Genomic DNA, 72,089 nt, shown 5'->3' with positions numbered 1-72,089 from the left:
AAAGGTTCCACGATATACCCAATATGCAGGATCTTTTTAAATTCCTCGCGCACTCTTGGAGACAGCTTAATCAGTTATAAGAGATTCATGTCTAGTTTAACCTCACAAAGAGAGCTTGCCAAATCGAATTCATGATAATTTGCTAGAGTTCTCTTCTCTCACCAGACCATTCTCTATTTTGGTCATTGAACTAGCTTTGGTACTTCCTTCTTAACTTTTGCCTTTTTCCTTGGCAACTCCTTATCCTTCTTGGTGTAAGCTTTACTCTCTACGAGTTTTAGAGGTCCCCCTTCCATGTCAGGGTTAAGGACTTGCATCCCTTTGTCGTCTTTCTTAGGGTTTCCATTGATAGATTTTACATTACCTTTGGCATCTTCTCTACCATTTTGACCTCTCATACTGACCCTAGATTAGAAGCTTCCGTGCCATTAACCTGTACAGCCTCAATGAGGCTAGCTCCAATGCCACTAGGCAGCTCCTCTACAATAGTGTTACCTCTTTGAAGTATTTGTTTTGGCCCATCATCTCATTGAAGATTATTCCCTTGTGCACAATGATTAACATGACTTCATAGTCTACTACCTTGGTGGAGAGAGCTAATCTTACTCCAATAGGTAGTAGCTAAATGGATAGACTTCCCACAAAAATCACATTTAACATTTGGACAATTTCTAGGGTAGTGTTGGCCGCCATACCATTTACAACTAAATCTTGAGGATGCACCCTCTTCAGGGTGTCGACTCCCTATCAAGTTCTATTTTTAAAAAAAGGAAATTGATATCAACAGTTGTTTGCTAATATTGATTGGAAATCATCTCAATGTAGTGCTTCATCATATCCTTAACTTTGCTAAGGACATTCAATGCACTTGACTCATAGCCATGATTATCGTTCCATTGGCCTAATAATTTGATTGGGTGCATTGGTTGTTGCTGACTTATAGGAACAACATTAGGGTTTGATGCTTGGCCTCCAACATTTGGTGGAGCCATATGACTAGTCATAGGCATAGTCACACACTGGGAGGAGTTGGCAATAGAGGCACATTTCTGACCATGTTTTCTCTCACACTCGGGTTAGTCATAGCTATCCCTTGACTTCCATTTCCATTGATCAATACCAAATTATTTCCCAAAACTAGACCCATATTAAGATTGGTTCGAGAGGCATAGGTTGCTTGTAGTCGGGATTCTACTTCTTAGGCTTGTCTAATTGCAGTGTCCCATATTAAGATTGGTTCAAGAGGCATAGGCACTTGTAGTCGAGATTCTACTTCTTGTGCTCGTCTAATGGTAGTGTTGTCCACATTTGACAAAGTGACACTACTCAACTACACTTGAATATTGAAGTCTAGACCATGCAAAAAATATTGCAGTTGGGCATGCTGGGATTGGGATAGAGGCTTCAAATTTGCAAAAGACCTCTTTTAACTTCTTGGAATATGCTCGGATATCCTCATGTGGCTCTTGACGTGTCACATTTACTACATGTAGTCAATATTGACCACCCCTTTCAAGGGAAAAATCCCTTTGAAAGGCCACAAAGAATAAATTGATTGTGGTTATGGTTCCATCCTCTAGGCCATGATACCATATGGCAGCTCTTTCTTTGAGAGTCATGTTAAAGAACATCATTAAATGCCCTTCATCTTGGATATGACAATTGAACATCAACTTCTGAAATTCATTAATGTGCAGTTTCGCATCTTCTTTCACTAACCCATTAAAGATGGATAAAGGGAATCCCAAAGCTGGCAAATCCATCGTTCTAGCAGGTATAGCGATAGGTTGTGCTGCCATGGTAACAATTGAATCTGATACACGGGTTCGAACAACTAGGACTATGGCTCCACTCGAAGTGGAGGGATTGATTGGAGGGGGGAAAGAACTAGAGCTTCCTCCCCCTAATGGACTATGTGCCAAGCTAGGGTTATTAAAACCCTGCCCTTACAAAGATATTGGGAAACTCCTTTGCAAAGACTATCTTATGTTTATCTCAGCCTGCCATCTAGTTGTTCAACCCTTTCTTGCTTTTGGAGCTCTGGTGGATGGTCTTGTGAGTTTAGCTCACTAATTTTTGGCATACACTAGAGAATAGTCCCAATTGACCAAGACACAAAAACCGCCCCTTATTAGCGGCTCCCAAAATTTGCAGCACCTATAGAGACCTAAAACAGGCCCGACAAGGCACTAGCCGGGCCTCTCTAACTCTCACAAGATAACCCCATATGGCCTCATGGCCAGGAACATCTAAGGGACACATTGCCCTAACTTCTAATGTAGATATTGCATTTGTAGTGGAACATAGTCCAACGATTGCCTTTCCTTACTCCTCACAAGGTGATCCCATACATCTTGGTAGTATAATATACAACATAACACAAACATAAAGGAGGCAACCCCTTTGGCTAAATGTAGTGGCCCCATTGCAGCTCTCCTATACTGAGAGGATTGGTCCCTCGATGTGCTACTCTAACATAAAGAACATACGTACAATCTCCACTCTTATATATATTTTGAACAATCCAGGAGATTTGATATTTTCTTACCAAGCTTGCCCCAAGAAACCGTTCATCTACCTTACACCTCGGGTTTCCTTACACACTCCACATAAGTTAATGTTTGAAAAGCAATTGCCATGCATCTAGGTTTGATATCATGTTATGCTCAATGCAAGTGTGGATGACCATGGTGTTCAAGCATTTTATCATTAGCAACCAACTAGGTGAAGTGCAAAGACAACCCTTCAATGATTTTCAAACTAATCGTACACGTGCGGCATTGAGAGAGAGTAGCATCTAATTTCTTCGTGCTACTAGTCTACTTAATTCAAACAATAATCTATCCTATATGTTATGCATAGAAAAATAGATTAGAATTTGCATCATTTTCAGCAACTAACCACTTTCACAAACCGTCCTCCCTCCTACCGTTTAGGTGTTGCATTCGTTGGGTAGGTGTGGGGTTCATTTTTATGTAATCTTTCATTAAAAAATCAATTAAAACATACTCTAACATAGAAACAAGGCTTGATTGAGGCTTGATCCTCATGCTCCCACTTTTCTATATACTCACGAACATAAAATGTATTTTTTTTCTAAATTTTTAGGTGCAAAAACTAAAATTTTCCTTATTTTCTCTATTTTTTTCCATTTATTTGTTCATAAAAATGTGATATTTTAGAATTATGAATTCTTACTGATCAAGGACATTTACCATCATTTCCATGTCCATTTCTATCCCATATGAATCCAAAACACTCAACAAAACCCCCAAATTTGATTATTTCCATGAAAATCGCAACTTGTGGGTTTTGCATGTTTTGCAAGAAAAATTATTATACTATTGAATTTTTTGTTTTTTCCTTAGCAGTTCTGAGAAAACACAGCATGGGAAACCAATACCAATCATCCTTAAGTAATTTCTTCAACTATTTATCATAAAACAAAAGAAAAGATTACTTACGCATAGAAACTATGATTTCGAGGCTTGTATCTCATAGACGAGATGCTTCTTATTTGCCGTTGATGCACTCTCTCAGCTGGATCTAGGATCTCTACTACTCCAACATCATCATTTGCTTCGGAATATTCATCACACCCCTCCCCCTTCTCTCTTGAATTGATGCATACGAACAACAGCAAAGAGGAGAGAGGACAGAGGACAGAGAAAAACTAAAAAATCAAATTTCTTATTCCTTCATGAGATCCGGCAAGATTACACCCCCTCTCTTTGTGTGGATTAGTAATCTCTCTCTCTCTCTCTCTCTCTCTCTCTCTCTCTCTCTCTCTCTCTCTCTCTCTCTCTCTCTCTTTCTCTCTCTCTCTCTCTCTCTCTGATTGTCAAACAAAGAGGCACCAATCAGATTTGGAGAGGGCACAAAAAAATTTGCACCCCCCTATCATTAGTTTTTTTAAGTTTTTAGCTCCTTTTAATAAAGCCTAAGGTTAAATCTTTAAAATAATCAGTTCAGGTCCTTTGTGTTCACACCTCTCGACAAGTGGATATTTTGATTTTGGAGGGGCAAATGGACTCAAATTCGAGATCCATCTGGACATGTGGCTTCGCAGTATCAAAATCCATCGTCTTGGCTTGTGTCGTGCACTTTCGAGCTCTGAATCTAGTGGCTGCTTTATAGCACTGAATCTTGTAGGGACTCAATGGAGGGTCAAACGACCTCCAATCGACGGCCTTGGATTCCTAATGTCAAAATGCATCTAGGAAAACTTTGGCCATCCACCACCGTTTGATTTTTCATGAAAATTTGGTCTTTGGTGCTTCTTGGACACTTTTTGCTCCAAAAATGACCTCAAATGCTTCAAGCACGACTCAAAATTGGCTCCTAAAATTTAGCTCTCATGCAACAACTTTTGGCTCTTTTTGGCATGCTTTCTTTGAAGCTTGTCTTCTGCAAACTAGTCCATTTACGCTTGGCTCATTTTGATATGCTTCCTTAAGTTTGTCTTCTACAACCAGATCATTTTTCCAATGCTCTCTATACCTTTACTACCAAGACATATTGTTGGTAACCTGAATATTGCCCCACTCTTCATAAGGTCTGAGTGAAATTTCTTGAATCAATGTTTTCATGAGGGATCCCCTTGATAGTCCTAATTATAGCTAGTCATCCAATTAGTACATCAAGGGAACATGTTGTGGTATCGTCTAATGATTTTTGTACTATAAAGTGATATTATGTGATCCTGAATGTTATAATAGTCATGTAACAAGAAAAAGGTGAGTAGTATTGCCTATGTAATCTACAGTACCCTCTAGACAACATTCGGTCATTGTCCCTCATTGTCATGGATGTCCACATTCCACATTAGTTGCTAGGTTGTTCAAAGTGAAATGACAACAATCAACACTAAAAAAACTTGACATGAGTATCAGTATATGGATTTTCATTAGTGTTTGAGGGGACATTGTCTACATATGCACAATCTTTGGAAGGAGTTTGAGATAGGGGAGTTAGCCAGAAAAGTAAGTTTCAAGAACTAGCACGTCTTTTCTTGTTTTTTTATATACAACATATTACACACTAAATTATCCTTCTTTGTGTACAAGCATGTTTCATGCCTTTCTCTGGAAACTTGTTTATGACTAGAAGATCAATTCTTTGTAAGTCTATCATTGTTTTTTCCATTTAATTTGTTTTGTTAAGACACACAGGAGTTGGAATCCTAAAACCCATTTGATGGTTTGGATTGCTAGTTACTTTTTGCAGATTGACTTTTTACTTCATTGCTGGTGGCAAAGAAACATTTATTAGGACTTTGTTTTTAGATCTGCTCTAAGGTTTGGGCAAAAGTAGTGAGTGCTGGCAATTGTCATAGTAGCAAACTTTTTGCTAGTATGTACTATTGCAACATGCTATGAATTTTCTATTTCTCCTAGAAAATGAATTTCTAGAGATGCTTATTGTTGCAAATTTTAGTTGGTTTTGCTACGAAAATGTTGAAATTTTAATGGGAACTACATCTTACATTTGCATTTGACCTTCATGATGTTTATGAGTAAACTTGTGTGCTTAGATGCCCATTTTTTAGTCCAAATTTTTCCTAATGCTTATGGTAATTTAGACCCTCTCCAAAAAATTATATTTCTCATCAACAAGAAAGGACAAGAGGAAAAGATTTTAGAAAAATGTGGTCAACACAAGATAGTAGTTGAAAAGAAATAGAAGGGGTCAAAACAAGCTAGGAAGTATATATTTCTATGTCCACATTTGAGATCATTTTCACAAAAAATAATAGTATTTTTTATCAAAATCATCTCAAATTTCTTGTCAATGGATTTCTAAATTGGTTGACAATGAGGTTGATAGTGGTGAACAAATCCAATTAGAGTTGTTTTTTTGCTTCAAGTTATAAAGCAAGAGCATGTGCCATGCTATAGTGAAGATCATGTTATATCTTGTCATTCACCTTAGGGTATTGGGAATCAATTGAGTTGCATGTTCAAATGCTATGTCATTTGGTCCACAAGTGCTTCATGTTGCTTTGAGAACCACTTGTTATGCCATTCAACCTAGGGGGCGGTTATAGCATGAGTTGTAAATTATGTAAATATAGGTTATAGATAAGCTTGTTGTGGTTAGTGATTTTGGGCACATTTAAATTCTGAAATTTAGTGTTGGTTAGAGAACTTCTAATGGTGCATACCATATCCATAGTGTGCTTTGGCACCTAATGAGTAGCCCTACTAAATTTGGTAGCAAAGTGAGCAAGTATATGAGATATGTATACTTCCAAAGCTTGACAACTATAGTAGAATGCATGCAAGAAAATGGTATTGCAAGTTGTGCAGAGTTTTTTTAAGTTATAAGCTTTAAGAATCTGCCCTCATGTCTTAGGAAAGTTGTAGTTTGAACGATAGCTATATTTTTCCTTCAGAAAGCTTAGTGATCCAAGTTATGGATCAAAAGTTATAAGTAGTTTTATACAAGGGTATTTTAATTGATAGGATTTCAAGAGTAGGTGAATAATTGCTGTGGGAGTTTGACAAATTTTAATGATGAAAAATAGGTAGACATTATATGGAACACCAAAAAATGTAGGATGGAGCGTATGGCGACAAGAGGTGGAGGTGCTCACAACATCAAGGTAGGCCGAGCGGTATAAGTTGATGAAGGAGATTCCATAAGTCATGTATCCCTCTACATCCAACCATGGCAATGATAGCTCATCAATCCTCTATAGCATCCCAATCGTTGTAAATCCTCTTGGATCATATGGTATCACAAACTCATATGTTGACTTATACTCCTTCCTCTTCTTCATATGTGTCAATCTGCTCATCTTCCACTAGGTTCTACATTGCATAGGCCTTTTCTGCATCTCTTCTCTCACATATCCTAATCCTCTTTTCTATCCTTGTACCCTCATGCCAATCTCATACATCTTTGTCAAAGCATATGTCACATCAAATACTTTGCATCCATCAAATTCTGTCCAAAAAACTATCCTATAGGACCACCCTATAGAAAATGGCTTGTATATTTTGAACCATAACTCGAATTATCAAGCTTTAAAAAGAAAAAATGTAGCCCCACTCAAATCTACAACTTTTTTGAAGAAATTAGAGCAAATTTTGAAGGATTTAGTCCCTAAAATTTTATACGAAACCTGCAATTGTTCATTACAACATGCAGTCCTGACCAGACATTGGCCTTCCCGACTTTGTATCTCCTCTCCTACATATGAATTTAGATGTCAACGAGACTTTATAGAACCATTCCCAAGGTATAAAAGCCCATTCTAGATGCATTGTTCACCAATAATCCTCTCCCAATTAAAACCGTTTTAAACATCTTTAGTTCAACTTGCCACTACAGTTTCCTATAGCCATATTGCCCTCATGTAGTCGACCAATAAGGCATACATACATACGAGACATTCCCTTCGACTTTAAAAAACTTGTATATCACATGGAATATGTCAATATCAAAGATCCACATCATTAATCCACTTAATTTTCTTAGGCTATCTTTTTTTACATCCCAAACAACAATATCCTTTCTCACTTGTATCAATGTCTCTCTTGCATCTTCTATGATCTATTTACCCTTGACATTATCTACATTCTCTTTCTCAGTATCCCAACTTGCTATAAATTTCCATGATGGTGTGGCTCATAGATTCAATAGACATATGGGATTAGTTGAATGCTAGAGCTTGCTCTTTTTTCTTTTTTTTTTGAGTTGTGCAGATTTTGTGCTCATGCTTATTAGATATATCTACATCGCCATAGAGGTTTGGAAGTTGTTTCCATCTCTCTTTCACATCTAGACATTTGGGCATCAATTATCTCTCCATTTGAAGCTAGACAACTTTTGGTTGCAAATTCCCCTACAATGCAAGATCACATCCACAGGATGGAGGAGATTTGGGATGAGCTTGCATCCCATAGTATGGATATTTCTTTGAAGGACCTAACTGTGACACCTCTCTCACATCTTCCATCATCCACATAAATCAATATGGAAAACCCTATGGACAGTGGATAGCCTATTGTATACCTAGTTTAGATAGTAGTAAATTGTGACAAGCTCTCACTTTGAAGCCTCTATGCAATCTTTGGGGGTAATGTGATCTATAGGTAATGTTTGTCTGCCTTTTGCATGAAAGATGAGTTATCGCAACACAAAGCTTCTCACTTTATTTTATTTTTTTTCCTTAATCATGAAGTATATATGTTTGTTTAACATATGGTGAGAAAAACATGTCTTCAGCATGTGCATGAGATGATGGAAATGTAGGAGATTGATCATTGCAGGTTCAATTTATGAGAGGGTTCTCCCCAAGACATCCAGGATTGCTTGCTCCTCCCACAATGGTGCTATTTGTGTTTTGTTCTTTTGAATATGCTACTCTCGTTCAAATAAAACTCCTTGTTTTTTGTCCAAAGTTAGGCTATTGAGCCTTAGTTAAGTACCCCTTGTCCATCTAATTCTAGTCTCATGCATGCAAACTCTACTTCTTGACTTACTTGAGACCTTTCCTAATATAGCATGATCAACACTTGTCAGTTCTCATATAGGCAATCCACTACAGTGCCTTCTAGAACCTGTCCTTCCACAATCCTACATGTAGACCACTGACATACTCAATACACAACTGCCAATATGTTTTCATACCACAGACATAAATCCCTTTGACAATATACGCACCGTCCAATGAGTATGAAGGGTCCATTGGATCAAATGTAGGTTTGTATTGTAGTCTACCTCAAAATGCAGTAGGAAAGGTGGTGGAAATAGGTTTCCTTGCACTATATAATAGTCAACGCAAGATCTTTAGCACCTAGAGATGTCACCTAGCTAGTTGTAAGAGGGACATCATGCTTCTCTTCATAGACTTTGGCTCCCACACTATTAAACACTTGTGTGTTTAGCCACAAACTACAAGGGTTCTTGAGAATGAGCAAGACAGAAGATAAGATAGAAGCTAAATCAACTAAAGCCAAAATCCTCTATGTATATTTGGAAACAAAAGCACTATACTAATTCTCGTTATGTATAACAATGAAATCCCAAGTACAATGTCTTGTTCAATAAGGTCTCAACTCAAATACAAGAAGAGTGGCCTTTCTGGGTCAAGAGACTCATAAAATCCATTTTAAAATTCCTTTCTACTATTATTACAGCAAGAATGATCTGCTGAAGATTTTCCCAGTGGCTCAATCTTCACTCCAGTGTCTATTTATAGTTGTATCCATATTAGTATAGGTGTGTACATTAACTCCATGAGAACTTGCTTTCCCCTCTTCCTCTTCTTCATCTCTGTCAATTTGCTCATCTTTCACCAGGCTCTCCACTGCATTTTCCTCTTAGGTATCACTTTTCTTGCATATCTAAATCCTCATCCCTATCCTTGGTACTCTCATGTTAGTCTCAAACATCTCCATCAAAGCATATGTCTCATGCAATAATTTACATTCATTAGATTTAGTTTTATCATGTCTAGAAAACTGTCCTACAACACCACTTTGTAGAAAACGGCTCCCGTCTTTTGAATGGTAACCCAGATTTCCAAGCTTTGAAAAGAAAAATTGTAGCCCCACTTGCGATCTACAATTTTTTTGAAGACCCTAGGACCAAATGTTGAAAATATCAATTCCTAAAATTTTATGCGTAGCTTGCAACTATTCATTACAACATGCAGCCCTAGCTAGGACATTGACCTTCCCAACTCTATCTCGGAGGCATAGGAATGTGGATGTCAACCAACTTTGTAGGACCCTTCCCAAGGTATCAAATTCCACTTTGGATGCATCGGTCATCATCAATCCTCTCCCAATTAAAATAGTTTGACATGTTTAGTTCAGCCATGCCTGTCCATTGCAATCTCCTACAACCATATCTTCCTTATGGGTCAAATAACCATTGCATACTTAGCCAATAGATCATGCACAAAACCCAAAAACTATTTCCCAGATCAAATGGTAGTCTAATAATCATGTCATGCCCTATCAATATCCCTGAATCATACTCTTGTATGCATACTTTTCCTTGGAAGAAAAGTAGTAGTATCATCCCAATGTCTTCTTTATGCTTCTCTTGGTCATCTATATCCACTTGAACATCATATAAGACATGAGTATCTTGTAATCCTTGTGTTAGCATTTTATTTTCATTCTCCAACTCTGTAGCATCCATATCCACAAACTTTTAGTTTGACATTTCTGAGTCTACTTTATACCTACCACTTCCAAGCATTTTATTGTGGCTGTTATGATGTTTATTTGGGCATTTTATGCTAGTTGATGTACTCCATTTATGGCTTATTTTTGTTCTTTATATTCAAGCTCCTCTTGAGTCAATCATTATCACCTACATGTTCTATTGGAGGGAGGGAGCTTGTGCCATTGCTTATGCAACTAAAGACTCATTGTATGCCACTATCTCACGTTTAGTATATGGATTTCATTTTTTGATCATTCTTCTAAGTTCTCTTCTTTGCAGTATTCTTCCGTGTTTTTTTTTCTTTTGTCCTTGTGTTTAGCAGCTTATTAGAACAGTTTTTTATATTTCCATTGCTACATCCACTTTTGACATGGTATTAGATTTTAGGATCCAAGTTCGTGTGGTTGTTTTCTACTGTTTCATGTTTGTGTTTTGTCTTTTTTTCAATTGATTGGACCCATTCTTGATTGCTTTGACAACTGATTTTTCAACATGGTTGACCATCGTTTGCTAATTTTTAACCTATTTTCCACTCTTTTTCTTAGTGATTTTTAGCTCACCGTTTGCATTTTAGGGATATTAGGTTGAGGTGGCCTACTTTTTGTCAAGATTGTGGGAGAGAAGGAAGGAGTCTCACTTGTAGCTTTCTTGCTTGCACAATGGGGGAATACACACAAGGATGGAGGCTGAAAACAGTTTTCCTCTTCTTAGTTTTTAAGCCAAAAGAACTCTCCTACAAAGAAATAGAACAACCCTAAATATGGGTCTCAAACCAAACTCAACTAACTAAGGTGGCATACTAACTGAGCCACGAACGAACTAGAGTAGATAAGGATAGCTATCATGTAGCTATTATTCATGGGCGGTGTACCAACCGCATCTGCAACTAACACGTCAGTGACATAAATGCACAACGGTCACCCTGGCATATCACAAGTGGAGCTCGATATCTCAACACTCCCCCTCGAGCTCAATCCCAATTCCTGCACACCAAGCAGGTCTTTGAACTTGCGCAGCTTCTCTGCGCCCAATGCCTTCGTAAATATGTCAGCTACCTGATCCTTTGTACTGACATAAACTAGATCAATAAGACCTAGTAAAACCCTCTCCCGCACATAGTGATAATGCACCTCAATGTGCTTTGTTCTAGCATGATAGACTGGGTTATTTGCCAATTGTATACTACTCATGTTGTCACAATAAATGACAACTGGCCCATCTGTAGACTGATGCATATCATAAAGTAGCTTATGCAACCAAGCTACCTCACATGCAGCCATTGCTGCACCCTTGTACTCAGCCTCTGTGCTCGACAAGGAAACTGTAGGCTGTTTCTTGCTGCTCCAAGTGACTGCAGCACTCCCAAAAGAGAACACATATCCACTGGTAGATCGTCTATCAGAAATAGTACCAGCCCAATCAGCATCAGTGTATCCATGCAGCTGTATCTGAACCCCAGTCTCATAAAATAGTCCATACTGCAATGTGGACTTCACATACCTGAGTATGCATCTAGCCGCATCCAAATGCGATTTCCTTGGAGCCTGCATAAACTGACTTACCAATCCAACAGCATAGCTCAAATCTGGCCTGGTAATAGTCATATAAATCAAGCTTCCTACTATGCGTCTGTACATAGTAGGGTCTTCCAGAAGCTCACCTGCATCTACGCTCAGCTTCACATTCTACTCCAAAGGAACTGAAATAGGCTTACAGCCTGTCATCCCATATTTGGACAGCATGTCCAATCCATACTGCCTCTGCAAGAGCTGTATCCCACTTGGTGATCTAATCATCTCAATGCCCAAGAAATAACGCAGCTCTCCCAAATCCTTCATCTCAAACTTCTGCTTCAATAGCATTTTCACATGAAGGATATCTTCATCACTGTCACCTGTCATAATCAAATCATCAACATAAATGACAAGTAGCATAATACCTTTCTCTGTTTTTCTCACATAAAGTGAGAAATCTGCCTTGGAAATCTGAAAGCCAATAGTGACAAGATACTGTCCTATCTTGTCAGACCATGCTCTAGGTGCTTGCTTCAAGCCATACAAAGCTTTCTTCAACCTGCAAACAAACTCAGGATGAACAGCATGCACATAACCTGGTGGCTGCTCCATATAGACCTCTTCTTGCAAATCACCATGCAAGAAGGCATTCTTTACATCCATCTGATGTAAAGACCATCCCTTTGATTCAGCCATAGCAATGACTGCTCTTATGGTTGCCATCCTTGCAACCGGACTGAATGTTTCTTCATAATCAATGCCATATGTTTGTGCATGCCCCTTGACTACTAATCTTGCCTTGTATCTGTTCACAGAACCATCTGCATTGTGCTTCACCTTATAAACCCACTTACAGCCAATTGCATTCTTACCTTTAGGCAAAGGTACCAATTCCCATGTAGCATTTGCTTCCAAGGCATCCATTTCTTCATCCATGGCTTTCTCCCATTTTTCTTTTCCCATGGCTTGCTCAAAAGAAGTGGATTCTGGTTCGTGTATCACCTTGACCATATATGCATAGTGAATGGCTGTAAATCCATCATATTTCAGCCTATCCACAGGATACCTAACTCTGGTAGACCTCCGCAAAGTGGGTTCACTCCCAGGTGCTCTCAAAACATCCCTGGTCTTCCTTACTCCAGGTGTAACAATAGAAGGAATACCCAACTCATCATCAATGCTCTGTTCTGAGCCACTGGATTCACCATCCACATAAGAGTGACCTGCATTCACATCAAACATGGGCTGATCAACCTTCCCTTTTCCTTTTCGTGATACCTGCATACCACTATCTGCATTACTTTGAGAAGATTCTCCTGATCTCAATCTGCTTGTCCATGGCGAAGAATGTGAACCACTACTAGAGGACGCTCCAGGTCCACTAATATTTTGTGACTGCTGCTGTGAATTCTGTGCAGCATTACCATTTTGTGCATCTACATCATCAATCACATTTACTGGTTTATACCAGCTACTCATCTCATCAAAAACAACATCTCTGCTCACTGTAAACTTACGAGTAGAAGGGTTATAGCATCTATACCCTTTTTGCTGCAGAGAGTAACCAATAAAGATGCACTTCTCAGCTTTTGGATCCAACTTGGATCTCAACTCATCTGGCACATGTACATAGGCAATGCAACCAAAAATTTTCAAATGAGAAATATCTGGTTTCCTATCAGTATACCTCTCCTCTGGAGTCATCCCATGTATTGTTGCAGTGGGAGTCCTGTTCATTATATAGACTGCTGTAGCAACTGCTTCAGCCCAATAAAAATCTGGCAAGTCTTTTTCATTGAGCATGGCACGAGATACCTCTCCAATATGCCTATTTTTTCTTTCTGCAATTCCATTTTGCTGTGGGGTATGACTGCATGAATATTGCTTCTTTATGCCATGCTCCTGCAAGAACCTTGCAAACTCATTTGAGAGGTACTCTCCCCCTCCATCTGACCTTAGGCATTTTATTTGCAGGCCTGTTTCTTTTTCAACCATAGCTTTAAGAGTTTTGAAATGCCCAAAAACTTCACTTTTCTTTTTCATAAAATACACCCAAACTTTTCTGCTATAGTCATCAATAAAAGTGACAAAATAATGACAGCCTCCAAGAGATGCAGCTTTAGTAGTCCACACATCAGAGTGGATTAATTCCAATGGCTTCTTACTCTCTTGAACATGTCTAGGAAATGGTTTCCTTGCCTGTTTTCCAAACTGACAGGCTTCACATACCTTATGCATTTCTGCAACCTTGAATTTTGGCAATCCTGCAACAATATTTTGGGCCTGCATTGATTTAAGTCGTTGTACATTAACATTACCAATGCGTTTATGCCAGATATCAATATCTGCAACTACACCGGTCCCATGTGCAAACATTGCTGCTCTCAATTCAGACATGTCTACATCCAACGTAAACATTCTGCCCTTCTTCTTTCCTTTTGCTATCAAGCGACCTTTATTTTTCATATCCTCAACAAAGCATCCATGAGGATTAAATCTGACCTGCAAGCCCTGCTCAACCATTTGACCAACAGAAACCAGATTCTTGGTGATATTCGGGACATGAAATACATTGGACAGGTATTTCTTTTTCCCATCCTGCATAGACAAGGGAATTTTTCCAATCTGCACAATAAGATGTGCAATATCATCACCAGTCTCCACAAATCCTGGTTTTTCCATTTTCCTTGCATCCTCCATCCATTCTACATGACCTGTCATGTGGTTTGATGCACCTGAGTCAACATACCATACATCATTGCTTTCTTCTGCACTTGTCACAGAATTGTTCATGTGCTGCACCATGAACAAATGCTCATTTCTGTCATCACCCTGTCTACTAGAAGATACATAATTCCCTTGTTGCAGTTTTCCATTCATGATGTCATTCTGCTTTTTATAGCAGTCTTTAGCCATATGACCCATTTTACCACAGTAGTAGCATTCAACATTACTGTTTGCATTTTGACCTCTTTTCCATCCACCACGACCTCTTTGGCTCCCCCTGCCTCTAGAGTTACCAGGTCCTCCTCCATAGGACTGGTTATCATCATCTTCCACTGGCGACCCAATGGAAGCAAGTGCATCTGCAATCTTCTTCACCTTCATGTGGTAGTCATTGATACTCATATTTTCTCTTTGCACATTATGCAACTCTTGCTTGAGCTGCATTTTCCTGGCTTGAGTATTTGTGCTATACATTTTTGACAAAGTATCCCATGCCTTCTTTGGCGTACTTGCATCCTGAATATGCACAATCATAGAGTCTGAAATACTGATAGACAGCCAGTACATAACTTTCCTAGCTCTCTCATGCCATGCTTTAAATGCCTGCATTTGCTGTTGATTGGGAACATCAGGAAGAACTGGTTCTTCTTCATTTTCTACAACAAATTCCCAATATCCTTTTCCCATAAGGAAATTCGTCATTCTAAACTTCCATGCTTGGAAGTTGTTCTTGTCAAGCTTTTCAGTGACAATCTGTGAGAGAGAATCAGATGCCATTACAGAATATTGCAAAAAATTTTGTCACTGCAAAAAACACAGCTTTACCCTCACAAGGGCAAATCTGCAAAACTGGCGAAAGTGGTATTTGACCACACAGTCACTTCCTAGTGACGATTTTGCATCAACAGGCAACAAGGATGAATCTGTAACTCCCAATGTCTCTGCACACAAGCATATGATGTAATTTCTACAGTAACTTTTCACCGACCTGTAGAACAGTGGTCGCATAGCATAAAACTGGGCCTTTTCCTGAGTGCGTGCAGAAAACTTCCGCCTCCAAAACAGGCCCCGAAATGGCCTCAAATCAAAAAAACAGGGTCGCCAAGGGCTAAAGCCCTTACCCGCAATATATACTGCCCTCTTGCTTCACCGCGAAGGGCGTCTCAACCTGAGACAATGCACTCTTGCAATTTCCGACTGTGCTACCTGTAGAGATCTGCTCCCAAAACAGAAAATGAAAGCAACACTGCTCCTCTTACCAGAACACCGCGAGCTTGGCTTGCTTTCTTGAGCTCCTTACCACGAACAAGGCTCTGATACCATGTCAAGATTGTGGGAGAGAAGGAAGGAGTCTCACTTGTAGATTTCTTGCTTGCACAATGGGGGAATACACACAAGGATGGAGGCTGAAAACAGTTTTCCTCTTCTTAGTTTTTAAGCCAAAAGAACTCTCATACAAAGAAATAGAAGAACCCTAAATATGGGTCTCAAACCAAACTCAACTAACTAAGGTGGCATACTAACTGAGCCACGAACGAACTAGAGTAGATAAGGATAGCTATCATGTAGCTATTATTCATGGGCGGTGTACCAACCGCATCTGCAACTAACACGTCGGTGACATAAATGCACAACGGTCACCCTGGCATATCACAAGTGGAGCTCGATATCTCAACACTTTTATGCAGGTTGATTGCATTTATTGCATTAACTGATTGCATTTTGACTCTAGCCTTGCATTTTCATTGCTCATGCTTGTGCAGGGCTGGACGATAGTGCTTCAAGATTATTCTTGCTATGTTTGGTCCATATTTTCACCTTATCCATTGTTTGTGAACTTTTTGCTGAGCACACTTGGTCATATGAGAGACAAGACTAAGATCAATATCGCAATGTATGAGAGCTCAAAGATAGTATTATGATGGTGAAACAATATATTCTTCTATTTCTATTTTAATTTTCATGTTTAAAGACCCACAAGGCTCACTTCTCACTCACTTTGAAGTAGGCTTGAGCAATTAGCTTACTAGCACATGTACACCATTGTAGAGGCAACCATGAAGACCCATGGACCGCTTATTGGTCAAGTGTTTCAAGCGAGTACTAATGGCTACCTCTCACATAGCTGATGCACTATCCCCCTCTACAAGTGTAGTGAGCTTACCTTAATGCTCGATTGAGCTAATTCCTCTCTCAAGCACTCCAATAGCTCCACGATTCGTGATGTACACTCAAGCATCCTCAAGCCTCTTCCTTCAACCTCCATCCTCCATAACCACACGCGAGACGAGAGAAGAGAAGAGAAGAATAGAAGAAGAAGAGATGGTGGAGGGCTTCACCTCCAAGATCTCTCACCCTCACACACTCTTTCCCTCACTCACTCTCACTCCCTCCCTCAAGCACTCACAAGCAAGCAAGCAAGAGAAGAGAAGAGAAGAAGAGAAGAAATAAAAGAGTCCACTTTGCCACACACCAAAGAATGAGCTCTCATTCACTTTTTGAACTTTATATACAAAACCCTCTTTCCCTTGGGCAATCATCTCCTTTTTACATTAGGCCCTTTTTTCCATTGTTCTCCTATCTTCCTAGCTTCCTTCCTACCACCCATCTACCTTTACAATTTTCACGAGTGAGAGCGCCGATGCTCTTTTACAGAGGTTTTGGCTAAGCCTTTATATTTAAAGGTGTGTCTTCTTGCTTTTGGCTTCTTGTGGCTTCCATGGTTGTGTCTTGTACTCCTGGTGGTTGTTCCCATGCTTTTAGATTTCTTCCAGGCCCACTCTCTTGTAGGGTGCTTTTTCCTTTTTTTCCACCTTGCGCTTTTCCTCTTGATGCCTCATTTTCCACTCCCTTCACTTTGTAGTAAAAATTACCCCCTCCTAGTTGAGTGCCAGTCCCATGGCACGGCTGGGTGGTGAGTCGAACGGTGTTGTCGGGGTAGCCAGAGTGTGTATACAAGCATTATTGGGAAGTGTGTTGGAGGGATTTATGAAACTAGAAGGCCCTTGTAGTTGGAATGAGCCCTGGTGTTAGAGGGATTTATGGACCCGTTGGATGAATTTATGGAACTAAAAGGTCCTTACATTGATAATGAACCCTAGTATTAGAGGGATTTATGGACCTGTTTGAGGGATTTATGGAACTGAGAGGTCCTTGAGTTTGGAATGAGCCCTGGTGCTAGAGGGATTTATGGACCTCCTGGAGGGATTTATGGAATTGAAAGATCCTTGAGTTTGGAATTAGCCTTGGTGCTAGAGAGATTTATGGAACTGAAAGGTCCTTCATTTTGGAATGAGCCCTGGTGTTGAAGGGATTTATAGACCTATTGGAGGGATTTATGGAATTGAAAGGTCCTTTAGTTTGGAATGAGCCCTAGTGCTAGAGGGATTTATGGACCTGTTGGAGGGATTTATGGAACTGAAAGGTCCTTGAGTTTGGAATGAGCCTTGACGCTGAAGGGATTTATGGACCTGTTGGCGGAATTTATGGAACCGAAATTGAATGTCGTGTTGGACAGATCCCTCTACTGGCCCTCCACACTTGTTGTCTCTTGCATTGTTCCAAATTAGCTTCTTCATTCAATTTTTGATTGGGGCTATTGCGTCTGCCCCTTGCTTTATTGTGCTTTCCTAGTGGCACATTGCATAGGATGGGGAGTGCATTGCATGGATGATGGGGTCTCTGGAGTTGGTGGTCAAGCCTTTTTTTGTATCTGGAAAGAAAAGAAAGGTACACTACCTAGGGGGCATTTTTTCCTTACCGTGGAGTGCGTGGTGCTCGTGCTTGTGGATCTGGGAGATGGGTCTAACCTGCAATGGTGTCCCACACTTGAGGACCCTATTTGTGCATAAGGGAGGTGCGGTGTAGGGAGCTTAGGGTGATAGGTCTACCCATAGCGAGTGTTACCTCCATAGGTGTGTCCTACCCTTGATGTGCCCTAAGCGTGAAGTGGGGAATCAAAATGAGGCTAGGGGGTTAGGGACGGAGCCGACCGACTGAGGCCACCGAATGCACCTAACTTGAGGACCCCTAGGTGAAGTGACTATGATCAATGTGCAACTTGTAGTGTCTACATGTGATATCTTTTTCTTTTTCTTTTTCTTGTCGGATGGAGCTGATTGACCGAGGCCGTTAGACACACCTAACTTGAGGACCCTTAGGTGCAGTGACTGTGATCAATGTGTAACTTGCGGTGTCTACGTGTGATATGTTTTTCTTTTTCTTTTTCCTTTTCTTTCTTTCTTATCTTTTAAAAAATAAATAAATAAAGTTACATCGTCGTGACAGAATTTTAATCTTTGTCATCAAAGTGAGGTGTACAAGGGGACTTAATAGATTTGTTAAGAAACTGACAGTTTTGGAGATACCCTTTGAAGTTTAGGTGGACCTGAAGGGTGGTGGTGGAGAGGAATGGATGATTGCAGCAGGGTGAAGTGGGCTAAGCAAATGAAGGTAATAGACTAGCTTACATCATTAGTCGAGCCATTGCGTAACTATCTATAACATTAGGATCAAAATGGAGTACTGGAAGGCCGCGATCCTGCTGGGTGGGGTCTTGCCTAAGGAGTATCCTAAGTAGTCTAAGGTAATTACTAGTAGTAATGAAGGTGGGGTCAGGTCATGAAGAGAATTCATTAGTGAAATAGATTAGAGTATCATACAAGTTCTTTGATGTGAAGACGAGGGCCTCTTCATATGTAGTACAATGAGGATTATAGATTATAGGGATGTCATATTGGCCATGGACACTCGGCCATGGACAATAGAGTCAAAATCCACTCCCACCCTTTGAGGGTAAGGCATAAAGGTTGGGTCATTCCACTCGAAGGGTTGAGCCTTGCAAAAGGCCATCCAAGTGTCTAGGTTGGAGTGGCAGACCCTTCTTCTCCATTTAGGTTGACATTCATAGCTGGCCACTAACCTAGGCACTTCAAAAACCTTATTCCTGCCAAAACTAGACATCTTCAGTGGACCATAAGGTGGGATTCTTCTCTCTCTCCTCCAACCATTTTTGTCTAAGCCTACTTTCAATGTTAATTGCCTCCTCCACCACCTTGATGGGCAAGACCCTATGCAAGGTGGTGGGGAACTAGAAGTTAAAATCAAAGGGGATCTTGGACATTTCTTGCCTTTCCCAAATTACAAGGTTAGCGTGGAAGCTCACTACAACATCATCCTTGCATGGTGGGATAGGTGCCTAGGGTGCCGCCACTCCCTTGGCATTCCATTTTCTCCATGTGTCCTCCACCATTTGTTTTTTTATTTCCATGAGTGCCACCTTTCTTTCTGTGGAGGTGTCTCCATGTTGCTGCTCTTCAGCATGCAGGGAAGGAGGTGGTGGGACAAGCTCTTCTTTGTGTGATCCCACTTTAAAGTTCACATCCACCTCCCTCTTCTGGCTTGGCCCTTGCTACTCCTCTTCAAGGAACTCGAGTGTGTCCACTTCCTGTGAGGTTAGGTCTACCAATAGGAGATAATGGCATTGCTCTTCCAGGCTTGGGCCAACTCCACTAGGTTGTGTAGCATTTGTAGTCTTGCGTTCAGTGCCCTACGAGCCATTCCTAGTTTCTTTTTCATTGCCTCTATGGACTCTCCCTCCTCTGCATGGGTGACATCCAATAGGGTATCCAAGAAGGTGTATTGTTGTGTGTGGAAGCTCACTTGGGAAACTTTTGCTTTTGCTTTCAGCAAGTATATTTTCTTTTTCGACTTGAGCGAGACGGTGTGCAAAGACTTTGACCCTTTTTTCATTATGATTAGCCCATTCTTCCGCCCTCTTGTTCATATCTTTGAGGCTTTCCCCCTGCCTCTGAGCTAGCACTATTAGTTTTCATTCTTGATCTTCCATTTCTACCCTTAGCTTTTGTTGCTCTTCCTATGCTGAGGCAGCCTCTTGGGTTAGTTTCTCCACCTCTCTTTCGTACATGTGAGCTCTTTCCTCCCTTAGGTCTTCTAGCTCTTCCATGGCTTTAGTGATTTTCTCAATTTCAAATTGTAGATATTTGTAGCATGTCACAATCTCTCCATTGTGCCAGTGTAGGCATCGTATGACTTCGGTTTTTTCATTCACTCACGCCTGCCATTCTGCTTCTATCTCTTCCTTAGCTTGTAACTGCTTCTTCAACTCATGAACTTCCCTTTGGGCCATGGTTATTTGGCGTGTTTTCTCCAATTGGGATGCAGCCATGGCCTCTTTTTTTGCTTCAAGTTTTTCTACCACAATTTTCTCCTCCTCCTTAGCTTTCTCTAATTCAGAGAGGAGCTCCTTGACATACTCGTCGTAAGCTTTGGATGGCCAATCTATTGTGGGGATGGAGGTTGTGGAGCGTGCCACCTTTTGTCTCTTAGGGTCTTGCCTCGACTCGGTGTCTGCCGCAACCTACCTTTTGGTTCCTACCAGGGTTCCTTCTCCTGGTCCTTGGCCCACTTCTTTATTCACAAAGTACTAGACCCAAGCCATTAAGTTATTGGCATCCACCTAGGTCATAGAACTGGGAGTGAAGAGGGCAGTGGTGGTGGTGGGCATCGAGAGAGTGGCAATGGGGGTGATTGGGGCCTTGCCCTTGCCTTCTTGCACTATTGGTGGCACAAACTCTGATGCATGGGTGCTTGATCTTGGCCCTTTTTCTTTGATTGGGCTCACGGGTTCTAGCTCATCATGCCTGGGGACTGTTGCTCAATGGACCTACACGTGGCAATGGCCATGTCTTCCTCCTCCTTTTTTCTCAACTCCTCCTCCTTCTCTTCCTGCTTTCTCCTTCTTTCCTCCTTGGCTTTTTTAGACTCCCTGTGGGCCTTCTATAAGTCCACCTTTTCTTGTTTCCTCCTCTCCTGTTCCTACTATTCTTGTGCAATTTTCTTCTTAGACTTCTTAGTGTTTCCCCAGCTAGTTTGTTCTTCATGCCCCCTACTTTCTTCTTCCTCACTCAACATCCTTTCGTTGGACTGTGCCTCCTATTCCTGGTGAGGTGGCGAGCGATTGGCTTGGCGTTTCATCTACTCCTTCTCATACTACTTCCTGCCCTTGTCCCAAGGCTTCATTGATGATCCTAGTGAGGACCCCACTGAATCCAATGGTTGCGGCCTTTGAAGATAAATCCTTCGTTTTAGCCTTGGTAGTAGGAGATTCTCCTCCGACAGGTTTCCTCCCATTGCCAAAGCTTTTTCCGAGGTTTGAATGGTCTTTCTCACAAAATCTTTGAGGTTCACCTCATCCAAGGACCTTGATGCAATGCTATCTAGTAGGGGGACATTGATGTGGCTCATAATGGTGTTGTATCTTTGACTAGAAAACAATATGTGCACCATCTTGGCTTGGAGTTGAATTTCAGGATTAGGGATATCTGCCAAGTTGATGCCGTCATTGGTGTGGACCCTTACCTTCTCCATTCCTAGCAATGCATATATATGTCTCTTTGACTTCCTTTATGTGTAATGTTTCTTTATTATTTTCCTTGTGTGTTTGGCTTGATTTACCTTACCCCTCCTTTTTTGAATTGAGAAGAATCCTTCCTAGGATTGAATGTTTAGCAGATGAAGGGGTTACAACACGTAATCTTAATGTTTACTGTCACATGAGCCAAGCATAGAAGTTAGGGTTGTATTCTAAAGTAGCATAGAAGGGCATATGCCTACATGCATAATGTAAGTGAGAACATCAAGTAAGAAGTCATCGGAGTCGACTCGGCTAGCCACATGCAACTCCTCCTTAGTGAGGATGCGATCTAAATAAGGATGTCACTTAATGTGTTCTTTTAGGGGTCGGTAATTACGAATGGTAGTCAACACCCTATAAGAAGTTGGAGCTACATAGATTGGGTCATATTTTGATGCCTTTATTGCGTGTCATTGTTCAACATGGGTCATTATTTGGCATCCCTCTAGCTCTCATTGCACGCATAGAGCATACCATTTTTGCAAAAAGCAGGAGTTGCTGTCAGCAAATTGTTTCAACTTCTCAATTTGTTGGTTTGTGGCCATGATCGTGTTCTTGCTATATGACATAATGAGACATTGTTTGATTGCTTGTTCCTTGGATATCTTAGTTGCAATTAACTGTGCAGCTGCTTTGGAAGCCTTAACGAATACAAATTCCAACTCCTCCCAAGAGTAAGAGATTGTTTGTACTTCCATTGTTATAGGTTCCTCGAAGAGGCCTAAGTCGTCTAGTCGATCGTAGCTTGTAGCCAATGTCACGAAAGTAGCATTCAAGCATCGGAGACAAGCAACCAAGTCGTCCCCTATAGCCAAGGTTAGGATTGACCATCGCTCATAAGAGGGACTAGGCCCAGCAGGTGGTTGAGGTTTGATAGCACTAGAGAGGTCAGCAGTTATTGTCTGTTTCTTGGTTTGCTCCCGAGATTGTAGCTTGGACTTATGTTCAATGGGCTTGGTTGTAGCTGCGGTTGACATGCCACTAGGCACTTTGGAGATCTGAGGGGCATCACTAGGACTAGATGTGGTCGGCTTATTAGTAGTAGGTTGTGGTTTTGGAAAATAGATTGGTTGATGCCTTTCTGAGCTAGGCTTTAGAGGTTCCATGGACTTAGCGGCCTAATTCTCTTATGGTTTGAGTGTCCTTGATAGGATGTTTTGTGTGGTCAAGCTTGAGGGTCGCATTTGAGTAGGGCCTTTGGTTGTTTGGGCTTTAGGTAGCCAAATCAAGGTGTTATAAGGTCTTGGGGACCCATTGCATCTTGACTGTATATCAATGTTTATGGTGCCATCTTGGCTTTCTAGGTTTTGAGTGTGGGTCATTAGCCTTGCAAGGCCATGGGTTTCTGTTCCTAGGTGGCGGTCCCTGCTGCTTAGGTATCCATTTGAATTGGGGTTCATGGGCTTTTAGCATTGGGTTTAGTAGGTTTCTAGCATTGAGGCTTGGGAGGTTGTGATGAGTCACGACTCCCCTCCTTACTCTTGACAGTGGGTTTCTCTACCAGTGGATTTAGAGACTTGGAAGGAGTCCCGTACCCTTGCTGAAAGCTATAACTATGCGGACATTACCCACGGTTAGTAGGTGGATGAATTGCGACTCATAGTCAACATTACAAGGAGCTTGCTTCTTAAAGGTTCATCCTAATAGTGAGTCTGTGCCTGCATCTTCAGTGTTGGGAAACACATAGAAGATTATCAGCATGTTCTAAGACTAGATAGAAATTGTAGCCTTGCACTTTCTCAACAGTGTGTAGGGTTGGCCCCCATAAGGGGTGAGCTTAGCATTAGTGGGCTGCAACTGTGGCTTATGGATTTGGGTCCAATGGTCATGTGTTAGAACATTAAAATCAGCTCCCTCGTTGATCAATGCTTTGAGGGTGCATGTGTGCTTAGCAGTGATCGTCATGCTTAGGTAAGCTGGTGGTACTGCTTCCTCATCCTCATTGTCCACCTCATGATATCACTTGCTCCCATAGGAATCTAGCAATGGTCCTAGCATCATTCTTTCTCATAGCTTGTGCTTCTGTCCATTTTGTTAGATAATCAGTGACCACAATAATTTATTTGGCTTGTGAATATTGTGCCACATGACTAATGGGTCCGATGAAGTCAATCCCCCATTTCTCAAAGGGTTGTCGTGCGATAATTGGGATTAATTCCATGAGATCCTTACAAATCGAAATTTTAGTCCATTGGCACTCATCACAATGCTTCACAAATTGTGTTGCATCTCAAAAGAGAGTAGGCCACCACAGTTGGGAGACTGCAGTACTTTGCGGGTTGTCGCGTCTCCACTAAAATGTCCTCCTACTATTTCACCGTGTGCCTCTGTCAGTATGTCATGCATCTCATGCTCACACACGCATCTACATAGTAACCCATCTTGCCCCAGCTTGTAAAGTTAGCCTACTATCAATTGATATGGTTCGACCCTCAGGATGAGCTACCTAAGTTGGACTTTTTCTATTCGTTGTTCTGGCAGTCCATGCTTAAGCACTTGAACTATGTCATCTGCCCAATACATCATCATGTTAGCTCTAAACAAATATTTTTTGCTCGATAAGGAAATAGATGCACATCTAGCAGTTCATCTCCAATGCCTTGTCTAGTCGCTTCTCCCGTGGGGATACGAGGCAGATGGTTAGCCATGTAATGTTGCTTCCCTTTACCCACCACTATGGAGAAGTCAAACTCCAAAAGTAGAAGAAGCCATCTAGTGATACATCATGTAGTGCATGGTTTGTTAACAAGATACAACAAGGCTTGTCGACAAAGAAAGTAAAAGATGTAGCCAAAAGATAATATCAAATTTTCTTTACAACAAACAACATGGCCAAGCTCTCTCTCTCCATTTTTGTTGAGTAATTTATTTCAAACTCAATGAGTTGTCTGCTAGCAAAGCTCACTGGGTAGTCTAGGTTGTGTTCACCACGTTGGCACAACAGCTCCTACAGAAAATTTCAAAGTGTCGATGTGCACATGAAAGGTGAGTGTCCAATCTAGGGCTCATAGAATTGGTGCTATGATCAGAGCCTTTCTTCCGTGGTCCATTCGAATATAATCAATAGCTTTTATAGAGGTCTAGCAATTAATACATAATTCAATACGAACCCTCGATAATACCATGTGTGTCCTAAGAAGCACTGAACACCCTTGAAATTAGTTGGGGGTGGAAGATCAACAATGACCTTGACCTTTGAGAAGTCAATGGCAATGCCATTCTTTGACACATGTTTCCTAGGATACATCCATGCTTCACCCAAAATTTGCACTTCAAGGGGTTCAAGGAGAGATGATATAGTCAACATCATTCAAAGAGACCACTCAGAGTCTGTCTAAGTGTTCTTGCCAAGTAGAACAAACAAACAAGTCATCCCCATGAAGACCTCTAACTCCTTCCTCAGCATGTCTTTGAATATTGTACACATCAGTCATTGGAAGGTGGTTGGCATGTTAGTCAATCCGAAAGGCATGACTATGTAGGCAAAGATGCCCCATTCCGTGGTGAATGTGGTTTTATGCCTATCATTAGGATGCACTTCCACCTAATTGTATCTAGAGAAGTTGTCCAAGGAATTTTAGGCCTCTTTCCCAATCACTCTCTCGAGCATGTGCTTGATGTACGAAAGGGGGTAGTTATCTCTCTTTGTAGCAACATTTACCTTCTTGTAATTGACAAACACTCTAATCTTTCCATTCTTCTTTAATACGATGACTATGGGGGAAACCTAGTCTATGTGTTCAATTTCCTAGATGAATCTTGCTCTCATTAGCTTGTCAATTTCTTCCTTGATAGAATGGGTGTGCTTTGGATTCATGGGATATGGTCTTTGTTGACTGGTGTTGCGTCAGGTGTCATGGGTATGTTGTGAGTCACCATACTCGAGTCTACCCCTTTGAGCTCTTCTAACCAAGAAAAGAGGTCTATATACTCCCGCAAGAGAGCAATGAGACATGTTTCCTCTTCCTTAGTCAAGTCATTGGCTATAAAGATGGGTCATGGGATCTCCCCTTCCCTGGCTAAATTGACCTCCTTGACCTTGGCGGGTCCCTCGATTGGTTCGCTTGCTTGCCCCTGTCATTTGGCTCCTAGCAAGATCACCACCCTTTCTCCCTTTTTGAAATTTGTGAATCATGTCGGTAGGTCTTGTAGTTTTCATTGTTCTCCTGTCTATGTTTGTTGTTCCTCCCTTAATTGTCGATGCCTTAGGTGGACAGGTAGGTCCCCCTTGGTGCATCTAGTCTTGGGGGTTCGAGGTATTTTAGGATTGCTATTTGAGCTGACGTCCGATTTAGAATGGAACTCTAATCTGTCTTTGCTAGAAGAGGGGCTCTCTCCTAGTGGTCATAGCTCAGAAGGTGAGTCTTTTCGTAACAGTGGTGCGTCACTTGGTGAGGCTAGGCCTGCCTGCTCATAGTCGATTGCACTGTGCACTCCAACCAAGTTTGATCGTAGTCCTTGTTTTCGGACTCCTTTTGCTACTCTAAGGGCACTCTACTTGTGTGGTCTAGGGTTTATTCATATCTATTCAATCATACGTCCCCTAGTGTCATATTCTGGGGTATTGATTTCTCTTTCACTCTCATCACTGAAGGAACAAAAACCCTTACATTTTTTGTCAAAGTTGTCTTTGTATGGTTGCTCATCATTCTCTAGGTTCTGACATATCTCTTCTTGTTGGTCGAGGATTAAGGCCCAATTGTATCTCAATTTTAAATTGTGCACTTTGGACCATTGCCATTCAAGCTCATCTAAGAGATCTCATAGTGGCTTAAGACTCGTTGCTGGAGTGCCAGTCAACTTGTCGGTCAAGTACCCCAGGACCTCCAAGAGCTGTCATCTATTATTTAGAACTTGGAACACAACAGGGTTGGTTCTTCCTTGTAGGCGTCTTGTCATCATGTAGACTAGCACTAAGGGTGTGTCCTTGGATTTTTTGGTTGCCTTGATGTCTTGTTCGTACTCCTCAATGTCTGAGAATGGTAGGTCAATGGTAGCAAGAACATGCATCTAGTCTCACTCATCCTCAGGGCACGAGATATACTTGGTAAGGGCCCCATAGGATCCCCTAGTCTATTCGTCTCCCTTCAACATGGTGGAGATGGCATCCAAGTCAACAGGCATAGTCTTCCATGTGTCCATCTCCACTCTTACGTCCTTCATTTGATTGCCCACGAAGATAAGATCATTGTCCCAGTCCTCTACGACTCTTGCATTGCGCATACATGCCCTGCCTAGTAGGATGTCGTAATCCACTCCTTTCATGACTATGAAGTCGACAGAGAATTGGATTCTTGTGATCTGCACTAGCCAATTTTTCAACACTCCGAACAGTTTCACCTTCATTCTATTAGCCAATGTGACGTTGAACCTAGCAGTCTCAACTGTTGGGTTATCCCAAGTTTGAAGTACTGCATGGCTTAGCACACTCACTCCTGCCCCCTTGTCTACAATCCCCTTTCTGGTGACGTCCCCCCAGTGCTAAGACTAGCAGGACTACATGCATTTCTGTGCCTTCTCAAAAAGGCATTAACTTGCAAGGATCTAGGCATGGAGTGCAGTGTTAGACTCGGTATTTGAGTTTCTACATTATGCTCAGGCAAGCATGAGGTAATTGGCTCATTTGGTTCTTCAACCCACTATTTCATAGCTCTAGCCATAGCATTGGATTCTGCCTAAGCAGGTTGCCTAAGCATAGAGTTACATGGGTGGTCACCAGTGTATTGAGGAGGTGGCTAGTCCCTTGCCTCTCTCCTAAGTCTGCGGTTCTTGGCCAATGGCCTTGACCGGCGGTTTGGTGGCCTGAAGCATTTAGCCTTTGTCTAGGTGGCCTGGCTTGTGCTGCCATCACCTCCCCTGATCTTGGTCGTGGGAGAGAGACTGGTGTACTTATGCTTGAGAGATCATCGATCTAATCTTCTAGTATGGGCTCAATGTCCTTTAGGTGCTCCTAGGCCTCCTTCACCCATTCTTTCACCTTCTTGATGGCTTCAAGTTGGGGTACCCCTCGACCTTAGCACTTCCCTTTTCAGCTATCCATGGGGCCCACACTTCTTCCTCTGCGTCGATGACTTTCCTTTCAATTAGCAATGTTGTGGCACTATCATTCTTGAGGGTAACCTTAGCGTTTGGTCTTTTCTTCCTTTGTCTTCGGTTCTTCTTTCCAACCGAGGTTGCATCAAAGTTGCTAGACCTTGGCAATGAGATGCCTGCCCGCTTTGTTTGCGCACGGGTCATGACATGCAATGGGATAGACATGGCCTCCCTATCGAGTGTCTCAACACCAAATAACCCCAATGGAACCAATGGCTCATTTCCCGAACTAGAGGATAGCCTCTACCCAGGGCAATCGACAAAGAGATGAGTGATTCAACACTCAATGCATCTTAGATCATCCTTATCTCTATTTACTTGCTCCCTCTCAGGGTAGCACAAAGAGATGTGTCCTAGGTGATTGCAAGTCCAACATATGACTGCCTCTTGGGTCTACGCTCCTGGGCCTCTGCCTCTCCCCCTACCTAATGCCATCACCAGTTCTGGTCGGTATTCCATAAGGATTGTGTTGCCTTCCTCATTATACAACACGTATGGGTTTATATAAGGCTCATTGCTACTAGGCTCGTCGACATAGTGGACTAGAGTATCACTCAGTGGGTGGGTCATGTAGGATCCAAGTGGTCTAGGGATACCTTTAGGATTTATTTCCATCCTAGGGATGGGCATCTTAGCATCATTAGGTGCCAGGAGAGCCAATGGGGCTCCCCTTCCAAGGAATTTCCATGACCTTTTCTCAAGGTAGGATTGACCATAAGGCTGCGAACACAAGGCTACAAGCACGTGAGTCTTTGAGGTAGTCTACAACACATGGCATCATGGCCGATGAACCTACCACAATTAGCACAAGATTGTGACCTAGGGTCCTGGCACTCAGCTGGCAAGTGGTTCCCACCACAATGCACTCATTGGACATGTGGGCACATTGGTCGTCTCATCATCTCTTGTAGTTTGGTTATGTCCATATCCTAATCTCTACTAGTACCCTTCCCTTTGTCCTACATGCTTGGGCATGCTCTCTCACTCGGAATTGAGGCCCTCTCAATGTCAAGATTGTGGGAGAGAAGGAATGAGTCTCACTTGTAGCTTTCTTTCTTGCACAATGGGGGAATACACACATAGGTGGAGGCTGAAAACAGTTTTCCTCTTCTTAGTTGTGTAAGCCAAAAGAACTCAAGTACATAGAAATAGAAGAACCCTATATATGGGTCTCAAACCAAACTCAACTAACTAAGGTGGCATACTAACTGAGCCACGAACTAGAGTAGATAAGGATAGCTGTCATCTAGCTATTATTCATGGGTGGTATACAAACCGCATTTGCAAACAATTGACAAGTCGGTGACATAAATGTACAACAGTCACCCTGGCATATCACGAGTGGAGCTCGATATCTCAACACTCCCCCTCGAGCTCAATCCCAATTCTTGCACACCAAGCAGGTCTCTGAACTTGCACAGCTTCTTTGCACCCAATGCCTTCATAAATATGTCAGCTACATGATCCTCTGTGCTGACATAAACTAGATCAATAAGACCTAGTAAAACCCTCTCCCGCACATAGTGATAATGCATCTCAATGTGCTTTGTTCTAGCATGATAGACTGGGTTATTTGCCAAGTGTATACTACTCATGTTGTCACAATAAATGACAACTGGCCCATCTGTAGGCTGATGCATATCATAAAGTAGCTTATGCAACCAAGCTACCTCACATGCAGCCATTACTGCACCCCTGTACTCAGCCTCTGTGCTCGACAAGGCAACTGTAGGCTGTTTCTTGCTGCTCCAAGTGACTGCAGCACTCCAAAAGAGAACACATATCCACTGGTAGATCGTTTATCAAAAAAACTACCAACCCAATCAGCATCAGTGTATCCATGCAACTGTATCTGAACCCCAGTCTCATAAAATAGTCCATACTCCAATGTGGACCTCACATACTTGAGTATGCGTCTAGCCGCATCCAAATGCGGTTTCCTTGGATCCTGCATAAACTGACTTACCAATCCAACAACATAGCTCAAATCTGTCCTGGAAATAGTCATATAAATCAAACTTCCTACTATTCGTCTGTACATAGTAGGCTCTTCCAGAAGCTTGCCTGCATCTGCGCTCAGCTTCACATTTTGCTCCAACGGAACTGAAATAGGCTTACAGCCTGTCATCCCATATTTGGACAGCATGTCCAATCCATACTGCCTCTGCAAGAGCTGTATCCCACTTGGTGATCTAATCACCTCAATGCCCAAGAAATAACGCAGCTCTCCCAAATCCTTCATCTCAAACTTCTGCTTCAATAGCATTTTCACATGAAGAATATCTTCATCACTGTCACCTGTCATAATCAAATCATCAACATAAATGACAAGTAGCATAATACCTTTCTCTATTTTTCTCACATAAAGTGAAAAATCTGCCTTGGAAATCTGAAAGCCAATAGTGACAAGATATTGTCCTATCTTGTCGAACCATGCTCTAGGTGCTTGCTTCAAGCCATACAATGCTTTCTTCAACCTGCAAACAAACAGCATGCACATAACCTGGTGGCTGCTCCATATAGACCTCTTCTTGCAAATCACCATGCAAGAAGGCATTCTTTACATCCATCTGATGTAAGGACCATTCCTTTGATGCAGCCATAGCAATGACTGCTCTTACGATTGCCATCCTTGCAACCGGACTGAATGTTTCTTCATAATCAATGCCATATGTTTGTGCATACCCCTTGACTACTAATCTTGCCTTGTATCTATTCACAAAACCATCTGCATTGTGCTTCACCTTATAAACCCACAACCAATTGCATTTTTATCTTTAGGAAAAGGTACCAATTCCCATGTAGCATTCGCTTCCAAGGCATCCATTTCTTCATCCATGGCTTTCTCCCATTTTTCTTTTCCCATGGCTTGCTCAAAAGAAGTGGGTTTTGGTTCCTGTATCACTTTGACCATATATGCATAGTGAATGGCTGTAAATCCATCATATTTCAGCCTATCCATAGGATACCTAACTCTGGTAGACCTGCGCAAAATAGGTTCACTCCCAGGTGCTCTCAAAACATCCCTGGTCTTCCTTACTCCAGGTGTAACAATAGAAGGAATACCCAACTCATCATCAATGCTCTGTTCTAAGCCACTGGATTCACCATCCACATAAGAGTGACCTGCATTCACATCAAACATGGGCTGATCTACCTTCTCTTTTCCTTTTTGTGATACCTGCATACCACTATCTGCATTGCTTTGAGAATATTCTCCTGATCTCAATCTGCCTGTCCATGGCGAAGAATGTAAACCACTGCTAGAGGACGCTCTAGGTCCACTAATATCTTGTGACTGCTGCTGTGAATTCTATGCAACATTACCATTTTGTGCATCTACATCATCAATCACATTTACCGGTTTATACCAGCTACTCATCTCATTTAAAAAAACATCTCTGCTCACTGTAAACTTACGAGTAGAAGGGTTATAGCATCTATACCCTTTCTGCTGCTGCAGAGAGTAACCAATAAAGATGCACTTCTCAGCTTTTGGATCCAATTTGGATCTCAACTCATCTGGCACATGAACATAGGCAATGCAACCAAAGATTTTCAAATGAGAAATATCCGGTTTCTTACCAGTATACCTCTCCTCTGGAGTCATTCCATGTATTGTTGCAGTGGGAGTCTTGTTCATTATGTAAACTACTGTAGCAACTACCTCAGCCCAATAAAAATCTGGCAGGTCTTTTTCATTGAGCATGGCACGAGATACCTCTCCAATATGCATGTTTTTCCTTTCTGCAATTCCATTTTGTTGTGGGGTATAACTGCATGAATATTGCTGCTTTATGCCATGCTCCTGCAGGAACCTTGCAAACTCATTTGAGAGGTACTCTCCCCCTCCATCTGACCTTAGGCATTTCATTTGCAAGCCTGTTTCTTTTTCAACCATAGCTTTAAGAGTTTTGAAATGCCCAAAAACTTCACTTTTCTTTTTCATAAAATACACCCAAATTTTTCTGCTATAGTCATCAATAAAAGTGACAAAATAATGACAGCCTCCAAGAGATGCAGCTTTAGTAGTCCACACATCAGAGTGGATTAATTCCAATGGCTTCTTACTCTCTTGAACATGTCTAAGAAATGGTTTCCTTGCCTATTTTCCAAATTAGCAAGCTTCACATACCTTATGCATTTCTGAAACCTTGAATTTAGGCAATCCTGCAACAATATTTTGGGCCTGCATTGATTTAAGTCGATGTACATTAACATGACCAATATGTTTATGCCAGATATCAATATCTGCAACTACACCGGTCCCATGTGCAAACATTGCTGCACTCAATTCAGACATGTCTGCATCCAACATAAACATTCTGCCCTTCTTCTTTCCTTTTGCTATCAAGCGACCTTTATTTTTCATATCCTCAATAAAGCATCCATGAGGATTAAATCTGACCTACAAGCCCTGCTCAACCATTTGACCAACAAAAACCAAATTCTTGGTGATATTCGGGACATGAAATACATCGAACAGATATTTCTTTTTCCCATCCTACATAGACAAATGAATTTTTTCAATCTGCACAATAGGATGTGCAGTATCATCACCAGTCTCCACAAATCCTGGTTTTTCTATTTTCCTTGCATCCTCCATCCATTCTGCATGACCTGTCATGTGGTTTGATGCACCTGAGTCAACATACCATACATCGTTGCTTTCTTTTGCACTTGTCACAGAATTCTTCATGTGCTGTACCATAAACAAATGCTCATTTCTGTCATCACCCTGTCTACTAGAAGATGCATAATTCCCTTGTTGCAATTTTCCATTCATGATGTCATTCTGCTTTTTATAGCAGTCTTTAGCCATATGACCCATTTTACCACAGTAGTAGCATTCAACATTACTATTTGCATTTTGGCCTCTTTGCCATCCACCACGACCTCTTTGGCTCCCCCTGCCTCTAAAGTTACCACGTCCTCCTCCATAGGACTGGTTTTCTTGAGTTTGCTGCATATTCTAATTTCTACCACAGCCTCCAGATCGGCCTCCTCTACCTTTGCCTCTACCTCTTCGAGCATTTGAGTAGAAGACACCTTCTTTTGAAGTTCCTCCTGAAGAAGATGCACCACCATTTCTCTACTCCTCAGAAATTAGAAGAGCAATCAACTCCTCAAAATCAGGAAATCTTTCACGGATGGAAATGGATGTTCGAAACAGTGCATAATCCTTTCCTAGACCATTCAAGGTCACAGAAACTAAATCATCATCTTCCACTAGCGACCCAATGGAAGCAAGTGCATCTGCAATCTTCTTCACCTTCATGTGGTAGTCATTGATGCTCATACTTTCTCTTTGCGCATTGTGCAACTCTTGCTTGAACTGCATTTTCTTGGCTTGCATATTTGTGCTATACATTTTTAACAAAGTATCCCATGTCTCCTTTGGCATACTTGCATCCTGAATATGCACAATCATAGAGTCTGAAATACTGATAGACAGCCAGTACATAACTTTCCTGGCTCTCTCATGCCATGCTTTAAATGCCTACATTTGCTGTTGATTGGGAACATCAGGAAGAACTGGTTCTTCTTCATTTCCTGCAACAAATTCCCAATATTCTTTTCCCATAAGAAAATTCGTCATTGTAAACTTCCATGCTTGGAAGTTGTTCTTGTCAAGCTTTTCAATGACAATCTGTGAAAGTGAATCAGACGCCATTACAGAACACTGCAAAAAATTCTGTCACTGCAAAGAACACAGCTTCAGCCTCACAAGGGCAAATCTGCAAAATTGACGAAAGTGGTATTTGACCACACAGTCACTTCCTAGTGACGATTTTGCATCAACAGGCAACAAGAATGATTCTGTAATTCCCAATGTCTCTGCGCATATGCATATGATGCAATTTCTACAGTAACTTTTCATCGACCTGTAGAACAATGGTCGCACAACATAAAACTGGGCCTTTTCCTAAGTGCGTGCAGAAAACTTCCGCCTCCAAAACAGGCCCCGAAATGGCCTCAAATAAAAAAAACAGGGTCGCCAATGGCTAAAGCCCTCTCCCGCAACATATACTAGCCTCTTGCTTCACCACGAAGGGCGTCTCAACCTAAGACAATACACTCTTGCACTTTCCGGCTGTGCTACCTGCAGAGACTTACTCCCAAAATAGAAGAATGAAAGCAACAGTGGTCCTCTTACCAGAACACCGCGAACTTGGGTTGCTTTCTTGAGCTCCTTACCACCACGAACAAGGCTCTGATACCATGTCAAGATTGTGGGAGAGAAGGAAGGAGTCTCACTTGTAGCTTTCTTGCTTGCACAATGGGGGAATACACACACAGGTGGAGGCTGAAAACAGTTTTCCTCTTCTTAGTTGTGTAAGCCAAAAGAACTCAAGTACATAGAAATAGAAGAATCTTATATATGGGTCTCAAATCAAACTCAACTAACTAAGGTGGCATACTAACTGAGCCACGAACTAGAGTAGATAAGGATAGCTGTCATCTAGCTATTATTCATGGGCGGTGTACCAACCGCATTTGCAACTGACGAGTCGGTGACATAAATGTACAACGGTCACCCTGGCATATCACGAGTGGAGCTCGATATCTCAACACTCAAAAGTCCTAGTACTGAAATCTTCTTGATTCGAGCATGTGGAGCTTCTCTCCTTGAGCTAGTCATCCACTCTAATAGCGTTCTCAAAGACCCTTGCCAGTGCATCTCGCTACAAGCTCGAGTTGCCGGCCAAGGCTTTGCAGAGCTCTTCACTTTGTATTCCACTAATGAATACTGTGGATACCACTCTTTCGGTTGGTCTCTCACCCATTGGGATTCTCTTGAAGAGGCTACTCACTTGGGTCACGTAATCTCGAATATCCTCTTTTTCTCTCTGCTTGACGTTCATGACTCACACTAATAGGTTGTCGGAGTACCCATGTTCGAAAAATCTATTGATGAAGAGATTTTTCAAGCCATTGAAATTGCATGCTTTGTAGCATCCAAACTCGTGTACCAAGTGCGGTCCTTATCACCTAAGCACAGTTCAAAATCTTGGGAGCGTTGAGCAAGATTGGTAAGGCCGTTGGCCTCGCAGACCTGCTCAAACAGCTCCACAAAGATGTACATATCGTCTTTGCTTAGTATTTTTCTAGCTACTTTGCCACCATAGGGATTTTCGATTGGCTCTTAGAGCCTTGGTTAACCCCTAACCTTGCTAGCAGTGACGTTACTAATGTTGCAATGCTTTTCTCTACTGCCATGTTATCTAGTAGTCACTTTGTCAGAAGCTCCCTTAGTGTGAGGTCTCCCTCTAGCGCTCTCTCGCAATCAATTTTTGCCTGCTAGGGCCAGCACTCTCTAAATCTCTCACATTTCCAAACTCTGGTGCAAGCTCCTAGTTTGGTGGTAATGGTTGTACATAGCAAGGCCTTGCAGAGCCCTGTGAGCGAGCTTCCTCTTTTCTCAAGGTCTGTTATGACGTCCTCTATAGGTCTACCGCACTGTTCTAGCCGAATTTGAACATCGTACTTGTGCACTAACTATTGGATGACCTCAGGAAAATCACCTAACTCCATCTCTTTGTTGCTTCTACGGCTTGAGCTTCCCTCTTTCATGTCTTTCTACTTTGCCAAGTTGTCGATCAAGTTGATAAGGCTGGGTAGATCCACTTCCACGATAGTGCTTGTCTTCTCTTACTAGTGGGTTCCTTCAAAGTTTTCGATCTGAGTGAGTTCCTTTTTAATTACAACTAATTCTCAACTTACCCTCACTCTGTGCGTGTGCATGCAGGTGTGTTCTTTTCAGTGCACTATGCACAACTAGGCTTTTTGCTCTTCTCAAGTGTGTTTCAAGTGTTGGAGGTCAGAGTGAGTGAAAAAACAAAGTGTGTGCATCTCTGGTGCCCTTGTTTACAGGTTAGCTTGATAGGGTCTTGTGTTTAGTTTCTAGTTGTTCTTGCCGACTTCTTGGGTTTTTTTGCTGCACTATTCTGTTCAGCTCATTCAAGGTTGAATTGGGGTCTTACAATTAGTCCACAATACCAACCACTATTCTAGATTGTTTAGCCACGATTTCTAGGTCTGTAACTACCTATGAGACGTTTAGTGGGCTCTTCTAGTGTGGACACGCTCCTTGTTAGCCGGGGTTTGTCAAATTTATGGATTTCCTTTTTGAGGCTGTGTCTGATCTACTAGTGTTTGATTTTGAAAATCGGATGTTCGGTATACTAGTGTCTGATTCTAAGAATCGGATAGGGTCGGGTCCATTTGTCACAATCAAACAAGATGTGTCCAATCGGACAGCTCGAGTTGGTCCGATTGGGACACATCTGATTCTTGAAATCCAATGAGGGTGCTTGGTTCAATTGAATGTATGTCCAATCAGACATGATACTAGGTCACTGTAGTGATTAGATGTCCGATTGGATGGGATAGTGTGTGATTCCTTCTCGTCCGACTCTCAGAATTGGACGGAGGTGGTGCATCGAATTAGGGTGTGGTTCAATTTGGAGCTGGTCTGATTTTCATAATCAAACAAGCATGTCCGATTGGACTAAACGGGCTTGTCCGAGTCCAATTTTGGGAATCGGACTGGTCACTAGGTTCGATTATGAGAATTGGATACTCTGAAAAACATCTAATTCCGCTAGCCAAAAATGCACCAATCGTGTTTTGCCCAAAATCTTCACTTAAATGTTGCTAGCACCTACAAGGACTTCCAGGAATCAAGGAGAGTGTAGGCCAAGGGCATTCTATGCTGAATCTCACCAAAAGCTCTGACACTCTCCGATCGATTCAACATAGTCTCATGACCTGCAAGCTCTCTCTCTCTCTCTCTCTCTCTCTCTCTCTCTCTCAAAGCCAGGACTGCAAATGAGGTCTTCCCTGGTCACTCAGGACCTTAAACCTTTGCTAGCTAGCACCTTAGCCTTCCTGATCACACCACTTGCAACTTTGAGACATCTCAACACTCCTTTTTTCCCATTTTTCCCTATTATTGCCATGTTAAGGACTATTTTACAACAGTGAACCTTAAGCTTCCCACTCCAATTTCTCCCTCCTACCCTACTGTAAATACGATTAAAAATCAAAAGTAAAGTGCTGAATTGATTTCTCCTACTCAATCAATCACCAATAACTAGAAACACTTACTTGTAGATTAAAAACCCAAAACCTTCTATCTATCTCAAGCTCCAGTTCAGGGATGAAACCCTTACTTCAATACTCAATTTGAAGTATTCAAGCACTCAAGCTTAAATTCATTGGTTGGTCCTGGCAACGGAACCAAAATGTAGAGGCAAGCTCAAGCTCAACTGCCAAGACCCACAGAGAGCTTATTGGTCAAGAATTTCAAGCGAGCACTAATGGCTACCTCTCATACAACCAACACGCTATCCCTCTCTGCAAGTATAATGAGCTCACCTCCATGCCTGGTTGAGTTGCTTCCTCTCTCAAGCACTCCGATAGCTCCACAATTCGTGATGCACACTCAAGCATCCTCATGCCTCTTCCTTCAAGCTCCATCCTCCATAGCCACACGTGAGACGAGAGAAGAGAAGAGAATAAGAAGAGATGGTGGAGGGCTTCATCTCCAAGATCTCTCACCCTCACACACTTTATCCCTCAATTACTCTCACTCCCTCCCTCAAGCACTTACAAGCAAGCAAGCAAGAGAAGAGAAGAGAAGAAGAGAAGAAGAAGAGTCCACTTTTCCACACACCAAAGAATGAGCTCTCATTCACTTTTTGCACTTTATATACAAAACCCTCTTTTCCTTGGGTGGTCATCCCCTTTTTACATGGTCGGCCATGGCCTCTCGGCCCTTTTTTCCATTCTTCTCCTATCTTCCTAACTTCTTTCTTACCGCCCATCTACCTTTACAATTTGCACGGGTGAGAGCCCAACACTCTTTTACAAAGGTTTTGCTTGTGCCTTTATATTTAAAGGTGCACCTTTTTGCTTTATGGCTTCTTGCGGCTTCCATGGTTGTGTCTTGTACTCTTGATGGTTGTTCCCATGCTTTTAGATTTCTTCCTAACCCACTCTCTTGTAGGGCGCCTTTTCCTTTGTTTTTGCCTTGTGCTTTTCCTCTTGATCCCTTGTTTTCCACTTCCTTCACTTTGCAGCAGTAAACAACCATAGCTTTTGAACTTTAGGCAATACTAAAGCATGTTAAAACTTTCTAGGATCGCTTTCATTTTAATGAAAGCTTGGAAGTTTTGGGATCTTGTATGTTATGGGGTTGTTTTAATGAGTTGATCAAGTTTAGAATGCATTTCTAGCTCAGCAAACATTTGGTCGCACATTGTGTCCGCTTGTCATATCTTCTTTAGACGTGCCCTTCATGGCATTCAATGGTGAGAACCATTAATATGCTTGCACCCTTCCACAAAATAGCTTGAAGTCATGTCTCAACTAGTTTGTGATCAATTCTATGATACAACTAGTGTTTTGTATCTAACATAAGGATTTGTTAAATTTTTTAATGAAAAAAATAAACTTATTGTAAGGGATTTATAAATTATGGTAAAAAGTCACAGAAGGGTCAAGAAAATATCACAAAATAGATTACATAGGGATATATAAAATATGCAATGAATGCATGTGATATATAGGATTTATATGCTAGTGATTGACTTGAGCCAATAGTGATTGCCTTGATCAAGGGCAAACTCTCTTCGGAAGGCTATGAAAAATAGATCGATGGTAGTTATGATTTTTGTTTCTAGGTTGTGATATGATACAACAACTCTTCCTTTCAGAGTCATATTAAAGAACATCATTAGATGTTTCTCATCTTGATTTCAACAGTTGAAAATTAACTTTTGGAACTCATGAATGTGGAGCTCTATATCTTCCTCTACTAACCCATTAAAAATGGCTAGAGGGAATCCTAAGGTGGCGGGCAAAGCAAGCATTCCGGTTGCAAGAATTTCAATAGGTTGCGCCATGACAACAATCGAATTTCTAAGGGGATCTGAATTGGTGGAACTATTACCCCACTCAAAGTGGGCTAACCTACTGGGAGAGGAAAAGTACTAGAGCTTTCTCCTCCTCCTAAAGAATTTCCTGTAGCCTTAAGGTCGCTAAGACCCCTCCTTGATAGGGATATTGGGCTACTCTATCAAGGGAAATTTTTTCCAAGGATTTCAGCCAAACGTCTAGCCCTTTCGGATCTTTCTTACTTTTGGATCTCTATTTGACATTGTCTATCAGGAAATAATGGATTTACTTCAATGCTCTTTGGCATACATTGAACAATTGGTATTTATTCAAAAATCACCACTTATTAGCAACTCCCAAAAAACGCACCACCTATTGGGATCAAAATATGGGCCCAACATTGGCTCTAATGCTCTAGCTTGTCTCTATGCTCGTGACCAAAATACCACTTGGTCTCATGGCTAGGAGTATGTAGAGGCTACACACCCAAGTCTAACTTAGACATGTATTTGTAATGTTCATAATCTAATGAATTCTTTTCTAACTCTACACAAGGAATACGCCAACAAAATGGTGACTAGTACCTCATAGCACAAACACAAGGAGGAGCACTCCCCCTAGCTTAGTGCTGTTACTCCACTGGGACTCTCCTACACCTCAAGGATTGGCTCCAAGACATGCCATCCAAACATATAGCACATACGCAACATAGTCCTCTTGGTTTTCTTATAGGGTATTCTAGGAGATAATATAATCCTTACCACATCAGTCCCCAAAGGAAATGAACGTACTATCTTACAACATGGAACTCTTTATGCTCTCAATGTAGGTCAATGGTTGTAGCAATCATGCAATGCATTTATATTTTTTTAAAATACCATGTGTACGTAATACAATGCACAGATGAATGCCCTTAAGAGCATAAACATGTAAACTTATAGATGGAATACTGTGGATTGTGCACAAGCAATTCTTTTCATGATTTCACCCTAACGCGATGCATAGTTGCTAAGGCACTACTGAGGTAATTTCTGATATTGTCCTTCTTTAAAAACTTAAAATGAATGAATCCTATACGTCAAGATATGCATAAAATCAAATTTCAATGGATTCTTAACTCCCCATAACCCTTTTCCCTTGTTGTTTATGGTTTTGCATTCGTTGGTAGGTATAAAGAGTATTTTTCATGTGTTTTTCATATATAAAAAATAATAAATACATACTTTAACATAAAAATGGGAATAAGCTAAGGCTAAATCTCATGCCCTAGCCCCACCATACACTCATGAACACATTCATAAAATTTTTAAATTTTTTGGTGCATAAAATCTTTTATTTTTTATTTTTCTTAATCTTATATATATATATATATATATATGAGATATTTTTTAATTTTTTGATGTAAAATGATTAGAAATATTGAGATTCGTCATTATTCACCATTTCATGCCATCATAGGAACATTATATGATACAACGAAACCCATAAAACTCATGAGTTATTATAAAGCTACCTTTTTGTGGGTTTTGCATGTTTAGAAAAAAATTAATAAATAATTAGTACTTACTGGTTTTTTTATATTTCTCTTAGAAAAAATCGTTTGCAAGTAGTAGTAACCATTTCTAACCATATAAAACTAAAATGCATCATAAACTATGAAAAATCCCACTTATGCATAAAACCGCATAAAAATCCATATATATCTCATGCTCTCAAGAAGCCACGAATGTCACTCATCCGATATAACTCTTAAACAATTGATCTATACTTCATAATGCCTTAACATCATCTGTCGAGACCTAAAACGGGCCCCACACTGGCCTCTATAACACTCACAAGACAACCCCACACGGCCTCGTGGCCACACGAGCGTCCAAGGGACACACTGCCCTAATTGCTACTATAGATATTGCGTTTGTGGTAGAATGTAGTCCAACGATTGTCCTTCCTTACTCCTCAGAGGGAGATCCCACACATCTTGGTGTAGTATATCAACATGATACAAATATAGGATGCAACCCCTTCGGCTAAATGTCCTGGCCCCACTGCAGCTCTCCTACACTAAGAGGATTGGCCCCTCGATGCGGTGCTCTAACATAAATAACATACAAACAATCTCTACTCTTAAATAATTTGAAAAATTTAGGAGATTTGATATTTCCTTACTAAGCTTGCCCCAATAAAATGTTCATCTACCCTACAACTCTGGTTCCCTTACGCACTCCACGTAGGTCAATATTTGGCAAACAATTGCAATGCATCCACTTTTAATACCATGTTATGCTCAATGCAAGTGTGGATAACCATTGTTCTCAAGCATTTTATCGTTTGAAACCAGTAGGTGAAGTGCAAAAACAACCTTTCAATGATTTTTTAACTAATCGTACATGCGGTGTTGATAGAGACTAGCACTGAATTTCTTCATGCTACTAGTCTCCTTAATTCAAATGATATTCCATCCTATATGTTATGCATACACAAATAAATTAGAATTTGAATCATTTTCAACAACTAACCACTTTTACAAAGCCTCTTTCCTCCTATTGTTTAGATTTTACTTTCGTTGGGTAGGTGTAGAGTTCATTTTTATATAAATTTTCATGTAAAAATCAATAAAAATATACTATAACATAAAAACAAGGCTTGACTGAGGCTTAATCCTCATGCTTCTGCCTTACTATATGCTCACAAACATAAAATGTATTTTTTTCTAATTTTTTAAGTGCAAAAACTAAAATTTCCCTTATTATTCCTATTTTTCCATTGTGTGTCCAAAAAATTATGATATTTCAGAGTTATTGGTTTTTTTCGATCAAGTGTACTCAGCATTATTTCCATATTCATTTTCATCTCATATGAACTCAAAACACTCAACAAAAACCCCAAATTCCATTATTTCCATGAAAACTGCAACTTGCGGGTTTTGCGTGTTTAAGGAAAAATTATTATACTACCGAATTTTTTTATTTTTCCTTAGCATTTCTAAGAAAACATAACATGGGAAACGATACCAATCATCCTCAAGCAATTTCTTCCACCAATTATCATAAAATAAAAGAAAAGATCACTTGCGCATAGAAACTGCAATTTCAAGGCTCGTATCTCATAGACGGGAGGCCATTGACACTTCTTCTTTGCCATTGACACACTCTCTCAGCCCGATCTATGTCCTCCATTGCTCTAGCATCATCATTTGCTTTGGATTCTTCATCACGTCCCTCCCCTTTCTCTCTTGAATTGATCCATACGAACAACACCAAAGAGGAGAGAGGAGAGAGGAGAGAGAAAGGCTGAATTTTCAAAATTAGATTGGTTGAACCATATCACACGCATGAAAAATCAAAATCTTGCTCTTCCCTCATAGATCCCCCTCTCTCTACATTGTGCAGCTATCAAGAGGTGCAAAATTGGGAATTTGAGGGGGTGCAAAAAAATTTGGACCCTCCTTCCTCCTATCGTGCACATTTTTCATTTCTTTCAAAGTTTCATTAACATTTCATTTCATTTGTTAAAAAAACTAGTTCACACTCCTCATGTTCGCACTGTTCGGCAAGTGGATATTTCGATTTTTGGTGGGCAAAAAGACTCGAATTCAAGATCCGTCTGGATAGCTAGCTTCGTAGCATTGAAATCTATAAAGTTGGGCCCATTCGCGCACTTTTTGGCTCCCAGATCTAGTGGCTACTTTATAATGCCAAACCTTGCGGGGATTAAATGGGGGGTCAAACGACCTCCGATCAACGAACCGAGACTTGCATTGGATTCTTGATGTCGAAATGCATCTAGAAAAACTCCAACTCGACCATCCACCATAGTTTGATTTTTCATAAAAATTTAGTCTTTGGCGCTTCTCAAGTACTTTCTGCTCCAAAAATGGCGTCAAATGCTTCAAGCACGGCTCAAAATGGGCTCTTAAAATCTAGCTCTTATCATCCCACATTCAAAATCATCCATCTCAACCCACCCCTCTTTCACAGAGAATCAACCATGGAAACAAGCACTAAGATGAGAGAGAGAAAAGAGAGAAAGATGAAAATCAAAACTTTCTGTTCATTGCACCATTTTTTGCAAGAGTTCAAGCGATAGAAAGCATGAAAATTGTGGAGCTCATGCTCTGATGCCTCCCCTCCTCTCCAACTGGTGTAGATTTCACAAATCAATGATTTGAATTTGTTTTTTTAAAACTTCAAAGCTTAATGACTAATTATCTGATTCATATTCTATGTGTTTGCACTTGGACGAAAGTGTGTTTGGCTCCATTGAGGGGGTAAACGGCCTCTGAATCACGATCCAATAGGAGAGCTAGCTTCATAGCGTCAAAATCTATCAACTTGGTCTTTGTCACGCTCTTTCTGGCTCCCGGATCCGATAGCTGCTATATAATGTGAAACCTTGTGGGGATTAAATGGAGGGTCAAATGGACTCCGATCAATGAATGGACACTTACATTAGATTCCTAGCATTGAAATCCATCTAGGAAAATCCAACTCATCAATCTGTGCTCGACTTACTTTCCATGAGAAATTGCTCTTATATGTCTCCCATGCCACTTTTGCGTTGAAAAAATGGGACTCAAAATCTAACTTTCATGTATGCGCCGACAAGGCGGGATGCATGATTGTACCATCAATTGTGCACAATGCATATAAACCTTTGTACAAGTGGTGATACGGATTATATCAATGAATGTGATGAACTAGATTGTCCTCTTGTATCTATCAATAAAGCGCATGAGATTGGGGGGGGGAGGTAGTGCATGACATGCCCTTCCTTCATTTAATAGAGCAGTGAGGATTGAGAGACGTTATAACATTGAGCAATCAAGTATGTTTCCATTTCCCTTTGCACACATGGGACATGTCCCTTTGCACACAATAGGATATGTCACTTTGTTTTGTGCACTGCATTACAAGGCTCCCTGGCCTTCCTTCTTGCACTTATGCTAGATGGATTGGGATGCACTTATATACCATCAATTGTGCATATTGGCATGCTCCCTTTGAGCCCCTAAATGTTATCAATTTCTTAATGGAGTGTGAGATAAGGGCTCCTTTCATTTCTCTTTGAGTGATGTGAGGTAGGGGGTGAGTGACTACTCTATCATTCCCACACGAGTGGTCATTAAGATGAGTATTGTATTCTTCATCCTTGACAACTTTACGAGTCGTCATCAATAATGCTACCTCTTTGGGTGTTGTTGCATGGCCCTTGCCATGATCAAAGAATGCTCTACTGAGCTTGGTATCTCCTGCACAGCCTACTTGGAACTCAACACAACCCTTGAGAGGACAAAGCAACACTATTCTGTGTTCTTGCCAATCTATAATTCTTTAAGCTTGTTCTTGAGAAATTGAACAATAACCTTGATACATGAAACACTACCACATTAGAGTTACTTTGAAGACGTTTTTGATAGCTTCTTGCATCTTGGAAAAGTAGCCATTGCAATCAATAAGTCAAAGACTATGTGCAAATCTTGTACCATGATAGCTCAAAGAAATGGAATTGAGGTAGGCATGGATTTAGCTTTGGGCTTTGCATCACATTATTTCACGATTAATACAATGGAATGCCTTGTGAATGATGGGAATGTTGTTACCTTCTTGGGGCCATTAATGTGAGCTATAAATTGAGGATGTATGCATGTGGCTAACTAGTTTATTGACAAAGGATGCAAGTACATGGAGCTTTGTCACACTTACAACACCTGTGACAAGCAATAAAATTGAAATCATGACTTTCTTTTACAGCATATACCTTACCGTGTTTTGAATGTTTTAGGCTAGGATATTTTGAAGGAAAAAGAGGATGTTCTGAGGCTTGTCAAGGAGGTGAATTTGGAAACTAGTCTCTCTAAGGTTTTAACATTGATTGTATGCTTAGAACATGAAAAAATTGAGAGAAAAAAGGGATGTGAAAGACCCTAGGAAATATATCAGTGTCTTATACTTCCTACTAGGAGAAAATTTGAGAGCTCACCAATGACTCTAATGCTTGTAGGTATGCTTTCATTTAGCTAATTATGACTCATATCAACACTTAATGGAGAGCTAACTTTGGGAAATGATGAGATGCATTGGGAAAAGGAGTTTCTTGAAAGGTTGAAGGCCTTGAGACTAGAGCAGGTGCCAACTAGTAAGCTTTTGCCTGGGATCAAATCAGCACAAGGCAACCAATAGTAAAGAGAGCAATAATAATCTATTGAGACTAAACAACCATTGAGCGATACTTTGATCTCTTGCAATCATCATTAGTGAAAATGAAAAACATTAACTCTTGTAATTATCACTTCAAGTTCTATTCTGAAATTTGGAGCACCCTTTTACTTGTTCAAATTAAAATGATTATTTCAAGGCTCATCTAAGACTTTCTTTTTCCCATAGATTGTGATCTCTGACTACCAATTCGAGCTTTGTAGGATAAAAACCTTGTTTTTATGGATTTCCTCTTAGGAGCATCTATTCTATCTTTAACAAAGTTCATATAAACACATCGCATAGTTCATATAGCCACCATTTATACACTGACATTATGGTCTAGTCAAATCATATGCCCCTAGACAAAAGCCCCTAGACAAGCATTGTTTGATGATGGCTTTATTTGGAATTGAAAGAATTGTCACATAATAATGAATTGTTGATGAAACAAAAGATTGTCCTAATACAATATTAGTAGATGCCCTACTAATAGGTGCCATTAGTGTGGTTCTTTAACTTCAAAATTGTGCCTATTACTACATGATGGGAGGAGCTTCCATGGTTTGTTAGCAATAGATTACTTGTAATGCATCTTTGTTTCTAGCTTCAATCATTAGACAACATCCAACTACTCAAGTTGAAGTGTTACATAGCCATGTTGATTTCTTACTTGAACTCATTTGCCTTGGTAAGGCTATAGTTTCTAGAGTTAAGGTAGGTAGGGCATTGAGAGCACTCTCATCAATTTCTAAGGAAGTAAGGTGGTCTTATATAATTCCCATGCAATACCCCTCTTGGTAAGTTCCATTGTATCACCTTCAAGGCAATCCACGTAGGTAAAGTTTATTCAAGCATTGTAAGAAAATGCAATGAGTGCCTTAACAAAAAATTTTGATGGTATATCTGATGTAATCAATAGTACCATAAAAGAAATTCAATTCACCAAGCTACTAGATGGTCAAATGACTAATTTTATTGATGTGTTGACATATGCACTTATGAATTTTGATGTTACCATGAGGGCAACATAAGTAGTAGATGCAATTTAAATAGAACGAGTACTTATACATCACGTAATGTCTTGTGGTTCTTAGTTGGTACAATAATGCATTATAAGGGCTCTCACAAATTTGGCATGTTGTTTTGCAAGAAGACCTATCTCATGTACATGATAAGAATGTGTTGGTTGAATTGATTTCCAAGGCTAGTGCAAAAGATCAAGAAGATCTAATGCAATCATTAAAAAATGTGTGCTTTAGTGAGTATAGATAGCCACTATCTTATGAGCAGCAATATGTACATGGGTAGCAACATGAAAATAAAAATGAGTAGTCTACAAATGCATATGGACAACATACTAACGCTTTTGGACATCATGTCCCATGATGAAGATCATTACTCAAATGAACTTGGATAGTAGTATGGATATTATGGGCAACATGATTATGCTTATGAGCATCCATTTACTCAATTAGCAACATAATCATGATTATGCTTATGAGCATTCATTTACTTAGTACTTTAGTTATTATGAAAAAATGATAGTAGATATATATGTGGACACTCTTTTAGCCTTGGCCATCAACAAGTTGATAACTATCATGGTCTCCCACATTCAAATGAGTTTGAACATCATGATTGTGGGAGTGAAACAAATGTATTGGCAAATTCTGTGCTTATTCAAGGTGTTGACGATGAACATGGGAAAGAGCATGAAGATGAACAAGAAGAGGACAATGTGAACGATGAAGAATAAGAAAATGAACAAGAAGAGGAAAATGAGCAAGATGAAGAGTAAGAAGATGAACAAGAAGAGGATAATGAAGAGGAAAATGAACATGCAGATAACATAGTAGGTGAAGAACCACATGGGCCATTTGAGGATGTAGATGGGTATGTTGAATATAAATAGTTTTAAGTGTTTGAGAAATCTCATGATGGACTTATTGAGGATATGTAGCAGCGTACACTCAACCAAGGCCCATAACAAACAAGAGAAGAGTGTTATACTTCTTTCAATGCGTGTGCATATGATCATGAGAACTTTAACAATGAATACTATGATTGAACTATATATGATGTAGATGTATATTTGATCCAACCAGCAAGGAGCATGTGATTGATGATAGTTTTCTTACCTCTTATAATCAATATGTTAGAATACCTTTTGATCTAGGGGGATAAGGGATGGCTTTTGGATCTTGTGTATACGACATCCATCTTGGGGGAAAATCTTTATCTCTAAGAGGCTCAATTGGTTGAAAACTAGTCACCTTTAGTCCTTGTTCTACTACTAGCAATTTGTAAACAACTTACTATTTTAGCACAATTTTAATTCTAATTTGCTATATAGCGTGAAAGTATGTCAAATATTTTTTTAAAAAAAATATGTCATGCTTGATTTGGATAAGGTTTTAATAGTTAATTCAAGTTTACTACAACAAGGTTTGTAGTAGACAACATGTTTGACTATTATTTGCAAGTATCTTTTCATGGGGTTATGGTGGCCAAGTTCTCAACTTTATCATCGTAAACGGATGTATATGTGGTCTACCTGGTTTTTCAGTATGGATTCTATTTGTTACATGATAAATCTTTAAGATTTTTTTATTCTTGTAGCCATTATAATAGAGTGGCACTCCGATCCTCCTTATATTTTAGTTATTACAATAAGTCCCAAGTGTTTTTGTTAAGGAAAGAAGCTTCTTTTCAGTGGGTAGGAAATGTAAAGGATGGAAAATAAGACAGGAAGTAGTGGAAAATAAGGTGATAATACTTGTCACAAAGGAAGGTATAAAAGCTGTCAAGGACTTGTCATTATACACCATTGAATAATATTACAAGTCACTTTCCTTCTTCATCTCTCTCCTCTAGATTTCATGGCTTCTTCCTCCCTCCTTTTCCTATGTTTCTCTCTCTTCTCCTAGCAATTCTCTCACCTCTTCCCTCTTTCTCTCTTCTTTTGGTCTTCTCTCTCTTTTTTCTCTTCCCTCTTTCTAGGTCCTTTCATTACAATGCCATGTAATTTCTCAATAGATACATCAAAGTCTAGCAAGCCTCTCTTTACATCATTATAGTATTTTCTCTTAAATTATAAATTTTTAGATTATAGTAGATATAAATACCATAAAAATGTGATTATATTTAAAGGTGTTAGAAAAATATGTGCATCTCTTGTACCATTACAGCTCACTCTGACCACTTGCACTTAGTTGCAATCACATCGTTCATTGTTATTGGTTAATATTATGTGGTTGTTTTCTTAATAACTACAATCCAGGTGCCCATTAAATGTTCAATGCCTAGCCCCTAGTCCTTTTGATGCATCGTCCTTAGAATGGATGATAAAGCCTAATCCCTCTTCACAATTTCCTATTCAAACTATTGCATTCATCCCTTTGGACTAGGTTTGAAATTTTTATGGTGGTGAGGAGAACAAGACTACTCCAACAAACTTTAGGACCCACTCTAATCACAAGGAACCTAAAGGGAGCTTGAGTGTCCCAATAGAGAGGAATTGATTGGAGAAAATATGATATTCATTATTCCTCATATCAGAAATTCGATCTTCAATGTATGTCTTCATGTTATTTTCTAATCAATCAATTTTTAAAACCTTGTAGCCTTAGGTATTGGTGTGCATTTGGCCACATGATAATCAAAATGCCATATTGTCGAAGCATCCCAAACATCCTAATGTCAAAGATAGGGAACAACATGTGGATTGCAAATGTCACCTTTATGTATATAGATTATCTCTTTGGCCCCATGTTGGTCGGATAAACTATGTAGAGAAATGTCAAGTAGATATAGAGATATGAATGTGTAATATTTTCACGCAATAAAAGTTAGTTAGTTAGTTCGAAAGTTAGTTAGTCAATTAATAAGTTAGTAAGATTACTAACTAAAGACTAACTAAGGTAAAAACTGGCTAGCATTAATAGCTAATAACTTTCAATCAATTCAAAATATATTTAAAAAAATCGAGAGTCATAAATTTTACATTTTTCTTGGATTGATAAGGATCGTAGCCACCCTTCAAGAAAAGTATAATGTGAACGGGGCTTATGAGCCATATTAATCACTAGTATTAATATGTCTAGTTTGAATGGTCCAAAAATATTAGATTCTTGGGGAAAATAAAAAAAACTATTATATTTTAGATATTATCCTAAAAAGATAGAACTAAAAGTCATTTAAAAGAAATGACAAGTGATGTTTTAGTTAGTTTTGGAGAATTTATAAAAAGAAAAATAAAGAAAAGTGATTTGCAAAATCGCGCCCGCCGCGATCGTAGTCTACAGGCAGTAGACAGCACTTCGAACAGAGAAAAGAAGAAGGAGTGAACTAAGAGCTTTCTAATCAAGTGTCTTGGAGTTTTACCCCCCTTTTGGAGCCAATGCAACCATCAGATTTATGATCTAAGCATCAGATCACTGAGTCTTCTAAGAGCCCCTTCACTCTTGTTCTCAGACTTATCCCCTCCTCTCTAATTCATTATAAATATGAGGCATGGGGAGGCACAAGGAAGCATAAGGAGACCCTGAAAGGCTACAAGAGAGAGGGAGAGAGAGAGTATACCCCTCCAAGATATTGTGAGAGAGAGCTTTAGAGAGAGAGAGAGAGAGAGAGAGAGAGAGAGAGAGAGGAGTTACCCTGAGAGGTTGCACAATTTCTCTCTATCTCCATCCTCGATTTAACCATATTCTCTTTCGCTCTCCCATCTCGAATCTATTCCACCTTCTTAATCTCTTGAGTCTACTTGTGGACGATGGCCTCCAAGCAAAGAATGTCTCATGTGGATGACAATTCTACAACCAGCAACAGAGCTTCGGGCGAAGGCATCACTATCAATCCAATTGCGGTACCAGTCGTAAGTAATGCATTTTCAAATTGATAGATGCTTGTTTTAATGCTCGCAAGAGATGATTTAGGCTCCGTACCTTGTGGTGCTAGAATAGATCATTGAAAAGGATAAACCGCATCTCAAATATTCAAAGATGAAGTTTGTGAAATGCTTGTATCAAAGGGAGTTAAATTGCACCTAGTTGCTATGTGATGAATCCATGCATAGCTTAAGCACCATATGGGACACTAAAGTATTGAGCATCGATGAGTCTTTGATTAATCTTTACCGAGGATAATATTGTTTAAAGTTCGTAAATGCATATACACGGTACATACATGGGAGAGATTATGTAAACTTTACATCGATGACATGCGACTCCTTGCCTTAGGAGAAAGGAAGATAAAGCCAAGAAAAAAAAATTGCATAGTAGGAAAATGCTAAAAGATAATTGTCACTTAGAGAAGAGGCATAAATGCTCTTGCTAGATTGATTAATTTGCATTGAAATGATAGGACTTACGTCATGTAGAGTATTGGAACCTTTAGCATATGCCTTAGGCTAAAGGAGGGAATATTAAGTAAATTCTAATCTTTGGCCCCAAGGGGGAGAGTGAATATGCGATGGAATTATTGTTGCATCTATTATTGTATTGTTTGGGAAAAATACAATTAGTTTTGTTGGTTGATTGAACAACACCTTAAATGTTTTTCTTTCAATCAAGGGATTGTTGCATTGTGATTTGGATAAATATACCAAGGCTTGTGTTGATGTAATGACAAGTTGCCATGGGAATAAAGGAATGTTTTTCTAGAACATGATATTAGGGCTGATTTCTTTGATTGTGCTTGAATTTTAATTGGATTAATTAAGGAAGGATATTTTGCACGCATGGATCATCTCCAAGATCACATCGCGGATTATCCCAAGAGGGCACTACTCGATTCACAGGCCAATGGACAAGTGGTGAAAAGGCCAACCATAGAAATGGCATCTCACTCCTAGACCGCTTGTGGGTCAAGTGGAGCTTTGGACACCCCTTGCCGGTCCAGAATGGAGTTGGAGATCCTCGTGAGCCTAATGTCTGGGATGTTGGAAGATCCTATTCTAGATAAAGGATGGAAATTTTGGTGCCATGTGATTTGGACTGGGTACTTCTGTTGGACAGAAGGGATACATAATTTTCCTGTATGGGCAAGAAACAAAGATTAACTTAAAGATAAGTTAAGGAACTTGTTTGATAAAAGGACTGCTTGTTTTGTTTTTGTGTATGTGTTGTAAATTACGTGAATGAACTCTATGCCCTAAAAGGCTTAAATAATGAAGCTGATTTTAAATGTCGCACTTAAATGTGGTAGGACTTAATTAGACAACTAAAGCTATCAAGGGAAGCGGATGGACGGAATCACCCGACGGATCCGTCCTACGGCTGGGTGGTCCCAGAGAACTGGGAGGCTTCTCACAAGGATTTACGTCGGATGACTTTAGGTATTGTTAAGTTAAAACCCGATTCATGTTGTTTTAGGGGACCGGAATGGGACTATGCCCTACGGGCAGAGAGGTTGAGTGTTGCATCCCTCTCGTTTCCCATTCTCTATGAACCAAGTGCAACATAAATCTGCTTCGACTCTGTTGTCCCTGCTCAAAGTGGGTCATCTGGAGCTCAATGCTAGCTACTTCCTAGAGACTTGGCTGATAGGAAAGAAACCCTGACTTCAGGTCGGTCCTAAGTGGGAACAACCAGATACTTCCGCTTCGGGGCAGACTCTGGAAGACCTAGATCTCAAACCTTGTGACATTCATTGTGAGTGCCAGGTGGCGCTTTCTAGACTCCCTCCCGATGGGTTGCTAAGACATGTCCCATAAGTGGTCAAACAGACACGTTATAGAATGGATTTGACTATGGTGGTTCTAGCATGAAGCTATGAGTAGCTCTAGGTTATCAAAAAATATGCAAGACTAGGTTGGTTAACTATTCCATAATGGTTTCACACCAGAGTATGTGTTTCAACAACACATTGTTGGTAGAAAGAAGTGCCCTATAAAATCCTACCAAGCCGCTTTGGAGAGATGAATTTTTGACAAAGAGAGACATCTTAAACATTGCATCCAAGCTAGAAGGTATCAATTTTTAGACATCAAAGTGATGCTATTAGTATGCACAATTGGATCTTGGATAATAAAGCTAGGAAATTTTTCTACCAACCAATGGATGACACATCCAATCAACAATTTATATTGGCCATTCAAATAGAATGGTTGTTGCAAATAGTTAACAATATATGGAAATGATGGCTTATTAGTGCCGTGAATGCTACTTTTGGTACTACTAAATATAAGGTTTATATATTGAGTTTATTTTGCACATTTGTACTTTGGATCCACTACCTTACTTGCTTTTACTAATTAACTTTTTTCAATTTAATCTATACTCCATCCTTACTTTTGATGTGTATCATATTGATGTTCTTGTGGCATAGATTGTGATCAATTGAGTCCCCATATACCGTAGCATGGTTGATTGCTTTTTGAGATTGTATTTTTGACTTCAATGCATCATGGGAAGAAAATACTTGGATAGTGGATGAAGTTCAAGCACACAAATCAATTCACTCTAGTAAGATATATGTATTTTTCTTTTAGTACTTGAAGTTTTGAATATTTTTGTCATGAATTTTATAATCATATTGTTGGATATGCAAAGAAGCATTCAAGTTGCGAATATACTTGTGCATATGGCATGTGAGGAGAGAATGTCTAAATAATTTAATTAAAATAGTAGAATATGTTCAAACTCATGCTGATATGTTTTGAGATTTGGGGAGCATTATGAACATGAGATGTAGAGGACTCTTAGGTAAGAAAAAAGGATAGAGGATGCTTCTACACTAGTCGATAAGTTTGTGGAGAAGTACAATTCTCAAGCTAGTTTTGTTTCTTATCTCAAGGAATACTAGGTTCCTAAAAGTGGTAAGATTGTGTAGCTCCTAACATTTGCTAGCTATTGAGATTTCTAATTTTATCAATTATCATACATGATTTATAATATTGTAGGCATGTGGGTTCATGCAATGCATTTGACCAAGCAAGATACAAATGAGTTCGTGGAGTCCTATAGAACACTGAAAAGTAAATTCTTAATAGATTGTCAAAAAATCCATTTGTGTCATGTGGATTGGTTGATCCACAAATTAATGACCACTTGTCATCCTTAGTTTTGGTACATGGATATTATGAAAGAAGCTTAAGAAAATATTTGCAATTCAAAAGATTATGCATTCCTCTCTTATATGTGGTAAAAGCATCCCTAAAACAAAATTTTCACATCTACTAATTGCTCCAAAGGAACTAGAAGATGATCAGAATACTTATTTTGCTATTGTGACATCATGTTTTGAGGATGCAATGGCCTTGATAGGTGATAACATTTCATTTTTCTCAAGTCTCAATTACTTTCAAATGATTATACCAACAAATTGTCTTTACATATAGATGGAAACATTCACTTGCTACCACATTTAGAACATCTATCTACCCAATTGCTATCCTTATTGAATCAAATCCATTTGGGGCTAAGTGTGGGAATATTGCATCCAAGTCTCAAACTTGAACCTGCCAATGATGGGTTTGGTAACACATCACAAAGAGAAAAGCCCTTTATTGAAGTAGAATTATCAAGGGGGAAGAGATTAAATAGTGGTGAATTCCTCATGCCACTTAAGAAGAAGAGGTACATCATGCAACGCCATCTAGATAGTGAGGTGGTTGCACCTAGCAATCACAATGATCTATAAGAGGAAGTGTAGTAAGGGGAGTGGTTTGATGCTTGATGTGACTTGAAATTGCCTTCATTTTGGATTGCACAATGTTATGTTAGGGGGAGAGAGAGAGAGAACTTGATAAACTTGACTCTTCCAAATCAACAGTATGGTAGCCTCTAATTCTAATTACACCTTACACAAACTCAAGGAATTCATAAATACAACTCAAATATGAAAGATGGCTTGCTTAGTAGTGCTTAATGGAACCTTGTTCTCCTATTTGTCTAATGATGGTTATCCATTCACATGGTTGCCTCCAAAATTAGCTAGCTGCTTGAGTAAACTGTCAGTTGCCTTTGTGTGGTCTTGCCACCTTCTCAAAATTCTGTAGAGTTGAAGGGAGCCACAATAATCCACTACCAACCTGAAGATTCTTCTTACTCTTGTTCTCCTCGATGCATCTCAATATAAAGATCAACATTCTATCAAGATGGATTACCTTTTTTTTCAATCCTATCCCCCTTCTCTAGTAAGTTCTATGGATGAAAAGAAAACCTTGTGGTCCTCTCTATCACATGGCTACTTCCTCACTTCATGTTAGCACTCAATCCAAGTAGTTGCCACCACACTGACAAGTCATCATCAGCTCCAATGCTAGCTTGAGTGGAGTTATTGCAGGCAAACTCAGCCAATTGTAACCAAGAATCCCATGAATTATGGAGATCATAATAGAAATATGGAGATCAAAATATGGTTGAGCTCTTCATCCAAAAGGTAGGCTTCCCATAATTCTTCAATCTAGTCAATATGTAGCTTAGTTTGTCATAGCTGAAACTTTGCAAGCCCACATATGAGAAAGAGAATTAGCCACTACATTGCCTTTGCCCCTCATATGAGTGATGTCAAAATCATAATTTTGTAGTGTAGCTACCCACCTATGCTGCTTAGGAGTAAGATTGGACTGAGTGAGGAAATACTTAAGGAACTTGTAATCACTTTGAACTCTAAACCAGCTACCATAGAAATAATGGTTCCATTTCTTTATTACATGCAAGATAGCCAACATCTCTTGGTCATAAATATTCATAGCCATTTCCTTATATGTAAGCTTGCAATTTTCAAAGGAAGTCACTCCATGCTCTTGTAACAAAACTGCCCCTATGCCTCGGCCATTGGCATCACATTGTACGGTAAAATCCTTCGAAAAATCTAAGCATATTAGAATAAACACAGAAGTAAGGAGTTCCTTTAATTGGTTGAAGCCACTATCTGCAAGAGCATCCCGAAAGAAATCTTCCTTCTCATTTAAAATTTAATCAATTCTAACTCTCATGGTTATACTATTAAATACCAAAAAAAATTGAATTTCAAATTTACATATTAAGTATGAAGAGGCTATCTCTAACAAACTATTTTTTCATTTTCAAACATTAGAGTTGTCACCTCCCTCTTCTACGGGTTTCAATTAGGATTCGAATTTTGACACAAGGGTTGAGAATCCATGCAAACAAAACCAAGTGCACACAATAAATTGAATCTTTAAATTTTAACTATTTATTTTTCTACCTTGCTTTTAAAAAAAAGAGGTGCATGGGATTGATTAGTTTACCTGAAATAATAACTGTAATGACTCATTGATTGCCTTGTCTATGTTGGATTTCCTGTTTTGATTATAGTTTGATAGTGTTGCTTGTTGACTAGGTACTAAAGGCTTAGTTATTTGAAAACCTACATAAAATCACACAAGATGTTGAGAGAGAGAGAGAGAGAGAGAGAGAGAGAGAGAGAGAGAGAGAGAGAGATAGGTTGATGCATTAACCAAAATCAAAATGTGATGTGATTCCATGGGAGATGAGAGAGTCCGTGTGTGTGTGTGTGTGTGTGTGTGTGTGTGAGAGGAGAAGAGAGAAAGAGTTTATGGATATAGAGAGCTTATACGAGAGAGGGAGGAAGGGAGGGAGGGAGGGAGGGAGGGAGGGAGGGAGAACCTATCAGTCTCAAAGGAGTTGCAATAGCCCCATAATGCTTGATAAATTAGCGATAAAATGAAGATAGACCAAGAAATCCTCTAAGTGAAGTAGTGGTAACACCTAAAAAAAGTAGGTGTTATCCAATCTTTAACACACTAGACCTTCTTGGGGTCAGCCTAGATCCCTTTTTCACTAACAATATGTCCCAAGTATTCCACTTTAGTCTGCATGAAAGAGCATTTCTTCTCCTTAGCAAAGAGTCTGTGATGCCTCAATACATGAAAAGCCTTCCTCATGTGTCATAAATGGTCTTGAAGGGCTTTACTATAAATCAAAATGTCATCAAAGAAGATCAATACAAATTGAAAATGAAAAGGCTGAAAAATCTTGTTCATCAGACTTGGGAAGGTAGCTAAAGCATTTGTAAGCCCAAATGGCATCACTATGAAATGATAGAGCCCTCGATCAGTTCTAAAATCAATCTTGATTTCATCACCCTCTCACATACAGATCTGATGATACCCTAACCTCAAGTCAATCTTTGTAAAGAGTCAAGCCCCCTTGAGCTCATCAAGTAAATCATTAATTTTGGGTATTGGGTACTTGTTCTTCACTATGATCTTGTTAAGATCCCTATAATTAATACACATCCTGAAAGATCCATCTTTCTTTTTAACTAATAAGACTAGAGATACATACAGTGAATAACTAGGTTCAATAAATCCCATTTCAAGAAGCTCCTTGATTTTCTTGGCTCCTTCTTCACACTCACACTTGGACAATTTGTAAGGTGGCTTATTAATTGGCTTTGAGTTGGGCTCCAAATTGTGTTGAGATATCGAGATCCACTCGTGATATGCCAGGGTGACCGTTGTGCATTTATGTCACCGACTTGTTAGTTGTAGATGCGGTTGGTACACTTCCCATGAATAATAGCTAGATGACAGCTATCCTTATCTACTCTAGTTCGTGGCTCAGTTAGTATGCCACCTTAGTTAGTTGAGTTTGGTTTGAGACCCATATATAGGGTTCTTCTATTTCTTCGTACTTGAGTTCTTTTTGGCTTACACAACTAAGAAGAGGAAAACTGTTTTCAGCCTCCACTTGTGTGTGTATTCCCCCATTGTGTAAGCAAGAAAGCTACAAGTGAGACTCCTTCCTTCTCTCCCACAATCTTAACATAGTATCAGAGCCTGGTTCGTGGTAAGGAGCTCAAGAAAGCAAACCAAGTTCGCAACGTTCTGGTAAGAGGACCAATGTTGCTTTCATTTTTCGAGTTTGGGAGCAAGTCTCTGCAGGTAGCACAGTCGGAAAGTGCAAGAGTGCATTGTCTCAGATTGAGACGCCCTTCGCAATGTAGCAAGAGGGTAGTATATGCCCTGTTTTTTTTATTCGAGGCCATTTCGGTGCCTGTTTTGGAGGCGGAAGTTTTCCGCAGGCACTCAGGAAAAGGCCCTGTTTTTTGCTGTGCGACCACTATTCTACAGATCGGTGAAAAGTTACTGTAGAAATTTCATCGTATGCTTGTGCACAGAGACATTGGGAGTTACAGAATCATCCTTGTTGCCTGTTGATGCAAAATCATCACTAGGAAGTGACTGTGTGGTCAAATACCACTTTCATCAATTTTGCAGATTTGCCCTTGTGAGGTTGAAGCTGTGTTTTTTGCAGTGACAAAATTCTTTGCAGTGTTCTATAATGGCATTTGATTCTCTTTCACAGATTGTCACTGAAAAGCTTGACAAGAACAACTTCCAAGCGTGGAAGTTTAGAATGACGAATTTCCTTATGGGAAAAGGATATTGGGAATTCGTTGCAGGAAATGAAGAAGAACCAGTTCTTCCTGATGTTCCCAATCAACAGCAAATGCAGGCATTTAAAGGATGGCATGAGAGAGCCAGAAAAGTTATATACTGGCTATCTATCAGTATTTCAGACTCTATGATTGTGCATATTCGGGATGCAAGTACGCAAAAGGAGGCATGGGATACTTTGTCAAAAATGTAAAGCACAAATACGCAAGCCAGGAAAATGCAGCTCAAGCAAGAGTTGCACAATGTGCAAAGAGAAAGTATGAGCATCAATGACTACCATATGAAGGTGAAGAAGATTGCAGATGCACTTGCTTCCATTGGGTCGCCAGTGGAAGATGATGATTTAGTTTCTGTGACCTTGAATGGTCTAGGAAAGGATTATGTACAGTTTTGAACATCGATTTTCGTCCGTGAAAGATTTCCTGATTTTGAGGAGTTGATTGCTCTTCTAATTTCTGAGGAGCAGAGAAATGGTGGTGCATCTTCTTTAGGAGGAACTTCAAAAGAAGCTGTCTTCTACTCAAATGCTAGAAGAGGTAGAGGCCGAGGTAGAGGAGGCCGATCTGGAGGCCGTGGTAGAAATCAGAATATGCAGCAAACTCAAGAAAACGAGTCCTGCGGAGGAGAACGTGGTAACTCTAGAGGCAGGGGGAGCCAAAGAGGTCGTGGTGGATGGCAAAGAGGCCAAAATGCAAACAGCAATGTTGAATGCTACTATTGTGGTAAAATGGGTCATATGGCTAAAGACTGCTATAAAAAGCAAAATGACATGATGAATGGAAAATTGCAACAAGGGAATTATGCATCTTCTAGTAGACAAGGTGATGATAGAAATGAGCATTTGTTTATGGTGCAGCACATGACCAATTCTGTGACAAGTGCAGAAGAAAGCAACAATGTGTGGTATGTTGACTCAGGTGCATCAAACCACATGACAGGTCATGCAGAATGGATGCAGGATGCAAGGAAAATGAAAAAACTAGGATTTGTGGAGACTGGTGATGATACTGCACATCCTATTGTGCAGATTGGAAAAATTCCTTTGTCTATGCAGGATGGGAAAAAGAAATACCTGTCGGATGTATTTCATGTCCCGAATATCACCAAGAACCTGGTTTCTGTTGGTCAAATGGTTGAGCAGGGCTTGCAGCTCAGATTTAATTCTCATGGATGCTTTGTTGAGGATATGAAAAATAAAGGTCGCTTGATAGCGAAAGGAAAGAAGAAGGGCAGAATGTTTACATTGGATGCAGACATGCCTGAATTGAGTGCAGCAATGTTTGCACATGGGACTGGTGTAGTTGCAGATATTGATATCTGGCATAAACGCATTGGTCATGTTAATGTACAGCGACTTAAATCAATGCAAGCCCAAAATATTGTTGCAGGATTGCCTAAATTCAAGGTTGCAGAAATGCATAAGGTATGTGAAGCCTGTCAATTTGGAAAATAGGCAAGGAAACCATTTCCTAGACATGTTCAAGAGAGTAAGAAGCCATTGGAATTAATCCACTCTGATGTGTGGACTACTAAAGCTACATCTCTTGGAGGCTGTCATTATTTTGTCACTTTTATTGATGACTATAGTAGAAAAGTTTGGGTGTATTTTATGAAAAAGAAAAGTGAAGTTTTTGGGAATTTCAAAACTCTTAAAGCTATAGTTGAAAAAGAAACAGGCTTGCAAATAAAATGCTTAAGGTCAGATGGAGGGGGAGAGTACCTCTCAAATGAGTTTGCAAGGTTTTTGCAGGAGCATGGCATAAAGCAACAATATTCATGTAGTCATACCCCACAGCAAAATGGAATTGCAGAAATAAAAAACGGGCATATTGGAGAGGTATCTCGTGCCATGCTCAATGAAAAAGACCTGCGAGATTTTTACTAGGCTGAGGCAATTGCTACAACAGTCTACATAATGAATAGGACTCCCACCACAGCAATACATGGCATGACTCCAGAGGAGATGTATACTGGTAGGAAACCAGATATTTCTCATTTAAAAATTTTTTGTTGCATTGCCTATGTTCATGTGCCAGATGAGTTGAGATCCAAGTTGGATCCAAAAGCTGAGAAGTGCATCTTTATTGGTTACCCTCTGCAGCAAAAAGGATATAGATGCTATAACCCTTCTACTCATAAGTTTACAGTGAGTAGAGATGTTATTTTTGATGATATGAGTAGCTCGTATAAACCAGTAAATGTGATTGATAGTTTAGATGCACAAAATGGTAATGTTGTACAGAATTCACAGCAGCAGTCACAAGATATTAGTGGACATGGAGCGTCCTCTATCAGTGCTTCACATTCTTCGCCATGGACAGGCAGATTGAGATCAGGAGAATCTCTTCAAAACAATGCTGATAGTGGTATGCAGGTTTCAGGAAAAGGAAAAGAGAATGTAGATCAGCCCATGGTTGATGTGAATGCAGGTCACACTTATGTGGATGGTGAATCCAGTGGCTCAGAATAGAGCATTGATGATGAGTTGGGTATTCCTTCTATTGTTACACCTACAGTAAGGAAGACCAGGGATGTTTTGAGAGCACCGGAATGTTTTGATAGCACGTGGGAGTAAACCTACTGTGCGCAAGTCTACCAGAGCTAGGTATCCTATGGATGGGCTGAAATATGATGGATTTACAGCCATTCACTATGCCTATATGGTCAAAGTGATACAGGAACTAGAACCCACTTCTTTTGAGCAAGCCATGGGAAAAGAAAAATGGGAGAAAGCCATGGATGAAGAAATGGATGCCTTGAAAGCAAATGCTACATGGGAATTGGTACCTTTGCCTAAAGATAAGAATGCAATTGGTTGTAAGTGGGTTTATAAGGTGAAACACAATGTAGATGGTTCTGTGAATAGATATAAGGCAAGATTAGTAGTCAAGGGGTATGCACAAACATATGGCATTGATTATGAAGAAACATTCAGTCTGGTTGTAAGGATGGCAACCGTAAGAGTAGTCATTGCTATGGCTGCATCAAAGGGATGGTCTTTACATCAAATGGATGAAAAGAAAGCCTTCTTGCATGGTGATTTGCAAGAAGAGATCTATATAGAGCAGCCACCAGGTTATGTGCATGTTGTTCATCCTGAGTTTGTTTGCAGGTTGAAGAAAGCCTTGCATGGCTTGAAGCAAGCCCCTAGAGCATGGTCTAACAAGATAGGACAATATCTTGTCACTATTGGCTTTCAGATTTCCAAGGCAGATTTCTCACTTTATGTGAGAAAAACAAAGGAAGGTATTATGCTACTTGTCATTTATGTTGATGATTTGATTATGACAAGTGACAGTGATGAAGATAACCTTCATGTGAAAATGCTATAGAAGCAGAAGTTTGAGATGAAGGATTTGGGAGAGCTGCGTTATTTCTTGGGCATTGAGGTGATTAGATCACCCAGTGGGATACGGCTCTTGCAAAGGCAGTATGGATTGGACATGCTATCCAAATATGGGATGACAGGCTGTAAGACTATTTCAGTTCCTTTGGAGCAGAATGTGAAGCTGAGCGTAGATGTAGGTGAGCTTCTGGAAGACCCTACTATGTATAGATGCATAGTAGAAAGTTTGATTTATATTACTATTACCAGGCCAGATTTGAGCTATGCTGTTGGATTGGTAAGTCAGTTTATGCAGGCTCCAAGGAAACCGCATTTGGATGCAGCTAGACGCATACTCAGGTATGTGAAGTCCACATTGCAGTATGAACTACTTTATGAGACTGGGGTTCAGATACAGTTTCCTTGATACATTGATGCTGATTGAACTAGTAGTATTTCTAATAGACGATCTACTAGTGGATATGTGCTCTCTTTTGGTAGTGCTGCAGTCACTTGGAGCAGCAACAAAGAGCCTACAGTTGCCTTGTCGAGCATAGAGGCTGAGTACAGGGGTGCAACAATGGCTGCATGTGAGGTAGCTTGGTTGCATAAGCTACTTTATGATATGCATCAACCTACAGATGGGCCAGTTGTCATTTATTGTGACAACATGAGTAGTATACACTTGGCAAATAACCCAGTCTATCATCCTAGAACAAAGCACATTGAGGTGCATTTTCACAATGTGCGGGAGAGGGTCTTACTAGGTCTTATTGATCTACTTTATGTCAGCACAGAGGATCAGGTAGCTCACATATTTAGGAAGGCGTTGGGCATAGAGAAGCTACGCAAGTTCAGAGACCTGCTTGGTGTGCAGGAATTGGGATTGAGCTCGAGGGGGAGTGTTGAGATAGCAAGCTCCACTCGTGATATGCTAGGGTGTGAAAGGTGAGAAGGATCGAAGCTTGCACGCGAGCTATGGCGGGAGAGCAAGAGCAAGAAAGAGAGAGACAAGAAATGGGAACTCCAACAGTCACAATGTGTGACCGGGCCTTCCTTTATTCAAACTGTCACTAAAAGAATAAAGAATAAAGTGACGTGACGGGCGCCCGCCACCTGCAGTGTGCAGTGGCGGGTACTGTCAGTGTAGTAATACACGGGGCGGCACGGCGGAGGCGCCTTTACCCCCAACAACCTCCCACTTAAAGGCGAATCTGCCCTAGTGAGAGAGAAAAGAAAAAGAAAAGACAGTACAAATGTACATAGGTGAGGAAAGGTGACATCTCATCCAACGCCCATCAACCTCCTGAGGAAGGCAAAGCGCTCAGTAGTGAGGCTCTTCGTGAGCAAATCTGCAGGATTCTCGTCAGTGGAGATCTTGACAAGGTCAACAGACCTGTCCTCCACGACACCACGTATGAAGTGATACCTCACCTCAATGTGTTTCGTCTTCGCATGGAAGACCGGATTCTTAGCCAACTGAATGGCACTCATAGAATCCAAATGCAGTGTAGGTGTAGCATCAATCCCAAGGTCAGCAACTAGACGGCCTAACCATATGGCCTCCTTGCAAGCCTCAGTGGCTGCAACATACTCGGCCTCAGTGGTAGACAAAGCCGTACAATTCTGAACCCTGGACATCCAAGAGATAGCCCCTCCAGCATAGGTGAATACATAGCCAGAAGTGGACTTCCTACTATCTGCATGTCCTGCATAATCGGAGTCAGTGTACCCCACGACCCCTGTATCCTGGCTGCCATAGCAAATACACATATCTGCTGTGCCCTTCAGGTACCTCATGATACCCTTCACGGCATCCCAATGTCTGCTGCCAGGTGTAGCCATATAGCGTGCCATAACACCAACTGCATGTGCAATATCTGGACGAGTGGCTATCATGGCATACATCAAACTGCCCACAGCTGATGCATAAGGGATCTTGGCCATCTCGGCCCTCTGCTCATCTGTCTGCGGACAATCGGCCTGTGATACCTTCACATAAGAAGGTAATGGACAGCCAATAGGCTTTACGTCCTGCATGCGGAAGCGCTCAAGGACTTTATGAATGTACTCCCGCTGTAAGAGATACAAAAGTCCCTGATGCCTATCGCGCTTAATGCGCATCCCAAGTATATGTGAGGCATGTCCCAAATCCTTCATCTCAAAGCTCTTCTTCAGCTGAGATTTAAGAGCATCTAGCTCATCATGAGCTTTCCCTACTATCAGCATATCATCAACATAGAGTACCAAGATAAGCAAACTGCCATCACGGGCTTTCTTCGTGTAAAGACACGGATCCATAGCACTCCTGCTGTAGCCCTGTGACTGCATAAAGGCATCAAACTTATGATACCATTCCCTAGGTGCCTGCTTCAAGCCATACAAGCTCTTCTTCAACTTGCACACTAGGTGCTCCCTGCCAGGTTCTGCAAAGCCCTTAGGCTGATCCATATAGATCTCATCATGCAAGTCCCCATGTAGAAAAGCCGTCTTGACATCCATCTGATATAGATCTAAGTCAAGTTGTGCAACCAAAGCCAAGACTAAGCGCAGGGTGGTCATCTTAACCACAGGAGAGAAGACCTCATCAAAGTCCACACCATGTTCCTGCTTAAAACCCTTTGCTACCAATCTAGCCTTGTATGCCGGCTTGGGGTGTCCAGGGGTACTTTTCAGCTTGTACACCCACTTGCATGGCAAAGCCTTCTTGCCCTTAGGCAAGGCAACCAAATCCCAAGTCTCATTCTTATGCAAGGAGTCTATCTCAGACTGCATAGCCCTCTCCCAGGAGTGACTGTCACCCCTGCGCATAGCCTCATCATAAGTGAAAGGCTCTCCTGCATCTGTAACCAAAACATAATGCATAGAGGGCTGAAATCTATCAGGTGGACGTCTATCTCTAGCAGACCGTCTCACCGCAGGCTCTGCTGCCTGTCTAACTACCTGTCCAACATCCTGGCCCTGTGGAGGAACTGCTGCAGGCTGTACTACTGGCTGTGCTGGAGCTTTAGGCTCCTCCTGAAAGATCACTCTGCGGATCTCGACCACCTTCTCAGGCTGCCTGTGCATCTTGTCTTCATGGAAGACGACATCATGGCTGCGTACTATTTTCCGCGCCTGTAGATCCCATAGGCGATAGCCCATCTCTCCTGACTCACCATAGCCAAGGAATATGCATTTAATGCTCTTTGGATCCAATTTACTCCTCTTGTCCTTGGGCACATGGCAGAATGCCTCACATCCAAAGACACGGAGATGCGCATAAGAGGGTGGCTTACCAGCCCAAACTTCCTCTGCAACCTGGAAATCCAATCCACTGGAAGGCGATCGGTTTATGACATGCACTGACGTACTAACTGCCTCAGCCCAAAAACTCGGGGGTAGGCCTGCATGGCTAAGCATAGAGCGCACACGCTCCTGAATAGTCCTGTTCATGCGCTCAGCCAAACCATTCTGGGGTGGGGTGTAAGGGGCGGTCAACTGACGCTTAATACCCCTGTCATCACAAAACTGCTCAAAAGCATGCGAGACATATTCTCCCCCATTATTTGTCCTAAGGCATTTCAGCCTATACCCAGTCTGGTTCTCAACAAGAGCAAGCCATCTCTGAAAAACTGCCAAGACATCGGACTTCTGCTTTATGGGATAAGCCCACACTTTCCTAGAAAAATCATCAATGAAGGTAACGAAGTACTTCGCGCCACCCATAGACATGCAAGGCATAGGCCCACAAACATCGGAATGCACCAATGCCAAGGGCTCACTCATGCGTGGCCTACCCGATTTCTTATGCGTAGACCTATTCTGCTTACCATAAAGACAATGATCACACGAGTCAAAACATGCATAATCCAAAGGCGAAAGATACTGCAAACCAGATAACATTTTCATTCCTTTCAAAGACATATGCCCCAAACGGGCATGCCAAAGTGATACATGTGGGATAGAGCCCACTGCCAAAACATGGTCTACAGAAGACCCAGATACAACAAGAGGATAGAGGCTGCCAGCCTTGGCGCCTCTAGCAAGCACAAGTCTGCCTTTGGTAATCTTCCAGGCAGAATCCCCAAAACAGACATGAAATCCTGCATCATCCAACTGTCCTGCAGACATAAGACTACGCGTAAGCGTAGGTACATGACGTACATCCCTGAGCAAAAAGGAACTGCCAGTGGAAAACTGCAACTGAATATCTCCACAGCCCACAATATCAAGAGACCTGTCATCTCCAAGTCTGACTGATCCAGATACAGTTCGGTAAGAGTGAAACCACTCACGGTAAGGCGTCACATGGAAGGACGCACCTGAATCCAATAACCAGCACTGTGCATACATACTAGGTGTCTCAGTCAAGTGTGAAGCATCAGAAGAACTAGCTGCAAGTATAAACTCATCACCACCATCGGACTCTTCAGTCTGCGTGACATTAATTTCCTCAATCTTGACGTTGGACTTCGCAGGTACTATGCTGCGATCAGAGGACTTCTCCTGCACTTTATCTTTCCCCTTATCCTTGCGCTTCTCATTGCGCAACTCATGACACTGTGGTCTAATATGGCCCTTTTTCCCACAATGATGACAAGTGACATTTGCATTGCGTCCACGCGACTTACTACGCGACTTGCCACCACGAGATTTAGACCGACCCTTCTGCGAGTCACGGCCTCGGCCATTACCACAGTCATACCTGTCCTTCCTGCCTCTAACTGTCAAAGCATGACTACCACGAGAGGCATCCAAGTTTTTGCGATTCACCTCTTCCTGAAGAAGAGCACTCTCAACATCTGCCAATTTTAGAGTAGCACTAGAGGCACAAAGAGCAGTGCGGAATACATCCCATGACTCATTCAGAGTTCCAAGCAAGAAAAGAGGAGTTACTTCCTCTCCAAAGGTGATATCCTGTGAAGTCAGGTTCTTCAGTATAGCATGGAACTGGCTCAAGTGAGCAGACATAGTCGCATTATCCTTCATGCGCAGATCCATAAGCTGCTTCAACCAGTACATCTGACTCACCGGACTTTTCTTATCATAAAGATTCTTGATCTTATTCCATAGATCCCATGCACTCTGTGCTTCCTCAAATACATTATAATGTACCTGTTCAGTGAGAGACAATACAATCGTGGACTTGCATAGCTCATCAAGTTCAAGCCATTCGTCATTGTCCATAGTTTCAGGCTGCTCCCCACTCAACCGAAGTGGCTTAATCTGAGATTTCTGCACCAAAACCTGCCATATTTGACTCTTCCAGTAAGAGTAGTTGGTACCATCCAACTTTGTAATGTTAAAGATGGCACTATCATGCGAAGATGACGCCATTATGCAGGCTGGAAATGCCCAAACAGTCCAAAACTGCTTGCTGTTTTACTGCAGAAACTGCCCAAAAATGACCAAAACGGGGTCCAAAGGGCGAGCAAAGTGTGCCAAAAGTGGCTGCCCACTTAGTACTAGGTGCAGTACACCAAATCAGGATATTTCAGCATGAAAAGTACACCTCAGTCCACCAATAACTGCTTGCTGTAATAAATTGCAGGTATGCAGTCTAGAGAGCAAACTGTCCCAAAATAGGATCCAATGTCAAGCAAACAATGCTAGGTCCAAAGCCGGCATGAAATGGACATAAGCAAGGCCAATGACAGTGAAAAGAACATGAGCTCAACACCAAGCATGTCAAAATAACATCTGCCAGTGAAAGGCACACCCCCAGACACTCTAGGCAAAGTGTTCCTGTAACTGCCAAAACCTGACACAAATAGGTATCTGCTCAAAGAGAAAGATCCAAATATGAGACTCAGCTCATAAGCATCCTGTGAACCAAGAGTACATCAATGCATATCCATAAAGATCGGAGTATGATCCCAAAGTCTCAATGTGTATGTAGCTGCTCAAGACATAAACTGCTTCAAATACATGTAAGTGCTCCAATAGCATGCAACTGTCAAAGGTCAAGAAAGCATGTAAAATGCTCCCACTGGCACAAAAGGCGTACAAAGCGAGCTCAGAAGCTCAAACAACCCAAGAGAAAGCACCAGTGATAAGTGACCCTGTCAATGCATCAAGCGCATCCGAGAGAGCATGACATACATGAAGCACCGGTCGTATTAACCATGAAGCAATACATAAGCCCAAATAAGCTCTCGGTCAACTCAATGACATCCAAATAGCAACCAAGATCAGTGATCAAGTAAGCCGGGAATGCTCAAATACATCCAAATCCAAGCTCCAAATGTCGGTATGGCATACACGAACCAAATAGCATATGTCACGAACCAAAGCATGTAATGCAAAAGCCTAACTGTCAAGCAGAGACATGAGGCATAGGCGGTCCACGAGCATGCCAAGTCGGTCCAAATGCCAGTGAAGACGGAGCTAATGCGAAGCTCAAAAGCATCCCATAATCTCATACATATGCTCCAAGCCGTTTCCAAATGTCAGAGACATCATGCCAAAGCTCAAAGCATACATCCGGTATTGGTAGGTAAGTGCCAAAGCATGTAATGTACCTTCAGCCCACTGTTATTCCAGCATGTATTTACTGTTCTAAACAGTAGATTTCAGCCCCGAATTCAAGCCAAAATCATGGTCAAACCAAATGCATACATCCCCAATACATCCGGGTAGGAAGTAGACCGCATACGGGCATCAAACAAGGTAACCGGAGTAGAGTATAAGCATCAAATGCCAATGCCAAGTGTGGCTGCCCTGTTTCCAGCACTGTATAACAGTAAATAACAGTCCCAAATTAGCGAATATTTCAAGCCAAAATCATGGCATAATCATGTGCATACATTCCCAAGGCACTAGGCATCATGTAGACCGCATACGGGCATGAAATAGCACAACCGGAATGGAGTATAAGCAACAAATGCTAATGCCAATGGTGCTGCCCTGTTTTCAGCCTATTATGACAGTTTATAACAGTCCCAAATCTGAAGAAATCAGCCCCAAATGATCAAGACCAATGCCCAAAGCTTGAATGACATCAAACATGAAGTCTATAGCCCTCTTGATCAAGGTAGAGAGCAAGAAGCAATGGCCAAGTGTGGAGCTGAAGTAGATGAGTGCTCATAGCCTGGAAAAAATGATGCAATCTGCCCTGTTGGTGCTGAACTTGCTGTTGCTCCACATGGGCTGAAAAGGGGGTAATGGGGGGCTCAATGATGGCCCAAGGTAGGCACATACCAAGCCATGAAGGCCCAATGCAAAGGGGAGGGAAGATATGAGCTATGGAGCTCAAGAAGAGTGGCTGCCCTTTGTTCCTGCCCTGTTTCAATCTGAGAATACACTCAAATGCCTGCAAATGCTGAAGCAATACCTCAAGGGCAAGGCCCTGATGAAGCTCAAGAAGGCCAGGATGGAGCTCAGGAAGCCGGGGAGAGTCGGGAGCTCAAGAGGTCGGCTATGGCTGCCGGGATGGAGACCCAATGCGTGAAGCGAGTCGATGCGAAGGTCGGGAAGCACCGAGTCGAGCTCGAGCAAGAGAATGCCAAGCTCTGATACCAGTTGAAAGGTGAGAAGGATCGAAGCTTGCACGCGAGCTATGGCGGGAGAGCAAGAGCAAGAAAGAGAGAGACAAGAAATGGGAACTCCAACAGTCACAATGTGTGACCGGGCCTTCCTTTATTCAAACTGTCACTAAAAGAATAAAGAATAAAGTGACGTGACGGGCGCCCGCCACCTGCAGTGTGCAGTGGCGGGTACTGTCAGTGTAGTAATACACGGGGCGGCACGGCGGAGGCGCCTTTACCCCCAACAGGGTGACCGTTGTGCATTTATGTCACCGACTTGTTAGCTGCAGATGCGGTTGGTACACCGCCCATGAATAATATCTAGATGACAGCTATCCTTATCTACTCTAGTTTGTGGCTCAGTTAGTATGCCACCTTAGTTAGTTGAGTTTGGTTTGAGACCCATATATAGGTTTCTTCTATTTCTTTGTACTAGAGTTCTTTTTGGCTTACACAACTAAGAAGAGGAAAACTATTTTCGGCCTCCACCTTTGTGTGTATTCCCCCATTGTGTAAGTGAGAAAGCTCAAGTGAGACTCCTTCCTTCTCTCCCACAATCTTGACAGAGTGATGCCCTCTTCAGCTATGGGGGGAATTTCTTCCACATAGTTGATTGAGAAGCCTCCAAAGGGTTTCACCTGACTGACATGAAACACATTGTGGATTTTTGTGGTAGGGGGGAGTTCTAATCAGTAGGCCAAGTTGCCAAGTGCCTTCGTTTTTCATCAGCATAGATTTTCATGTGTGTTTGGGCCTTCTAAAGATTCATTTTGCATTGTTGGCTGAAGTAAAGCTTGCATGTGATCCAATTCAGCTTGACTCTGAGGGTTGATCTTATCAGTAAATAAGACTGTAGGAAGGGGGACCTTATACCCATATAAGACCTCAAAAGGGGAAACTCCAATGCTAGAGTGTGTGGAGTTATTATATGCAAACTTAGCTAAGTGAAGCCATGTATCCCAATTGTGCTGTACATCATGGAAAAAGTGTCTCAAATAGGTCTCAAGCCATTTGTTCACTCTCTCAGTTTAGCCATCAGTCTGAGGGTGGTACGCAGTGGATGGAGCAAGCTTGGTCCCCATGGAGGTGAAAACTGTCTGCCAGAAGTTGCTCATAAACTTTGGATCCCAATCATGTACTATAACTTGTGGTAAGCCATGCAGCCTGAAGACATTTTCCATAAATTGAGTGGCCATTTGAGAGGCAGTATATTGGATCTTAGTGGGGATAAAGTGGGCAGCTTTGGTGAGGCGATCAACTACCACATAGATACTGTTCCACCATTTCTTAGTTGTAGGAAGGCCAGTGATAAAGTCCATTGTGATGTGAGTCCATTTCTTTTTAGGGATAGGGAGAGGCTGCAAGAGGCTAGCGGGCCTGAGTGTACTATCCTTGTTCTGTTGGCATGAAACACATTTGGTCACTAAGTCCTTGACGTCCCTCCATAAGCCTTTCCAATGAAAGCTCTTGGCAATCTTTTCATACATTTTGAAAACACCCAAGTGACCAGCAGTGGGGCAAGAATGCATTTCTTCCATGATCTTCTGTGTGAAGGGGGAAGTGTGTGGGATGACAATCTTGCCATGGGACCAAATAAGGCCATGCTTGAGCTAATATTGGGAGTTTTCAGCCATAACCCATGCTGTAATTTCTGAAATGTGTGGCTAAAATGATCATCTAACAAGTAAGACTCTTGGAGCTCTTCAACCCAATCACTATGCAATTCTGAGATAGAGGATACTCTGCATTCCCACATTCGAGAGAGAGAATTAGCCACAATATTATCCTTGCCCCGCGTGTGTGAAATGTCAAAGTCATGGTTTTGTAAGGTTGCCACCCATCGCCTTTGCTTAGGAGTCAAAGTAGACCAAGTCAAGAAGTATTGGAGGAGTCGGTGATAGCTTTTCTCTTGGAAGCGGTTGCCATACAAATAGTGGTGTCATTTCATGATGTCATGGAGGATGGCCAACATCTCTTGGTCATATACATTCATTTGCATCTCCTTCTCATCAAGCTTGCGCCTTTCAAATGCAATCACACCATGCTCTTGCAACAATACTACACCAATACCCCTGTCACACTGGCATCACAATGAACGGTAAATAGCTTAGAGAAGTCAGGACAAACAAGGATGGGGGCTGAAGTAAGCACGTCCTTTTACTATTTGAAGCTATGATCCACAGTGGCATCCCAAAAGAATGACTCTTTTTTTAAGCGATCAGTCAAAGGTGCTGCAATGGTGGCATAGTGCTTAATGAAGCATCTGTAGAATGAAGAGAGACCAAGGAAGCCATGCAAAGAGGTGGTGGTGGAAGGAGTGGGCCAATCTTTAACACATTGCACCTTTTTTGGGTCAGCCTATATACCATTTTTACTCACAATGTGTCCCAAGTAGTCCACAAATGTCTACATGAATATGCATTTTCTCTCCTTAGCAAAGAGTCGATGCTCTCTCAATATGTCAAACACCCTCTAAACGTGTGTCAAGTGCTCCATAGATGACTTGCTGTAAATGAGGATGTCATCAAAGAAAACAAGCATGAACTTGAGCAGAAAGGGGTGTAGAATTTTGTTCATGAGGCTTTGAAAGGTGGCAAGGGCATTAGTCAACCTAAAAGGCATCACAAGAAAATGGTAAAGTCCACGATCAGTCCTGAAGGTTGTTTTGACCTCAGTCTTGAAGGCCGTTTTGACCTCATCTCCTGCCCGCATACGAATTTGATGGTAGCCAAAGCACAAGTCAATCTTAGTGAAAAATCATGCCCCTTTTAACTCATCTAGCAAATCATCAATCCATGGTATGGGGTAGTGGTTCTTCATTGTAATTTTGTTCAAATCTCTGTAGTCAATGCACATGCAAAAGGATCCATATTTCTTTTTGATTAGGAGGACAGGGGATGCATAGGGGATACATAGGGGGAAGAACTCGGCTCAATGAAACCCATCTCCAACAACTCCTTGATTTGCTTTGCAACCTCTTCATGCTCACACTTGGAGAGTATAAAGGGGGGTTTGTTCACTGGCTTGGAATGGGGCTCTAGGTCAAGTGGGTGGTCCACTTGTCTCTTGGGAGGGAGGGATGTAGGCATCTGAAATAAGTCATTGTATTCCTCAAGCAAGGCCTGCAAGGCAGAGTCATGAGATACTGCATAGGGCTGATCAGAAGTGTCCTTATTTAATTGCAAAACAAAGATTTGTGAGCATTTCTTAAACTCCTGTTTGAGTTACTTTGTTGTAATGAGCTGAAAATCAGCATGATCTAGAACTCCCTCTAGGTGGATAGGCTATCCATGCATCCTAAACTCCATGCAAAGCTGAGAGAAGTCCATGGTAATTTTCCCCAATTGTTTCAGCCAATCATAGCCCAAGACAACATCAATGGGGCCCATATCTAGGGCAATCAGATCAACTAGTGCCACATAATTTTCAGCCAGGCATAAGGGAACTGTGGGGCATACATGTGTGCTAATTTCTTCTTCTCCATTTGCTACTTGGACCTTCAAGGGGTGGTGTAATTCCATAGGGGTACATTTCAACCGATCAATGGCTGATTTGTTGAAAAAACTGAGTGCTTCCACTATCCACAAGGATAAAAACATGCTTTCCATTGATATTGCCTTGAATGCGAAGGGTACTGGGGCTGCGGGAACCCATCCAAGCATCCAAGGAGATCAAGCAAAGGGAAGTGGGAGGTGGGTGGGATGTTAAATCAAGTATCTATGTGAGGGAGCACCACCCGGGTCAAAGGGAAACCCATCCTCCAATTCATAGAATTGCTCATGATCAACATCCTCCGTGGGCTCAGCCTGGTC

The sequence above is a fragment of the Lygodium microphyllum genome, chromosome 2 (genome assembly GCF_053477565.2).
Source record: "Lygodium microphyllum isolate KBCC chromosome 2, Lygodium_microphyllum_v1.1.10, whole genome shotgun sequence".
In the NCBI taxonomy this organism is placed as follows: Eukaryota; Viridiplantae; Streptophyta; class Polypodiopsida; order Schizaeales; family Lygodiaceae; genus Lygodium; species Lygodium microphyllum.
The sequence above is the reverse complement of the archived record's forward strand: the minus strand, read 5'-3'. Positions refer to the sequence as shown.